The sequence below is a fragment of the Cydia amplana genome, chromosome 27 (genome assembly GCF_948474715.1).
Source record: "Cydia amplana chromosome 27, ilCydAmpl1.1, whole genome shotgun sequence".
NCBI classification, from domain to species: domain Eukaryota; kingdom Metazoa; phylum Arthropoda; class Insecta; order Lepidoptera; family Tortricidae; genus Cydia; species Cydia amplana.
The window spans coordinates 6,655,426-6,727,514 of record NC_086095.1 but is presented as its reverse complement, the minus strand read 5'-3'; the positions used below and the strand labels follow the sequence as shown (position 1 = coordinate 6,727,514).

The following is a 72,089-nucleotide window of genomic DNA, read 5'->3' as shown; positions in this document are numbered from 1 at the left end:
TATCACGGTTCATGAGATACAGCCTGGTGACAGACAGACAGACGGACTGACAGACAGACGGACGGACAGAGGAGTCTTAGTAGGTAATAGGGTCCTGTTTTTAACCTTTGGGTACGGAACCCTCAACAAGATTTTTTTTTAAATGCTGTGGATTGTAGGTGTCGTACGTACAATGTAAGTACGTATTTTAAGCGCTTAATTAGTTATCTTCTGCGCTCCGGATTACAATCAATTCTATTGGTTGATTCCCGGCCCTCATCTCTGCATCAGGGGAAAGGCAGCTTAAATCTTACTTAGCACGGCCGGCCCCTCGATCCTTTTTTGAGGCCGCGGGTTGTAGCTTGTGGTGTCCATAAAAGATCCTTTTTTGAAGCCGTGGGTGGTAACTTGTAGTGTCGTAAGGAGGGAGTAACGGTCGATAAAAGATCCTTTTTTGAAGCCGTGTGTTATATGTATAGCTTGTCGTGTCATAAGGATGAGTAACGGTCGATAAAAAATATGGTTGTCCGTAAAGTCGGTTTACGGACGATAATTTTGCGTGATAATGTCATAAGAAAACATTGATGAAAAATTGCATACTTATATACCGTCAGGTATATACTTACTTTACTCTTTGCCGTCAGGTGACAAGCAAAACTCACTAAGTACCACCACAAGTACAGTGAACCATAGGTATATTCGTATGAAAAGAAGGTTGATTTTTGTTTAAATATTTTATAGTAATTAGTGACTTTTGCTTGTCACCTGACGATACGTTACCGTGGAGGTCTGTCCACAACGTTAACATGGAGATCTGTCCACAACGTGACACTTTTTCGTGCATGCTACCGGTGTTCATCGATTTATAAGACGTTATCACGTCAAAAATCCTTTTTTGAAGCCGTGGGTTGTAGCTGGTCGTGTCGTAAGGAGGGAGTAACGGTCGATAAAAGATCCTTTTTTAAAGCCGTGGATAGCTTGTCGTGTCGTAAGGAGGGAGTAGCGGTCGATAAAAGATCCTTTTTTGAAGCCGTGGATTCTAGCTGGTCGTGTCGTAAGCAGAAGTAATGGAGCGGATCGTTGCTGCCTGCGCCTTGCGACACATCCGCGCTCGGAACTACGACTTACCGCTATATTTACCAATTTACTGAAGTTTTATGTTGACGATTACTACACGCTACTACTGTTATTATCAAGTATAAAATTACGATAGATTTTAGTTGAAAATTAATTGTATACGCCGTGGGCCTAAGCAGCCCGAGGCAGGATCGGTTGCAAGAGACTGTGTCCCACGAACCCGCTACTTTTTTATGTTATTTTTGAGCGTTGATAAATTATATATTTCTTAATGATGCAAAATTCATTAAAATTTACCAGGTCAGATGGCAGTCGCTTCCGTAAAAACTAGTGCCTACGCCAATTCCTGGGATTAGTTGCCAAGCGTACCCCAAGCTTCCATGAGCCGTGGCAAAATGCCGGGACAAACGCGAGGAAGATGATGATGATTAAAATTAACTATAAACGAAACTTACATTGATACCAACTATAACATTATTTAGGTACCTAACTTGTAATATCTTCCGAAACGAAGCTAAAATAAGTTGGGTTATTGAGGTCCACGGTGTATACGTAAACAAATAGCCCAAATAGGCCCAAAGTTTATTTGTCAAAGTGAAAATAATGCAATCAGCTACCTATGTCAACCGCGTAACTCTGCCAATATTGACAGTTGACGTAACACGGGCTTTCGCACGTGTCATCAGTTTGGTAAACATTCAAATAGTGAACTAGGTTATGCTCATAGAGATTTGAATTCGGTAGACTATTGCGTGTCATACACACTTTCAAATTTACGAGTTTACGGATAAACCACTTGTATGCCATAAATAGTTAGTACATTTACGATCCAAGTGCGAAAAGTTGGAAATACGCAACGAGTGGCGATAAATTTAAACACCACCGAATAGAGTGTTTTAAATCGACACGAGTTGCGAATTACCTTTTCGCGCGTGTATTGTACAGCAAAGTTTCAAATACACACGTACAGTGATAGTTACCTCACTAGGGCGGTAAATTAGCACCAATTTTACTGTAAAACGTAATAAATAAATAAAAATAAAAAAGCCTTTATTTCTAGTCATTGGAAAAAATGTAAGAAGGTACATCAATTTTATAATCTTAGCTAGTTATTTTTAATATTACATTGCATTGTTTCTATGTCAAAATTATGATTAGGTATGTCGAAAAAGCTTACATTTTATTTAGGTATTTACACTGATATAGTTAGTCTCTTTTTTTCGTGACGGACCAGAACCCCTCATCGGGTGAAGGCCTCCTCCAAGGACTTCCAAGTTTCCCTATTTAATGCAGTATATTTCCAGTTGATACCGGCTATTTTCTTAATGTCATCCGCCCAGCGACTATTTGGTTTGCCTTTACGGCGTTTTCCTGTGGGTCCCTTCCAGGTAGTAACTGTTAAGGTCCATCGACTGTAAAACGTATCGTAATGTAAATGATCTGAAATATTAATCGAGTTAGATTGGAAAATGAAGCTGGCGGCAAAATATTTATAGAAAATCTAAATCTAGATAACAAGCCGTGATTTTTATATAATATACGATAAATAATGATGGCATAGGTAATGAATTTGGCTTAAAGTTATCTAAAGCAGAAAAATGTCTGATTTTCTGTAAAAATTATGTTTGACTTGAAATTTTAACTAAATTTTCCTCATCCCGAAGGATGTTTATTTTACCAAAGTTGGTTATCTCGTTGGCTTCACGTTAAGGTGTATGACGGGTACAAACATCAACACTTAACTGTTCAGAGGTGGACCTTATGCTCTTTGTAATAAGGTTTATGTGTAGGCGATGGTATCTCAACACTGTTAATTCTCCAGAGTTGGACCTTATTCCTTTTGTAATAAGGTTGACGTACTGTCAGACAGTGTGGATGGCAACTTAAGTGGTAACCGGATTTTACGGAAAAATACATTTCCCCGAAATGACGTCAGTTAGATGTCTGAAGACGCGAAGTTGGATCATATGTGCAGCGTAGGTCAAATTTACTCATTAAGTAATCATCATTATGTACCTATGTTATTCACGTTTGAGAAGTGTTAGGTATTTTAGTTTTTTCAATTTACAGTATATTTTCAACTAGCGACCCAACTCGGCTTCGCACGGGTTAACAAATTATACATAAACCTTCCTCTTGAATCACTCTATCTATTAAAGAAAACAGCATCTAAATCCGTTGCGTAGCTGTAAACATCTAAGCATTCATAGGGACAGACATACAGCGGGAAGCGACTTTGTTTTATACTACGAGTAAGTATGCAGTGGTCGACAAAAAAACGAAAAAATAAAGAACTATATTAATACGCTAAACTAATTATTTACGATAAATTGCGGTAGGGCTAATTAATCTGATTATACCCGTCATATTTTAATGGGAATTTCACGTTTTTGGCGGCGTTTCCACACTCTGACGCTTGACAGTTACTGTTATAGGTTAACTTTATCACTCAATCAGCTTAGTTTTAAGTCAGGTATAGCCTGACCAGTAATATATGATAATTGTCAAGAGGGCGCTGTTATTCTCATGTATAGGGTGACAATTCAGTGTAGTATGAAAAAATTAGTTCCAGAAAATTCCGCAACATGGCGCACCCTCAATAGATCCTGGTTCACCTATAAGTACCCACTGATTATCAGCGTCATGGCTTGCCGTGGCATTATGCTGAGTGGGGATCCTTTTTAGCATCTAGTTTGTGTTGTATATATGTGTGTATTTTAAAGAATTGTCCAATGTTTTTTAGATGATAAAAAATTATTTTCTTTCTTTCTTTCAAGTTTTTCACAGTAAGAATTTTACGTTCTCACTATAATTCGCTATATCAGTTTCATTGATAAAATAATGCATCTCGCATATGCGCAAACGCATTTCATAAAGTTCTGGTCGTTTCTGCAAGGCCGCCCGGCTTGCGCTAGTCTTGCGACAGACTCGGCTAGCGTGCAAGCCCTTAGTGCGGCGAAATGTTGGTGAAATGGAGAAAAAACTGAATTTATTTAAAGTTTATTGCACAAAGATATACCGCCGTGTGCCTGCTACACTGCCACATCTCAATAAACCGTTTTTTCGAGAAATCGCGTCTCAAAGTTGTGAGAGTATAGTTCAGGGTGTTTAATAGGATCTTACTCCTTTAGTTTTAGGTCTATGAATTTAAAATTTAGCTTTTTTTACTCGGAATGATATAACCCTCCTTATGACCATGCCACTTTTTAAAAGAAATGTATATTTTTTAAGACACAAGGCCCGAAAGACAGGTATTTAGAGTTGTGGCCGTATTGCAGAAACGTTTTTTAAAGATTTTGAGATGCGGCCAAATTTAAACACAAAATTATTGGATAAAGGTTACCATGCAAATATTAAAAAAAAACACCAAAATAGTTAAAATCCCTTTATTTTATCAACTTTGGTAGGAACAAGATCACTGTACGCGATAATATGTGTAACTAGCTTATAATCAGCAACATTATACCATGTCATTACCAAATAATATTAATTGTTTAAAAGGTTCTTTATAAAATTTGAACAAATAAAACTTTGAAACTTCTTTTTTAAAACATTCATAATAATAAAAAGTATTTAGAATACCTACTATATTATAAAATAAGAAATCAAAACACAATACTGCTAATTTGTGAAATCAACATCTTTAAGAACATTGCAGGCAACTTATTTATTATAATGTATTGAGTAAGTTAATTCTTACAAGTAGGTAACTTCTTATAAGTAATCAGTACAAGAAATAACGAATATCACAATGTATTTCAACTTAGCACTAATAAAAAAAGCGTTGATATACAAAATATTTTGTTTTCGTTACTTTAGTAGAATCAACGTATGTAATAATCAGTCTTCTTTAAGTAGACTTACAAAATACAAAGGTAGTAAATTGCTGTTTATTTTCCTTTAAAAGGCCAATATTTAGTACTTACACAATACACATCAATAACACGTAACTACTGGACACTAAACATCATAGGTAATTCTGTTTTCTGGTGAATCCTTCGCGTTTGACAAAGGTGTCACACGAGAGAGACTGTCCGAGGTGACATTACGTGTGTTAGCAGATCTACTCGTAGTCCTCGAAATTTTAGATCTAAAACAAGCAAGCATATAAAACATAGCTATATCTAGTTTCTATCATTCTTCATAAAAGCATTTTAATGGAAATAAATTGAATAGCTAGGACACACACCGATAAAAATATTAAACACAGTCATTACCACGAAAATGCCTTTACCATTATCAAATAAGTTAATGTAAATATATCAAAGTAACGACTTTCCACGTGATTTAATTTTTGGCGCCAAAGTCCCCAAAATAAAAGCAGTTATTATAATATTTAACAAAATTCCAATATTATGACACCATCCCGAATACAACCATCCCGAACACAGTTAGTAATTTACCTCACACAATAAAATCCGTTGCATATTATTGGCAGTAAAGCGTGCTATACAATTAGACACACATAATATTATATACAATAAAATGTTAGTTAAATACATACACACTCTTCGAAAACATGCTCAATACTTATCTTTCTTCAGACGGGAAAAAATATGTATTAGGCTCATGACCCTCACTGATGAGCCATATTGATCCGCACTTGTAAGAAAACAAAGTTGAGATTTGCTTAATCATTTTGTTGCGTTGTGGTAGTTTCGGTGGCGAGCTGGTAATTTTGTAATAATAAGTGTAATACTTACTGCTGTGACACAACCAATTGCCGTTTGTTTCTTTTATATTTAAAGTGATTCATCGTAATTATCACTCAACCACAGATCATATTCAACTAATTATTATTTTCTAGGACGCAACTCAAAAGCTTCATTTAAAACGTGTGCTATATAGCCACAACTCAAAAGGGCCATCAGTTCACGTGCGAACGCCAGACGGCAGACTGGCAAGTGGCTGTATTGCAGGGAATCGTCTGACAATTTATGGTTAAATCCATAAGGCCACTTGTGAGAAAAAGGCTCTTAAAGACCTTTTTTGCTATGGCTCTCGAAATAAGGTCGTAAATTGAACAATTTTGAATACGAATCTGCAATAATCCAGAAAATTAAAAATTTTGACTTGTGGCCGTATAGCAGGCACACGGCGATACAGTTATGTATAAATGGCGGACTTAATGTCAAAAGGCATTCTCTACTAGTCCGCCATAGGGCCAAACAGAAACACTAAAAGATGATGCAAGGAGAAACGAATAATCCAGTAAAGACAATTGTCAAATACATTACAAAAAATTAAAATTGTGATGGTGTTACTGAAAGAGAGTATTAAGTAGGTACAGTGTGATAAGAAGTTGTAGAAATTTATTGAGGGCGCCACTGAGCTAAGCAACACATGCAGAGTAAGCTTGGTTTGACTCTATGAGGGTTAGCGCGCAGTCTCCGTTGGCCTTTTGATACAGGGTGCACCTGTCGAAGATCTTCGTAATGGATCACATGTCGAGCAAAATGCGACCTAAAATACGTGAGTGACCCATTATCCTACAAATATTATAAATGCAGAAATAACTCTGCCTGTCTGTCTGTTCCTCTTCACGTGTATACCGCTAAACCGATTTAGATAAAATTTGATATGGACATAATTTGATATTTGTAGATTTTCATATTAGTTCTATTTCATCTCATTTACAAAGTAAGGTCCATTAGATATAACATATCTTATACCTTTAAACGAGCAATTCTTGTATATTTATTTACTTATTTATTTATTTATTTATACATATATTTCGGGGATCTCGGAAACGGCTCTAACGATTTCGATGAAATTTGCTATACATATAGGGATTTTGGGGGCAAAAAATCGATCTAGCTAGGTCTTATCCCTGGGAAAACGCGCATTTTTGAGTTTTTATACGTTTTCCGAGCAAAGCTCGGTCGCCCGGATATTACGTCATGTCAATGTTAATACACAATAAAATGTGTTAAAATTGCTCTTAGTATATCTTATCTAATACCCTTAAACGGCAGTTCTTGTATATTTATTTATTTATAAGTATGTATAATGGGGGTTTTCGGGGGCGAAAAACCGATCTAGCCAGGTTTTAGCTCTAGGAAAACGCGCATTTTTGAGTTTTTATATATTTTCCGAGCTAAGCTCGGTCTCCCAGATATTTTTATCTAATACTGGATATCTTTCTGCAACTAACTTTGACATTTCCATAGAACACAAGGCTACAACGTGATGAAGAAACAACCAATAGGCATTTAGGACAATAACATTAGTGACACTAGATTTCTAGCCTCTACATATTTGCAACGCAATAATTTTAAGGCATGTGTTGAAATACGTTTCTGTTGGTAGTCTGTGCGGAAAGAGAAGAGTCGCGGAATGTAAGGGGCCCAGCCATTGACGTATATATGTCGGCTATAAGAATGGGGCATGAATGGGGCCAGTACAGCGGTGTGACACCGCTACAACGCGATTGGTTGATGAGTTCGCATCACGCGCGCGATTTGTCGCACTAGTTCTTTGCGTTAGACTGCACGATTGGCTCGAATTCGTGAGTGACACCGCTGAACACCAGACTCACAGCCGTTCCCAAAAAGACGCGCGAACGACCGTGTGGGGCGCGACCCGACACAGCCTCCGCCGCTGGAAAGCGGGAGAGGCCACTCACACTCTTCTAAAAGGGGGTGTCGAAAGAATACCATCCATCCACACCACTGAACGAGTACCATTTTTGTGCCCGTAAGACCCGTCCTGAGATATATGTCAATGGTACTAGGCCCATTGACATATATATACATTCCACAACCACAGATTAAATATAATCCAGGACTCTTCTCTTTCCGCACAGACTCTAATAATTAAGGCAACAGACGACGTTGACATACGGATTGATTTAAGTTGCAGTAGGCTGAGAGAACGGAGTTTTTGAAAAAAGTAGCGCCTTTTTAGATCGCAATACGGTTGCCAAAAATTGGAACCTAATGAAAAACCTAAAAAGCTGATGACAAAAAGTTGAAACTTGTTTAATTTATTTTTTATTCGTCAGAAAATTTGTTAACATTACTACGCTTCTTATTTCACGTTGATGACCTTGACTTTGCGCACGCACGGCGGTTACAACACGTGGAGGTAGCAATCATAACCGGAGAACGTACAGTAACTACAGTCATTTATTTTTAATTATAGCAAAGATAATAGGAAATGTTAAGTGTTATGATTTAAGCAGTGTATGTAGGTATGTTTGTGTTGTGGGTTCCGTAGAGCCTAAACAAAACTACAATGCTGTTTTTAATGAATGAGATAACAACGAAACAATTTTATGACCCAGGTAAACAACATCTTCATAATAAATCGGCTACTTGATTTTGGCTGGTATCGTTAATATTGGAGTAAAATACTCGTAGTTCATTCATTTCATTCATTCATTCAATGTAATTTTCGTAAAAAAGCTCACTTACCTAATGATTGTTTCATCAAAGTATGACAATGTTTTGCCATTCATTCAATAACCCTCAATAATCATATATTATGTTAAAAACGCGCGGGAAACAACTCGCAAAAAAAACAGTTTTTCGTCAACCTTGACTTTGCGCGTAAGTTACAACACTTGCAACACGTAGAGGTAGCACGGAGAATGTTAAGGTCGCACGAGACCATGAGACCCTACTACACATTTTGGTTAATTAACTTATAAAACCCTTATGGTATTTCTGGGCACAGAATAAAAATAACGTATCACGACTATCAGTTCGATTAGAAACGATTTAACAGAAACACCTATATTCTTAAAATATGACTGTCACTGTTTAAGCCAGTTTCATCTATTGTAATGAAATTAGGATATTAATATTTTTAAGTACCCTACCTACCTAAGTCTTATACCTTTAAACGAGCAATTCTTGTTTATTTATTGATATAATAATATATATTTCGGGGATCTCGAAAACGGCTCTAAGGATTTTGAAGAGATTTACTATAAGTATGGGGGTTTTCGGAGGCGAAAAATCGATCTAGCTAGGTCTTATCTCTGGTAAAACGCGCATTTTCGGGTTTTTATAAGTTTACCGAGCAAAGCTCGGTCTCCCAGATATTATTAATTATATGGGAACAAATACTTAAAATTCCTGAAACCCGTTGATATCTTTTGTACCAAGGTCCAAGACTCAAACTTTAGGAGTCTGAAAAACTGAGCCGAGTCTTACAGAACTTAAAGGAGTCTTAACCAACACTATAGTACATTAATTACTATAGCACTATACTATAGTGTAGTATAGTACTATACATATAATTATAATAAATATCTTAAGAAAAATAACTAATAAAAAAACCGGCCAAGTGCGAGTCGGCCTCGCGCACGGAGGGTTCCGCACCATCAACAAAAAATAGAGCAAAACAAGCAAAAAAACGGTCACCCATCCAAGTACTGACCCCGCCCGACGTTGCTTAACTTCGGTCAAAAATCATGTTTGTTGTATGGGAGCCCCACTGAAATCTTTATTTTATTCCGTTTTTAGTATTTGTTGTTATAGCGGCAACAGAAATACATCATCTGTGAAAATTTCAACTGTCTAGCTATCACGGTTCATAAGATACAGCCTGGTGACAGACGGACGGACGGACGGACGGACGGACAGCGAAGTCTTACTAATAGGGTCCCGTTTTTTACCCTTTGGGTACGGAAAAAGAAAATAATTCCTAAAATACCTTTAAAAATAGCTTGTTCTTAGAAATTACGAGGCATATTTTGCAGATGTCAAAACTATCGCATGCTAGACTGATAACTATGATAATTGGTAGAACACTCCATGTTTATTTATTTAATAATCTTTGCAAATTATTCTGCACTTGCAAAACTCCTTATCTCTTCGATATAAGGTTCTTATTAGCGTGTACCAGCGTACTTGGCTTACTGGGTCACTGTCGCAACACTGAGGCAAGCGGTCGGAGACCGACCTTCGTTTGTTTTAGTGTAAAAATGGCGTATTGAGCGAAGAGATAGTTGAAACTAGAGACCGTATAGTGGTTTTGTTTTGACCGAATACCGAATATTCGGCCCCTCTCTCGGCCGAAGCACGGAATATTCGGCGACCGAATATTCGGCATGACATGCGAACATTTTGAGTCAATTTATGAAAACTGTTCGCCAACAAGGCATAACGTTTGCTAAGATATAGTTTTGTTGAACAGAATTAATGAATATAGTTAGAGTCAATCAAATTAGACCCGTTATAAAATTTAAATATTTTGTAATCAACAAATGCTCAAAAAAGGGTCTTCGTATTTAACTACTTTCCAAGAATACATTTTAAATATCAAATGTACCTAGTTTTTGGTTATTTTTATTGTGTAATTTTTTTTAGGTAGGTGCAACAGATATTCGGTCGAATAGTAGGCAACATTCGGCCGAATACCGAATATTCGGCAAAGTGGCCGAATAGGCCGAATACCGAATAGTTGTCGAATATTCGTGGCATCTCTAGTTGAAACCTTATAGCGTTTTTATATGGATTGCAAACTTCGGTTACTTATGACTGGATTTAACTCAAAGTTAAGTGGATATACATCGAGGCTTGCGATTCTCGGAATTTAGGTGTGAAATTACGATTTTATATTTGCCGGTAGCGGTAGTAAAGGAAAAAATCGGCCAAGTGCGAGTTGGACTCGCGTTCCAAGGGTTCTGTCCATTAAGTCCGACTCACGCTTGACTGCACATTTCTAATAGGTTTTCCTGTCATCTATAGGTAAAGAAATATTTTGTGTATTTTTTTCAAAATTTTAGACACAGTAGTTTCGGAGATAAGGGGAGGGGGGAATGGTCATTTTTATGCCTATTTTCTTGAATAACTGCTAAACTATTTATTCTAAAATTATAAAAAAAAAAATTTGAGATTCTTAGAATGAGCTCTTTCATTTGATATGTAACACGATATAGTTTGAAAAACTTTATTTTTTAATTTTCTCATTTACCCCCCAAAAATGGCCTCCATATTTAAAATTCATTTATTTACGTTATACGTCCATCTTTGGGTCACAAACTTACATATGTGTGCCAAATTTCAACTTAATTGGTCGTAGTTACGGAGAAAATAGGCTGTGACAGACGGACGGACGGACAGACAGACAGACACACGAGTGATCCTATTAGGGTTCCGTTTTTTCCTTTTGAGGTACGGAACCCTAAAAGTCAGGAAATCGGTTTCATAGCAACATACTGATGGCGACTGTACATTCAAGATACAGTATTTGAAGTACTCAACAATTAAAATAACCTCTATTATACAATGTACATGAATTAAATAGTATTTGTACCTATACAAGGGTTTTTATTGTTCATACAATTCAAGGCTCCCATAAACCACTATTATACCTGCAGTTGCAGCCATTATAATAAAACTAGCGACCCGCCCCGGCTTCGCACGGGTTAACAAATTATACACAAACCATCCTCTTGAATCACTCTATCTATTTAAAAAACCCGCATCAAAATCTGTTGCGTAATTTTAAAGATCTAAGCATACATAGAGACAGGCAGCGGGAATCGACTTTGTTTTATACTATGTAGTGATTATTATTTTCCCCTCTCTTATTATTAGTACCTACGTTAAAATTGTAGCGTGTTTGCAATTAAGGCAAGCCGTTTAGGCTGTAAGGTAAAGAAACAATCAAAATTACTTACGAGTATACGTACTTATTACATTTTAGATTGACAAAATACATGACTCTTTTATCAAATTTATACAGGGTGCTTCCTGTAACAGGAGCAATAAATTAAACTGTAGGCTGTACTCCTCAAACTGACCAACATTTGTTCAGCAACTTTTAAAAATTATGAATCCTTTAGACTTCCTTTTTTTCATACAAAATAAATATTGCCTTCAATGTACGCTGACATCAGTGTGTTTGACGTTGCTTGTCACGCTATAAACATAATAAAATTTTCAGTACATTGCGTCTTAGAATAAACTTTAAAGTGTAATAAAAATCAAAACCTGAGTTATTTTCAAAAGTTGCTGAACAAATGTTGGTCAGTTTGAGGAGTACAGCCTACAGTTTATTTATTAGTTATTCAGTGCCTATGTACAGTTTAATTTATTGCTCCTGTTACAGGAAGCACTCTGTAGACAGTTACATGGGTAAAGTCTGTTCGGAAAGAGAAGAGTCGTGGAATGTATTGGGCCCCATACGTTCCACGACTCTTTTCTTTCCGCACAGACTCTAATACATTTTCCGATCGAGCGATCGGCTTTTGATGTTTCAGCTCCAAATGTAATAACTATAGTTGGTCAAACCAATTTGTCAGTCAGTAAGAACCAGGAAAACTATACTTCTCCTTTTCTGTTGGGTGCTAGTACTAGTGTAAGACAAAGATAGTATGATTCTCACTGTCTATGTTTGAAATAAGACAGTCCTTTGACAAACTGATATCGTGTCATGTGCGTCACAGAAAAATAGTAAATAGAAGTGGTTTATGCACGCTCACGGTACGCTGTACAAGGTTGATTTTAATGTTTTCTTGGTAATAACCTAATAGCAATGAAGTTCCATCAATGTAGGTACCTTAACTTTTTATACACGTACTAGCGACCCGCCCCGGCTACGCACGGGTTAACAAATTATACGTAAACCTTCCTCTTGAATCACTCTATCTATTAAAAAAACCGCATCAACATCCGTTTCGTAGTTTTAAAGATTTAAGCATACATAGCGACAGATAGCGGGAAGCGACTTTGTTTTATACTATGTAGTGATAGTGATGATTAAAAAAAAACAAGGGAATCTTTAGTAATTTAGAGTCTAGTCAAAATTAAATGTCTCTGCTTTTCCGAAAGTAGGCTCGGCTCAGTGAAAACGAAAGACAAACTCTAAGATAATATAAATCAAAAATATAGTTTCATTAAATAAAATAACCATCGGACCGTGAATAAATAATATATTAAATAAGTCCTATCGATGGGTATCCAGAATAAAGCTTGAATGCCCTATCGATCCTGATCCCTGCGACAGACTCCTAATAACAATAACAACAATAACAATATCTTTATTGACAATAAAAGTTTAACAGGCACATTACAGTGAACCCCGCACTATAGGCATGACCTGTATCGCGGGGGTCAAGGTCATCACGAGTTATTATCCTTATTATGTATTTATCGCAGACATGGAGACGACATACTCGGCGGAGGAGCTGGCGGCGATGCCGGACCGCATCGCGGCCACCTTCAGCAACCGCTCCGTGTTCGTGACCGGCGGCACCGGCTTCATGGGCAAGGTGCTGGTCGAGAAGCTGCTCAGGTATGTGGCCACCTTCACCATCCCCGTGCTCGTCACCACGGGCTTCATGGGCAAGGTGCTGGTCGAGAAGCTGCTCAGGTATGTGGCCCCCTTCACCAACCCCGTGCTCGTTACCACCAGCTGCATGGGCAAGGTGCTGGTCGAGAAACTGCTCAGGTATGTGGCCACCTTCACCAGCCCCGTGCTCGTCACCACTGGCTTAGCTACCGAAGCTTACCAGAGGCCTGCGAATCTTTCCATACCTTCCTTTTTGTTTACCACACCCGCTTCACGCAAGTCTTCTGAGATGAGAAGCAGACTAAATAACATCAGAAGCTATTTTTGTTGCCGACTTTCGAGAACCATAAAAAATTGCTTCTTAAAGAGGCATATTATAAAGAGCATACGAAATTAGCCCAGTCTACATTCTTCAAATCCTCCACATTCTAGAAGTAAGCCTGATATTTGCTGTAAACGATGGACAGTTAAAATTATATTTCATTAAAGAAACTTTATGCCAATGTTTATGCGACCTACATTCTTCTTGAATTGTTACTGAACCATCATCATTCAATTTCACAAAAGCTTCTGATCACTCTTCTTCCTCGCGTTGTCCCGGCATTTTGGCCACGGCTCATGGGAGCCTGGGGTCCGCTTGGCAACTAATCCCAGGAATTGGCGTAGGCACTAGTTTATACGAAAGCGACTGCCATCTGACCTTCCAACCCAGAGGGCAAACTAGGCCTTATTGGGATTAGTCCGGTTTCCTCACGATGTTTTCCTTCACCGAAAAGCGACTGGTAAATATCAAATGATATTTCGTACATAAGTTCCGAAAAACTCATTGGTACGAGCCGGGGTTTGAACCCGCGACCTCCGGATTGCAAGTCGCATGCTCTTACCGCTAGACCACCAGCGCTTCAACAAAAGCTTCTGATCACTGATTTTAGTAATTCTCAGCAGGTTCTAATGTGAATATGTTGGTGTTTCCAGGAAGTGTCCGGACATCAAGCAGATCCTGCTACTGGTGCGGCAGAAGAAAGGCAAGACGCCGCGTCAGCGCATGGAGGATACCCTCAACGATCCCGTGAGTATTATTCATTATAAACTCAAAGGATTTATCCTTATCACGCACTTAAATTCCAAAATTAGGTACCTACCTTAAATTGGACGGGAGGGTGGAATTCCGGAATAGGCTACATGACTAATTTTCATTTATGGTATCAATCGATCGGGTTTGTTTTTAGGATCAAATGTCTATATGGGCATTAAAGTAACACAAAAGTCAGAAATTGTAGTCAAAGGCCGACAGTCGCACTTCATTCGCGTAACGCCCTAAGCAAAACGGTAAGGGAACGTGACGTCAAGGTCTCTGGGAGCCCATCTTGTATGGACAAAACAAGAAAATTGCGTTTTTGTCGGTGAAATATTGCGTTTATGTATATAGTTGCCATACAATATTTTTTTGGATGAAATGTAAGGAATCGAATGTCAGCCTTACTTATATCGTTTTTGGAAGTTAAAATAAAACTTAAATTTTGAAACTTTCAGGTCCTGTATTTTTGTAATTTTTCAATATTTTATTTTAATATCCACATTATTGTAAGAAATTGCTCGTTTGCTATCTATTTTACTAGATTTTGTTATAAAATTCAACATGGGTCATCATCCCTATTTGACACTGTTCAGCCAAATCTCTTGGCGAATCGCCGGATCGTTCATGTGCAAGTTATAGAAATTAAAGAAAATTCTCAAAATTTTTGGAAATTTTCATGAGTAGATTTTCATGCAAATTTCCACTTAGGGTGTTCTTGTTTAGCTTAGGTATTATTACTCGATGTCATTAATTACTGAAGACAGACAGAAATAAACATGCAAAAAAATACTGAGAACACTTAATGAGGATTTTACAATTGATAAAAATTATCTTTTGCATATGGCTATTCGTCCACTATAATTCAGTTCATACTCTAGCAGTGAAGGCTCTAACTTAGAAAAAATACCTACCCTTTACTCGTAGTCACATAATTTCTAATCTCCTTCGGTACAAAATTGGAGTGCTTCCTTCGGTTTTCTAAACATTGGATGCCGATCCGCATGCCGTGATCAAGGTAGTGTCTTAGTCTTAACCGCGTGTATATTTCGTAAAAGCCGTGCTCACTATCGCCACCAAAAAAACCGGCCAAGTGCGAGTAGGACTCGCGCACGGAGGGTTCCGCACCATCAACAAAAAATAGAGCAAAACAAGCAAAAAAACGGTCACCCATCCAAGTACTGACCCCGCCCCACGTTGCTTAACTTCGGTCAAAAATCACGTTTGTTGTATGGGAGCCCCACTTAAATCTTTATTTTATTCTGTTTTTAGTATTTGTTGTTATAGCGGCAACAGAAATACATCATCTGTGAAAATTTCAACTGTCTAGGTTACGGTTCGTGAGATACAGCCTGGTGACAGACGGACGGACGGACGGACGGACGGATGGACGGACGGACGGACGGACAGCGGAGTCTTAGTAATAGGGTCCCGTTTTTACCCTTTGGGTATGAAACCCTAAAAAGGAGGGGTAGACTCCAGCTTCCTGGTGATCCACTGTCAAAAGGGACTGAAAACGAAAACATCCTACCGTGAGCGTTTCTTTTATTTTTAGGGTTCCGTACCCAAAGGGTAAAAAACGGGACCCTATTACTAAGACTCCGCTGTCCGTCCGTCCGTCTGTCACCAGGCTATATCTCATGAACCGCTATAGCTAGATAGTTGAAATTTTCACAAATGATGTATCTCTGTTGCCGCTATAACAACAAATACTAAAAATAAAATAAAAAATAAATATTTAAGGGGGGCTCCCATACAACAAACACGATTTTTTTGCTCTATTTTTTGTTGATGGTGCGGAACCCTTCGTGCGCGAGTCCGACTCACAGTTGGCCGGTTTTTTTATATATTGTGAAATTTTTTCCACTTTTGTGTTATTTCTAGTCAGGATCGTGAGCCCTTTTCATCCTTATAGGAGAAAATAAGTGTCCTAAAATTCCATACATTTTTCAAACTTTCCTTTTTGTTACCACCATACAAAGTATATGAAGAAATGGTAACACAATAGGAAAAAAACTCTGGGACATTTTTTTACCCTATTGGGATCGAAAGAGCTCGTGATTCTGAGTAGAATTAACACAAAAGTGGCAAGAAAGGTCACAATATATAAAAAGCGGCCAAGTGCGAGTCGGACTCGCCCATGAAGGGTTCCGTATTTAGGCGATTTATGACGTATAAAAAAAAAACTACTTACTAGATCTCGTTCAAACCAATTTTCGGTGGAAGTTTACATCGTAATGTACATCATATATTTTTTTTAGTTTTATCATTCTCTTATTTTAGAAGTTACAGGGGGGGGGGACACACATTTTACCACTTTGGAAGTGTCTCTCGCGCAAACTATTCAGTTTAGAAAAAAATGATATTAGAAACCTTAATATCATTTTTGAAGACCTATCCATAGATACCCCACACGTATGGGTTTGATGAAAAAAAAATTTTTGAGTTTCAGTTTGAAGTATGGGGAACCCCAAAAATTTATTGTTTTTTTTCTATTTTTGTATGAAAATCTTAATGCGGTTCACAGAATACATCTACTTACCAAGTTTCAACAGTATAGTTCTTATAGTTTCGGAGAAAAGTGGCTGTGACATACGGACGGACAGACAGACGGACAAACAGACAGACATGACGAATCTATAAAGGGTTCCGTTTTTTGCCATTTGGCTACAGAACCCTAAAAATGGCAAAAATTAAAGAAACACAACGTCCCGTTGACAATATGGGACAGATTGTCTTGACGCAGATTCGCAAGAATGCTCGACCCCAAATGAAGTTGGGACAATGTCAGGATTATGATGATGATGATGTGAAATGAGGATTCGTAGGTGTAGGTACCTAGAGGTATGCATGAATAGACAGTTTAGTTTGAATGATGGGTAACCTCAGCCGACCACTTAACCGACTTTACCGGCGCCCCTGAGAATGTTGCAACTGCGGTTGACATTTTCAGACGAAACCACACATCTCATTCAACTAAACGTAGTGGTTATTATCTGACCACAAATACTTACCTATTAGGACACTTTGCTTGTATAAAGTCATAGAACATAGACATAGACATAGACATAGAAAAGTTTTATTCAACATCACATGAAGTTGCAGAGTTAACAGATAGTGTAACACATTTTTACAGATAAACCTTAAATGTAGACTTAAAAACTAAGAAATTGAGTTGTACATCTAAGGGAGAAATATTCATGAGTGTTAAATAGGAGCTTGCCTCAGCATAATGTTGCAGTATATTTAATTATTTACTACAACGCTGGTTTTCAGGCAGACCCTTGATACATTATCCCTTACTCGCTGTAGTCGAAAACTAAACGCCTTACAGTTATAAATGTTAACAAAGTGTGAGTGTGAACTGTATATGCTAGAATTTGGAAAGAACAATAGTAGCTATGGTGTAAACTAAACTGAATGGAAATAAAAGGAAGTATATGATCTTATAAGATGTATAAGATAGATAATGATATGGATGTAAATATACTTAATAGAGGTAAAAAATAAATAAATAAATAAAGACATACGGTGCACAAATATCATTATTTTAAATAATATATGACGGCGTGGCTCTAGTCCCAGGAGGTAGCGTGTTTTGTATTGCTATGAGACGTTGTTTAATCCGCAATTTAAAAAAAAGTCTCCATTTCTTCTAAAATTCTACCAATCATGAATGAGCAATGAGCAGATTGACCTATCTGAAGAGGGCGCGTAGAGGATGACTCGCGCTAGACCGGGCCGGGCCCGGGCTTAGGCGTCCAACATGTCTTTTTCTAGTCATGTGTTTTAGTCTAGTTTTCGTGTGAATTTTTCCGTGGCATTTATTCTACATAAAATGTGGAATATTCAATATAAACAATACAATTTTGCGATAGCGTCTCTAAACGCATAGCCTATAGCTACATACAGAGAAGGATTTATAACTGTGAAATATCAATTCTTAGGTTGCGCCGACTATATATAGTTCATTGCCCCCAAAAAGCCTAGGAACGTAAACATAGCCTAGCCTTGATACAGGTCTATGTTTAGACTTCCGGCTTCATTCTAACATTGCTTACATAACATAGTGAAGATCTAACTATACTGAAGGACTCACTGAAGGTCACATTTATAATTAGTTTTGATCAGGTAACACGTCTACCGCTCTCTCTAGAGTCTAGGTAGTCTAGTTGTAAATAAACAAAATGTTTGGTATAGACCTTCTTTTGAAAAGTGATAACTGATAAAAAAAACATTTGTTTTTTTTAATATCATCGTGTGATCATGGTGTGATCGATTTGGTAAAAGTGGCATCTTAACCTGTCATAGAATTTTTGAGACCTGTCATTGGTCTGACACGCACTTGCTCATTCTTGCTCAATTAATTTAAACATTTCACTTGATAAGATGATAAGACTTGATTGATATTGCAAAAAGTCAATAACAGTCAGATGAACATGTGTACCATGAGCAGTGTGCCAGGGCCGCAACCTTGGCGCGCCCACTCCGGCTTGCCTAATCGGTTGGTCAAGCGGCCTGACCAAATTTGCCGACCTTCAGTTTGTGAAGGTCGCGTGGTGGTTGCGCACAGATTTTGAAGTAGATCACGCAAGCAGATATTTTGCGACCGTAAATTCACGTTCTATCCGTGTTCGTGGTGTATAAATAACTTAAGACGAAACAGAAGCTGAGATTTAAATATTTTAGGTAAATATACCCGTCTCGCTAACGGAAGCGGCTCCTAAAACTAGTACGATAAGGACAAGGCGAAAAATCCTGCGTAAAAATCTCAAAAATCGAGAGATCGTACTCGACTGTTTCCTCCTCCAAAACTTAACGAATCGTAACCAAAATTGAAAATCTTAATGATTATGAAATTATCTGTGTCGGACCGTTTTGCTTTTTTGGCTAATTAATATCAGCATTGCGGCATAGTCAATTAGGCCATATTGGCCATTTTTGAAGGGCTCTAGCGTCTTAAAAAACAAAAATATAAAAAAATACAGCAAAACGGCTTAACACATGATATTAGGTATCGAAAGCGTTATAGTATTTTATGCAACCGTTGTTTAAGAGAGGTCAAAAAAGGCGAGTGGCGTGAGTATATAGAGTTAATAAAGACGCCACGAGTAGTTTTTGACTCAGAAACAACGTTGCATACAATACTTTTTCTACGACCAAGCACTTACTTTGGAATAAAATTGTAAATTGAACAAATATTTTTCATTCAAGAAGTAGCAAAGAATGTAGGGTAGGTACGGGCGGGAAACGAATTAATGAAATAAAAAAAAACATGTCTATGGTTCACTCATCTGTCAGAGATGACAATTAAAATTAGGTTGGCAACAATGTATTTCATACAATATTTATTAAGTGGTGATTACACGAAGTATCGTAAAAGTGCCAAACAGATACTGTGTGTATGCACAAATACTTTTTTGGGGAATAGACTAAAGACTTGTCTTGACGACTATAAGATAGGGGTTGAAAGGTGTGTTCACAACCCTTTAAATGATAAATAAAAGTACGGGAGTAGAAAAAATCCTTTTTATAGAATGTAACCCACGTTTCGCAAGCATCGTGCAGAATGAATGGCACGACTACTTTCCTGGCACATATGGGCTTAACTCGTTTGTCCAAACCTGATATTGGTTGAGAAATAAGTGAAACGATAAAAAAACCGGCCAAGTGCGAGAGTCGGACTCGCGCACGAAGGGCTCCGTACCATTACGCAAAAACGGCAAAAAATCACGTTTCTTGTATGGGACCATGTTGTATGGGAATCTTTATCCATAGCAATGTGCCAAAGATAATTTTCAATAATTGCAAAGAAAGTCCTCAACAATAAAGAATAAGTACTGAGTAATAATCCGTAATCTGAACGGGAACTTGCATGAGAATTTTCTAATGAGATTTTCCAGAAATTTTCGGAATTTTTTAGAATGTATTGCAAGTTGCAGCTCGCTAATCATTTTTTGGGCAATGCCGTAAAAACCTAGAGCAGGGCTGTCCAAACCCCGGCCCGCGGGCCAAGTTCGGCCCGCAAAGCGTTCCAATCCGGCCCGCCGACAGCGTTCCAATCCGGCCCGCGGGAGCCAGGCTCCAGATGTTCAGCCCTAACAGCAGCAATCAGATACACAATGTCATAATGTCAATAACAATACCTATTGCGCAAACCGTGGACAATAGTGTACAATAGGTTTAGACATTAGGTCTAACAATGCGAGTCAATGACCTTTCTGATTTGAAAAGAAGAGGTTCTCAATCTTTAAAATCTTTAATTTTTTAAAGCAGAAACGTCTGCGAATGATGCTTAGAATAAATTGAAAACTGGAAAATTTACTGCTTTGGGTGAGACTTGAACTCACGGCCTCTGAATCGATACTCCAGCGCCCTGCTATCTGAGCAATCTTAGATTATTTTTTGCTTTTTACATAATTCCCAATCATCTCGCACAATTTAACAGAAAACATTATCTTTCAGCTTTTTGAAAAGCTCCGTACCATGCGTGGAGGTGTCCAGCCTCTCCTCGATAAGATGACCCTCATCTCAGGAGACGCCAGCGAACCAGACCTCGGCCTGAGCCCTGCTGACCGTCAGAGGATCCTTGAAGAGACTGACATCATCATACATGCTGCAGCCACCATCAGGTACCAACATCATAAATACCATTCCTCAAAAGGTGTCAAACCTTGTTCCACTGTTGATTTGAAGCATATTCTAAACTCTGGTAAGATGACCCTCATCCCCGGAGACTCCAGCCAACCAGATCTAGGACCTATCCTGCTGATCGTCATCATCAGGTACCAACATCATAAATACCACTCCTCAAAAGGTGTCAGACCTGGTTCTTCTCTTTATTTGAAGCATAGTCCAGACTTTTTGTCAAGATACCTAGGAGAGACCTAGGAGACGCCAGCGAACCAGACTTCGGCCAGAGCCCTGCTGACCGTCAGAGGATCCTTGAAGAGACTGACATCATCATACATGCTGCAGCCACCATCAGGTACCAACATCATAAATATTATTCCTCCAAAGGTGTCAGACCTTGTTCCACTGTTGATTTTAAGCATATTCTTAACTCTGGTAAGATGACCCTCATCTCAGGAGACGCCAGTGAACCAGATCTCGGCCTGAGCCCTGCTGACCGTCAGAGGATCCTTGAAGAGACTGACATCATCATACATGCTGCAGCCACCATCAGGTACCAACATCATAAATGCCATTCCTCAAAAGGTGTCAAACTTTGTTCTACTGTTGATTTGAAGCATATTCTAGACTCTGGTAAGATGACCCTCATCCCAGGAGACTCCAGCCAACCAGATCTAGGACCTATCCTGCTGATCGTCATCATCAGGTACCAACATCATAAATACCACTCCTCAAAAGGTGTCAGACCTGGTTCTTCTCTTTATTTGAAGCATAGTCCAGACTTTTTGTCAAGATACCTAGGAGAGACCTAGGAGACGCCAGCGAACCAGACTTCGGCCTGAGCCCTGCTGACCGTCAGAGGATCCTTGAAGAGACTAACATCATCATACATGCTGCAGCCACCATCAGGTACCAACATCATAAATGCCATTCTTCAAAAGGTATCAGACCTTGTTCCACTGTTGATTTGAAGCATAGTCCAGACTCCAGACTCTGGTAAGATGACCCTCACGCGACCGGTTCAAAGGTGTCCACTGTTGTGCCTGTGAAAGAGTTCCAGCAGGCGTTCTACATGATAATATAGGCTCGTGAAATTCAAAATGGAGATATAATAGTTATATATTGAAATGGTTTTCAGATTTGATGAAGAGCTAAAGAAAGCCGTAATGCTGAACGTGCGCGGAACCAAGCTGGTCGTGCAGCTCGCCAAGGAGTGCAAGCATCTAAAGGTAAGTTCAATTGCTATTGCTATTACATTTGGGTAGGGGTTTTTCGATTCATCATTCGCTTGTCCTTGTCCCATTCACTTGTCATTTTCTTCCATACTTCTCCGTCGCCCGTCATCTCACCATTCACTTGCGTTCGTTTCATATCATCTCTCACACAGTCCATCCACCTTTTCCTCGGTTTTTTTCGGATTTTATGCGAATATGTATAGTCTATGAATTTGTTTACGATAACTACCTACTGAAACAAAGAAAGTCCTCAAATATTTGCTGTTAAAGAAAAAAAAAATAGAGACTTATGATACTTTAAAAGTATATTTTATAACAGAACGTGACGCTTTTATTAAAAAACATATTGAAGTGACGGATCTAGAAATTAAGTTCTGCGGCAACCAACAATAAAACATAAATAGCTTTCATCAATTATTTCGTTCGACTCTACTTTGAGGTTATGTTGAAATATTGTATTCTTTGTGTTTATTGCAGCTGATGATCCACATCTCCACCGCCTACTGCCACCTCCACGAAAAGCTTTTAGAAGAGAAACCCTATCCTCCCCCAGCAGACCCTCATCAGATCATTCAGTCTATGGAGTGGATGGATGAGGCGACCGTAGCCGCTGTGACGCCCATGTGAGTTCCATTTCCTAGAATCTTCTAGAAGAAAAGCCCTCTCCTCAGACCCTCACCTGATCACCCAGAGACGCCCATGTGAGTTCCATGGATCAAGCAACAGTAGCCGCTGTAACACCCATAGATAGACTACGGGTCTCTATTGTTTCCCAAATAGTTTTAAGCCATAATGTATTGTTTGCCCGAATTTTCGTTAGTCATAATTCATTTGGTTCAGAAACGCGTCACTTTTCAGGATTGCCATAAAACAAACCTAACCTAACCTATCTATACTATAGGATAACCTAACGAAAATCCTGAAATGTTAACGGTTTCAGTTTTATGACTAATGATAATATGACAAACAATACATTATGACTTAAAACTTTATGGGAAACAACGGAACCCCATAGACTACTAGGTAGAAACTTCTAGAAGTTCTCTTCTTCCTAAAAAGGACCAGATCCAATCTATACAATGGATGGGTGAAACAACAGTATAGCTGCTGTAACGCGCATGTAAGTTCCACCAACACCTACTCCCAGATTTATATTCTGTCTAAAAGTCACATGTAGGTATGTCTGAGATTGCCAACGAGTGCGAGCGCGCATTTAAATTGATTCACTGGGGGCTCGCCTCGCTCTACTTATTAAGCACAGTGAATTTGTTAGTCACCCATATTTTTCTAACAGGCTGGTCCAGTCCTGACACTCGGAACATCTTGGACAGTTAGTTGAGCATCAGCACTAATAATTTCATAGTGATTGGACGATAACATTATGTTCACAGGTTACTGCAGAAGCTGCCCAACTCTTACGCGTTCACGAAGGCCCTTGGGGAAGCCCTAGTCGTTGAGGCCATGAACGAGATACCAGCTGTCGTGCTGCGGCCCTCTATTGGTAAAAATTACCTAGTACATAGTCCTTAAGAAGTTTCATATTGGCTGGAAGAAGTCCTTCCAAAGTCTCTAGAACTACTATAACATCCTAAAGTAACTTTAACTGTAACTCTCTCATTACCGTAAACTTATTCAAACTTGCCTAACCATGCCGAGCATTGGCTAGCTTGAAAAACAGTGGCACTCTACCAAATCGCTATCTATATTTAATTTTCTATAATGGAAAGAGGACAGTCGACATTTACAGTTATTTGATAAAGAATCACTGTTATAAAACCATGTAATGTTTGGCATGGTAGGCAAAGTTAAAAAGTCTACAGTAGTAGACACTCTTTTATAGGATTTCAAGCCGGGGGATTTGAGAGACTGCCTCACAAATCATTTGATAGAGCATTTTCTTCTATGTATAACTTACTGAGTGGCGTGTATCTACTTTCAGTGATCCCAATCTGGCAAGAGCCGATCCCTGGCTGGACTGACAACATAAATGGACCCACGGGATTGCTCATTGGTAAGTCACAATTTTGATTAAACCTTTGCTCAGTATGTGATTAGGATCCTGACTAAATTATAAGTTAATTTGTTGTATTTTTCACGAGAACGATTTCTTTTTCTAAATGGCTAGACCAAAAAACATTCTGCCATCCAAATGCAAAAACTTTTTCCGCAAGGTCCAGATAAAAAGGTGTTTTTTTTTCAATAAAATCCAAAAAAATCTAATTACTCGAAAACTAACTCATTTAGACCTATAGGTCTACTATAGTTGGCAACTATAGTTGCCACGGCTTAAATCAGTGCAAATGATAACCCCTTTCACGGAATACTAGGTCGAATTACTAGCCACCCTGGTACAATCAGTAGCAAAAGTTGCTAAGCGTGGTGTTCAAAATTTCCTTGACACTCTCTTATTCTCTTAACAATAAAGTCGCGTCACGATCATTTTGAACGCTTAGCAACTTCTGCTGCTGACTGTATGCTCTTGTGGTGATCCTGTCCATAACTCTTCTCTCTCTCTTCATAGTTATCTATCCCACATGTTAGTGGGGTCAGCTTTCCTGCTTAACTTTCTCCCCTTCTCCCTGTCCACGTCACAGAACAAGTTAGAATGGCGATGCGAGCAGGGTACGTGTCGCCGCCGGTTTTGAGCAAACGCTCGCATGCTACTCGCCCGCGCTGACCGAAAAACGAAGTAAACATGCCTGTGCCACAATAACCTTCAGATTAAGAAGCCAGACATCAAATCTGTCTAAAGGAGGCGTATCCATTCACCACGCACACAAGTTTTTACAACCGTTGCGCGAGTGTTAGTAAATGTGGAGAGGAACGAGTGGCGACACCGGTTCCGATAATAACTGCGCGCGATAGCCATTCTAACCTCTTTAATATGTTCTGTGGTCCACGTCATCGTCCTCGGATAACTTACACTCACTCATGTCCTTTTGCACTACATTCTTCCATCTTGTTCTGGGTTTGCCCCTGGATGCTGTCCATAACTCTTAATGATGTTTCAGGGGCTGGTAAAGGCGTCATCAGATCCATGTACTGCAAGAGCAACAGCTACGCCGATTACTTGCCTGTCGACGTGTTCATCAACGGCATCATGATTTGCGCCTGGGAATTCATTGAGAATCAGTAAGTATTGAACCCCAACCATAGAAGGTAGCATCCTATAGAAGTGGTCTACGCGTGCCTCCGTGAGGGACAAAACATACGCAATGCGACACTATGATTGGTCGAATTTATTTGTTATGGTGGGCAACAAATCAATTCGACCAATCATGCATACTAATTTACGGTGGGGAATAAAAAAAAAGTGAGACTGTGACAAGGACAAACAATAATAGTGCTTTCGCTGCTACTCCTACTGAAAGATACATAAGACTATCCCGTTCTGTCAGTTATCCCCACAACTCATGCCCAATCCAGTTTAATACTAAATTCATGTCCCCAACTCAATATTTAAGCATTTTATAAGGGGCCAAAGTTGTTGTTTCGCTAATTGCGGGATCTTTCTTTTTTACTCCAATGAAGGCGCAATTGGAGTGATAGAGAAAAATGCCGGCAATTTGCGAAATTCGGTTTTTGCGGTAGCCCCTCTGTTCAATATTTATCATTCAAAATCATTTTTGTGGATGATACAACATGCAACTTTCTTATTTATAAGTTTTTCAAGAATAAAGAGATCCTTTTCGAGCTGGTGTGGTAAAAACAATTTACTTATTTCTTGCGTCTATTTTTGTTTCTTCTTTTCCTAATCAGACTTCCATACCGATCAGGTACTAGTAATTGAAAAAGATTAAAACTAACATCATTACTATAGCTGGTCAAACCAATAAGTCAGTCAGAACCAGGAAACCTATACTCATCCTTTTCTTTTGGGTACTAGTACTTAAGACAAAGATAATATGATACTCTCTGTCTATATTTGAAATGAGACAGTCCTTTGGCAATCATTTACTTATTTATTTGATAAAATTTACAGCGTCAAGAACGTCAACATAGTTAACTTTACATCATCAGCAGAGATCAAAGTCACATGGTCAGAGATGATCGACGCTGGGCGAGAGATCATCATGAACAGAGTGCCACTCAACGGAGTCGCCTGGTAAGTGGACACCGTAGCCTACGGACATTCACATCACATTGTGTAGTTGACTATGTAGTCAACTTCACATCATTAGCAGAGATCAAGGTGACTTGGTCAGAGATGATCGACGCTGGGCGAGAGATCATCATGAACAGAGTTCCACTTAACTGAGTCGCCTGGTAAGTGGACACCTTAGCCTACGAACATTCACATCACATTGTCAACTTCACATCATCAGCCGAGATCAAGGTCACATAATCTTAATCAGAGATGATTTACCAATCGCCATCATAGGAATTTAAACAGACCTAAGAGATATTAAATATATTAAAAACGGGTCACTCACGTATTTTAAATCGAAAACGCTCGACATGTTTCACTCCGTACCGAGGAGTGTCATCAGGAGCAGGATACGTGAGTGACACGTTTTTTAATAGATTTAATATGTCTGTGTCTCATGGAAGTTGTTTGTTATTAAGAAGACCTAAGAGAGTTACGAAATACGAGCGCCATTTTTAAAATATCATTGCCAAGAAATATTGACGTTTCCCTCTTACAGGTACCCGGGTGGATCGATGAAGCACTCGAGGCTGTATCACAACATCTGCATGGTGTTGTTCCACTGGCTCCCCGCTATGTTGGTAGACTGCCTTCTTTTCGTTCTTGGATACAAACCTGTGTAAGTACCCTTACATAAAATCTCTACTTGATCTAATTTCTTCGGAGAAATAGAAATATCTCTTCAGACATAGATACCTTTCTACCTACTTGGGACGTTTATTCCAAATCTCATGTTATTGTTAGTTTAGAATATCGTTTTAAAATGTGAGTGTATTCGATTGAATGGCGACCGCTATATGAGTTGGTTCGTGTAATTCAAAATTGTGTATGTTCAATGTGGCTAATTCCGTCATAGTCATAGGGCCTATTCCGTTCATTAGCGTTTTTCTCGAGCAACGAACAAAATTGATAAATTCTTCGACAAAGCAGCGATTGCTTTTAGTTTCAACAATCAAAAGCAAATGGTTTTTTTTTCCTACGATTGAAAATCTAAGAAATATACGCTTGTTGACGGAATAGCCCCTATGACGGAATCAGCAACATTGACCTTATGATTAAGTTTCATTACCGCCTACGACCTAAGTTTTGTTTAATTAATTTCGATATCCTCAGATTGTGTCGCGTGCAACGGCGTATCAACAAAGGTTTCGAAGTGTTCGAGTACTACACCAACAACCAGTGGGACTTCCAATCCGACATCGCACAAACGCTGAGGAAAGATCTCAATCCGCGCGAGCGACAGGAGTATAAAGTGGATGCCATCGGTAAGTGTATTGGAGCTGTACTACTGCAAGGAACAGTGTTAGGGCAGGCAGAAAAAATCATATTTCTCAACCCGAGGGAAGACAAAACTACAAAACTATTGGTGAGTTTTCATGGTAAAAGCCCGATACTACAAGAACCACTGGGACTGCCAATCCGAAATCTCACAGACGCTGAGGAAAGATCTCAACCCGCGCGAGAGACAGGATTATAAAGTGGATGCCATTGGTAAGTGTATTGGAGCTGTACTACTGCAAGTAACAGTGTTAGGGCAGGCAGAAAGAATCATATTTGTCAACCCAAGGGAAAGACGAAACTACAAAACTATTGGTGAGTTTTTATGGCAAAAGCCCTTATTATGATACTCCAAGAACCACTGGGACTGACAGTCCGACATTGCACAGACGCTGAGGAAAGATCTCAATCCGCGCGAGCGACAGGACTATAAAGTGGATGACATCGGTAAGTGTATTGGAGCAGTACTAATGCAAGAAACAGGCAGAAAGAATCATATTTCAGTACAGTCGCCATCAGATCAGATATATCGGAGCCAAGGTGTTCACAATAGGACAATAGGTATATCTTAACATGCACTCTAACGCCTTGACAATAGAGGCGTGTTCAGATATTTGTGAGCGAATTGACCGCTCCGATATAGGTATCTGATGGCGACTGTACATTGCTATATTTCTGTACAATGCCCCAAGTTGAATGAATGTATGATGCTTTTTTATTCGATCCACACATACCTACACAACAACATTAAAATAGGCTTCAATCTAGGTAAAAGTTCGTGTCGTTTTCGATATCGGTTTCTTTAAACAACATGTCTCTTGGGCAGGTCTGGATATCTCGCGTTACTTCGAGGACTGTATCTTGGCAGCTCGTCGCTACATCCTCAAGGAGACAGATGATACCATCCCAGCTGCCAGGAGACATATGAAAGTGTAAGTTGTGTTGTGCTCTGCGATTTGTCAAACTGTTGCTGTGTAATGTGTATATAGCTGGTCAACCAAATCTTGTCAGTAAAAAAAGGCGCGAAATTCAAATTTTCTATGGGGCGATATCCCTTCGCGCCTACATTTTTCAAATTTGCCGCCTTTTTCTACTGTCATGATCTGGTTGACCAAGTATAGTGACCATGTCGAGTGAAATATTTGTGTGTTTACCAATACTAGAAAAAAAAATACTATGATATTACCCCAGAACTAGGAGGCTAGTTCGTTTACAGAGTAATTTTATTGAAACTTTCTCAACATTATGACTATTTACTTATTGACAACTATTAAAAAAGATTAAATGATTATTTATTTACACAACATATTCCAGTACATACTTAATGACTAGAAATATTACACATAATGACTAGGATGTTTGTCTATGTAATTCGAATTTTCATCTCATTAACTCTAAGGTTAGCTGGAAGAGATCCCTTATAGGGATAAGTTCGCCTTTGTACCTAAATTCATGTGAATTTCATGTGAACATGTTTTTGTACAATAAAGTGATTTAATACTACTACTATTACTAAGTACCTTAATTATTCCACAAATACTATATTGCACACCTCACATACAAAAGAATAAACTATAATATAGAGAAAAATACAATTAAACAAAGAAGTAAAACAGGCAGTCTTTTCCCTGAGAGATCTCCAGTAAATCTTTTGGGGTATTCATAAAAAAAATATCTTGCATTAACAAAAGTAATAATCAATTAATAATTTCTGTTTACAGCATGTGGTGCGTAGACGTGATGTTCCGTCTGTGCTTCTGGGCGCTGATGCTGTACTGGCTCAGCGGGTGGGTCACCCCCCTCTTCTCGTCCACCGCCACCCCCACCCCTGAGCCCATCCCCACCTAACCTCCGCTAGTCCCACTAGCTGATAAGTTAAATAGACATAAGACTATGACAAGTGAATTCAAAGGGGTCCATAACCTGCTAAAAATAGTTATTTCGAATTTAAGCAGTTAAATAAAACAGGAAAAATAGAGTAATGCGTGATCACGCGAATATTTAGACAATTTAGATTTAGAAATCTGGGCTATAACCGAGAAAACCAAAATTCACAAAAAAGAGAAAGATCCCCTTCTCTTTTACTCCAATGAAGGCGTTATTAGAGTGACAGAGATAGATGCCCGCAATTTGGGAACTTCGATTTTCGCGGTTATAGTTCAGATTTCAAATGAATGATTTAATATTTCTCATTGGGCTAACAAAATTTTCTTGACTACGTATCTGTTACTTGTCGAATATGGAGTCAAATCCGATCATGAAACTTTTTTAGCTATATTATAATGTAAAATAATGAAATACCTAAATAAATGTTTACAAGTGTTGAAGTTTTGTAGAAATCGAGACTCATTTAAAAACTCCTGAAAATAGATAGGTACATATCTAATTACAATCCTAAATAGATTTAAACACGGCTATGTATGAAATAAGAATATCCTAAATATCCTAGTTACCTTCAAGCCATGGTCACCCTACTTCGTGTAAACAAAATGGCCGTATGAATTACCTGTAGTATTCTGTAAATATTAAGTTTTAAGGGTAGGTAGTTTAGTTTTTTGTCATTGTATCAAATCCTTGTTACCTGTATACGTATGTAATGCTCAAAATTGATGTTATGATGATGGTGATGATACTGATGATGATGATAATTTTGTGTTCAATCAGTATCTTAAGTAGCGGATCACACTACACGTCAAAAATATCTATCTACCATTTTCTAACAGCTTAGCAAAAAAACACATGTCTCTATTATGTAGAACTATTATAAATTGTAAGTTGTAACATACCTACCTATATACCTACTTTTGAACGCGAACTGTAGAGATTTATCCCTAGCTATAGTTCGTTTTTTTTAGCATTAGAAAATGAGTACGTGATTTGACGTGTCTTTCAATTGAAAAACGCTTTTTAAAAATCAGTAACTATTAGTTATGAAAGCAAAAGAAATTAATTATTATTACATATTTGCCGTGACTTATTTTTCAAAAATGTTTTTTAATAAAAAGACACGTCAAGATTGTTTATCTTTTTTCTAATGCTACAAAAAACGAACTACATAGTTGGAAAAGTAAGTATTTCGGGGTGGTAGATTAGATACCTATTTTTGACGTGTAGGCTGATGCGTTACATTTAATGTTGACTGTCCAAATAATGTGTCCATGATTTTTTGTACTTTAAGTAGAATTTCTTAGTATCAATAATAAGCTTTAATAAATAACTTTAGTTAAGTACAGTCACGAGCTTTAATTTGGGACCCACCTAAGGTTGAATATCGCGTAGAGTCAGGCCGAGAAAAGTCTGCAGCGATTTTGATAGCCCACGCAGTATAAGTGTCATTTTAAACGTCAAACTTCTATGAATTTATGACATGTAAATAACACTTGCACTGCGTGGGCTATCAAAATCGCTGCAGACTTTTCTTGGTCTAACTCTAGCAAACTGACGCTATTAAGAGCTAATATTTTAACGCAGTGTCATAATTCATTGACATAATGTAACATTTACTTACGTTTACGTTTCTAGGGGCAACCACTCAATCACGTCAATTTGTGAAATAATATTTTTGAAAATGTCACTTTAAACAGATTATAAAACCGGAGTGATAACTTTTTGCAAAGAGGTTATCATTTCAAGGGTCGATTCGCTATGACTTTTAAATGTCTTAATTTGACATTTCAACACCATCGAACTGAAGTTTCAACCTTATTAAGTTATTACATTACGAATGTTCTAACAACATTTAATGGAAATGGGTCCCAAATTAAAGCTCGTGACTGTACCAGTTTGTCTGCGACTCCTATATTATTAATTTTCGCAAAAATGAACCTTCATTTTAGGCGTTAGAGTTCATTATTAAACAGCTAATGGGTTAGGGGGCGCGGGCGTAGTACACCTTAATATTTTGTACGTTTATATAAACAAGACTTTTTCTGTGAAATAAATCATTTTTATATAACGACTATCTTATTTATTTACCCCAAAAATCAACCTATTACCCGAATGCGGAGAAGAAAAAAACGTAGGGTGATGTATTTATGTACCGTTATGTATAATATTTTATGTTTACGTCCCTATTTATGATTTTTATGAAATGATGACATAAAAACAAAATGTTGGATTTTCTTTAGGGTTTAGTGAAAACAAATCTAAAATAACCTATTTTACTTCCTCTCCTCAACTACCTACATCTTAATATTTTTTAAGAAAATTTAAAAAATTTAATCTTAGGGATCGTCCATTAATTACGTCACACGAATTTCTAGGTTTTTTTACCCCTCCCCCCCTCCTTGTCACACTTGGTCACATTTTGCAAACCCCTCCCCCCTGGTGTGACGTCACATTTTAGGCAATTTTGTTTTCAACGAAATCGACAATATTAACTCTGCATTATTTTTTTAATAAAAAAATATTTTTGATATATAAATATTAGTAATTTTATAACTCAACAAAAGTTACATCCTAAATCTCATTATTTAACTGTACAGCGAATAAAAAAATATAAATTAGGTAATTTTCGGTTACTGATGAAGTTAAAGTGATACTGATATCACAATGTTTGTGACTCCCCCCTCCCCCATGTCACAACATGTCACATTTCCTTGACCCCCTCCCGTCCCCTAAACGTGTGACGTAATTAATGGATGGCCCCTTATACCAAATCCCAAATATTAATTACGTCCACAAAACAAAGACTGTCTTCTGTGTCCGTGAATCATAATGATACCTTGATACAATTTAAAGTGGAATAATGTATGCCAGTTACGGTAAAGTTATGTACGAAATTGGCTGACATATCCACGAAAAACGTTGTCGCCCTACCTGAAACTGCTTCAATAGTCTGTAATAGACTTTAAGGCCAATGATGATGTACGGAAGGTACATATTTTTGCCAACCCTTATTAAATTTTCAATCTTTATTTGGTAGCTAAAAATCAAAGCACGATTCGTTACTTTCAAATACAATCAATAAATCTTTGCTAAATATTAAATTTATTTCCGAAACATCAACGATTTGCATTTTATTGCTCTGTTCCAGTGGTTCCTAACCTTTTCATTTCGGTTACCCCTATGACTAACTAGGGAACCTGATTTTACCCTTCCTCCCAATGGTAATAAAAATAAAACGTGTACGTTTGTTGTATTGTTATATTAGGTTAGCTTATTTACCCCCGTAAAATACCAGTTCTACCCCCACGGGGGTAATTACCCCCAGGTTAGGAACCATTCGTTGCTCTATTCGTTTGTCAGGCGCTTGATTTTCTTTGCGTCGATACTTTCTATAGAAGTAGTGTATAATAGGGATGATGACACATGTTGAATTTTATAACAAAATCTAGTAAAATAGATAGCAAACAAGCAATTTATCACAATAATGTGGATATTAAAATAAAATATTGAAAAATTACAAAAATACAGGACCTGAAAGTTCCAAAATTTAAGTTTTTTTTAACTTCCAAAAACGATAAAAGTAAGGGTACTACTATTCGATTCCTTACATTTCATGCAATAAAATATTGTATAGCAACTATATACATAAAAAACGCAATATTTCACCGACAAAAACGCAATTTTCTTGTTTGTCCATACTACAACGTGGGCGATGACGTCACGGCCTCTGGCCGTTTTGTATAGGGCGTTTCGCGAGTGAAGTGCGACTGTCGGACTTTGACTACAATTTCTGGCTTTTGTGTTACTTTAATGCAATGGGTCCCATATAGACATTTGATCCTAAAAACAAACCCGATCGATTGATACCATAAAAAAAAATTAGTCATGTAGCCTATTATTTTCCATCGTATTTTAACGGAAACGTACGTGTCTTGCTATTTCAGTCAGTCTCGGTACAAAAATTACTGGAGTTGAAAGTAGCATGACAAATACAAACGTTTCCGAGAAAATACGATTAGATCCATACTAATATTATAAATGCGAAAGTGTGTCTGTCTGTCTGTCTGTCTGTTTGTCTGTCTGTCTGTTACCTCTTCACGCTTAAACCGCTGAACCGATGTACTTGAAATTTGGTATAAAGATAGTTTGAGTCCCGGGGAAGGACATAGGATACTTTTTATCTCAGAACTCACCCCTTAAGGGGGTGAAAAGGGGGGTGGACATTTGTGTGGGCAATCAATAACCGCTGAACAGATTTAGTTGAAATTTGGTATGGAGATAGTATGAGTCCCGGGGAAGGACATAGGGTAGCTTTTATCCCAAAAATCTCCTTTTAAGGGGGTGAAAAGGGGGGTGGAAGTTTGTATGGGGAATCGTTAAAAAGCAGACTGGGTAAAAATAAGCTACCCAAATTACTAACTCCACGCAGACGAAGTCGCGGGAAAAAGCTAGTGTAAAATAATCATACACTACATCTGTACTAGAGGCTAGTAGGTATAGAAGACTGACAACTTACATACAATATCACCTTCATCATTGTTATAGGTAGCTATCGCACCGTAGCAAAAATAGTCGCAGTATAGGTAAATAGCTAACTATAGTTTGATCAAACCAAATTTGTAATAAATAAGGACAAACAAAAACTATACCTACTCATCCTTTTCTTTTGGGTGCTAATACTAGTGTAAGACAAAGACAGTATGATTCTCTCTGTATATGTTTGAAATGAGACAGTCCTTTGACAAATTATATTATTGCATTACGTGGCGTACACACTACCCCGTATAAAACTATAAAGAGTAGGTAATTTGATCGTGACGTCACATGCTATAGTGTTTCATATAAATTCCATAGTAGAATAATCGTTTGGACAGTTCGAAAAAAGAAACTGATTTGCAAATACCCTATTTTAGTCACATATTCAAATTACCATGTACATCTGTAACTGTACAGCAACGCGCGTGTGCCACCGGCATTCGATCCATTGATCTATGACGTACATTGCATGTTCACTGACGCAACCTTACCCACATAGTTTTTCATAACAAAACCGGTCAGTCGTAGTGATGTGCAAGTTTCAATACATCGATAAAATATTAAACTATTGAAAATAAATATAAAATCCGAAACGAAAAAAAGTTCCATATATACTTATATACTGCTCCTAATATTTCACTACAATCGGATCAGAAATGCGATCTGTAGAGGAAAATAGCCAGACAACAGACATACGAAAGCATTTCTGCTCAAGTTGAAACGAAGACGCTTTCCTCGCCGCAGCAATAAATATATCATGCATCTTCATCATGCCATCATCATCACGTCATTTTCTTTTCTAATCGTATGCCGAAGCCCAAAGTGATTTCAATCGCTTATAGAAAACGCCAATCGCTTATAGAAAACGCCAATCGACCTTAATAAATGTATGGAAATTCTGGTTGAACTTCAAAATAGCGATGTGAGAATATTCTTTATTTTTTGCTCATTAAACTAACGTGATCTGACGAGGCAATTTTATTAAGTATCTTGTTTAATACACCACTCCCTAGTCTCCTTACACCCATGCTGAAATTGGCTTATACACGAATTATTTCCCCCGATTGGCAATGTTTGGTGTTCGTTTGGTGTAATTCATAATTCATAATTTATTTATTGCATCCATGGTTGTTACATTGGACTATTGTGTACTATTGGTCTAACTCTAACTTTCCTTTCGATTGGCGTTTATCGATAACTATACTTTAAAAAGCTCTCGACTGTGGCACATCACTACGCCGATGAACCGCAACCACTTTCACCCACAATGTTTGTTTTGCCTCTACTTACCATTTAGCACTATTGAGCCATACGCTGTCTACACTACAAGAAACTAAAACGACGAACTTGTATGGAAGTTTGAAGGCAGTTACGACGTTTTGGTAACTGTGAGGCAACAGGTCAAATAATTCGCTTTCCACGCTATCCTGAACTAAAACGAGTACGACGAATTTGTATGGAAGTTTGACGGCGGTTACGTCGCTTTGGTAAAAGTAAGGCAGTAGGTCAGCTGATCACGTGAATGGGGTAGGTACATTTGCGGCGTGCAAATAAATATCTAGAATTAAGTAGGTATTATTTAGAACGATTAATTGGTATTGTTTATCTATTGTCCAGGGGCCTAGCCAAGATGACAATCGTTGATATAAAACGCCACTTAGATATGTATATAGATATAAATACGAATTACTTAAAAATATACATATTAAAGATTCATACCCAGGACCATCTGAAGATCCTTTCACCAGAATCCGCGGTCAAAGGGGCGGTCAGAAGTCAGGTCGAAGGGTGCACTTGACCGCTTTCGCCACCGGTCGCTGATAAAAATTACGTCAGATTGAATATCACTAGCGACGAAACATACGGGTACGCGTTACGGACGGTCACGACGTGAGCAGGCGTGTCTCACTCCGCGATTTCGTCGCTTTGCTACAGGTACATCCGTTCGGCCCCAATTTTGAGGAAAGCCATAAGCCGCGCGTGGCGCTGTCGCCACCTAGCGGCCATATCTGTGCTGATCGTAACAGACGCGTTTTGTTAGAGAGTGAGTCTTCTGTACTTAGTACTATTATTTATTCTGTGACGCGAGTGAAAGTGCAAAAAAAAAAAAGAAAAAGTATACTTATAGGTATGTATAATATATTGAAGGCGCTACTGAGGATTGTCATGACATGACTGCGAATTTTCGCCTTGCTCAAAATTTGATGTTATTATTATCTGTTCAAACGATACTTCAGTATTTTACATTACCGAGCAATTTTTGAAAATAACGAATTCCCTAAACCTTTTAAATGTTAATACTTATAAAATTATTGAAACTAATTCAATATTACAATAAAAAAACTGTATTCGTTTTAGCCCTTATGACATGTAGCATTCGGAACTGTTTTGAATAACCTAATATCCATTGATAAATTAGACAACCAATAAAGAGTCCGTGAAAAACGATTAGGTATTTATTTAAACTGAAATAAATTTCGTATACCTACTAAGAAAAAGTGACCATGGCCTCCAGTGCCCCAGGCTTGGTCACTTTTTCTTAGTATACGAGTATAACATTTATTTCAGTTTATAGTATATATTTATAGGAAATAAAAACAAATTAAAAATGTTTTCTGTAAATAATTTAATTCGTTCTAATACTTCTAATATTAGGTGTTTATTTCTTTTGGTAATGACTGAAGTTTAACGATTCTGACATTCATGTATATAGTGGGACAGTGACAAGAACTCGGCAGTCTACTTAGTAGGTAGGATAGGAGCACAGAACAGAACACAGAACGGCTATCACGCGCAGTTAGTATCGGAACCGGTGTCGCCGCTCGTTCCTCTCCACATTTCCACATTTCTCGCGCAACGGTAGTAAAAACTTGTGTGCCTGGTGAATGGATACGCCACCTTTAGACAGATTTGATGTCTGGCTTCTTAATCTGAACGTTATTGTGGCGCAAAAGGCATGTTTACGTTTTTCGGTCAGCGCGGGCGAGTACTAGCATACGAGCGTTTGCTCATAACCGGCGGCGACACGTACCCTGCTCGCATCGCCATTCTACTTGTTCTGTGGATAGGAGCATTAGCATGTCGAGCACTAGTACGTTTACCTTATATCTTTAACGACCATTAGACGCGGCGTTTTCCCGCAAACTTCCACGTCGTGAGGTAAACGCGCTATTACGTGACCCGCAGTGAAAGCCCGGCCGCCGCGACCAGCGCACGCGATGACCAACTAGACAACTACTGGTAACGCTTCCCTTTATTCGTGGTAAGTAACTTTTTGAAATAAGATTTTTTATTATTTATTTATTTTATTAAGACACGGTACATAGGAGTTACATTCAAATAGGACTGCCAAACTGCGAAACAGGTAGTTTAGCTCTAAACATAAAAAAAAAAAACAAAAAAAAATATAAGTGCATTTATAATTTTTTATATAAGAAGTGAAAATGGAATATAGGATATTTTATATCTACTAAATTAATTTTTTAGTTAGGTTATCAGTTAGAGATCCATTTTTAGCGATATTGTTACCGAATAATATTTTTTTCTTTGTATATATTTTTGACAATAATAAAACCATCTGATCATGGCTAGAAGAACAGCCGATTGCTGATTTAAGTTGAAAAAAAAATATATATATATATATATTTGTATTGTTGCAATCAAGATATGACTAATCATTATACACATGCGGTTATATGGTCAAAGAAAGATAGTAAGAAGAAATGAGACTTACTTATTTATAAAACGGAACTTCACTAAGTTAAACTAAAATCACTACCTATTTAATATTTAAACCAAAGTCTCCCGCCGCGTCTGTCTGTTTGTGTGATGTATGTTCGCGATAAACTTGAACAGATTTTCATGCGGTTTTACCTATCAATAGAGTGATTCTTGAGGATGGTTTTGGTGTATAATTTGTTAAGGTTTTGTGTATACCCGTGCGAAGCGGGGGCGGGTCGCTAGTACATCTTATAAATCAGAGTCCCCCGCCGCGTCTGTCTGTTTGTTCGCGATAAACTCAAAAACTACTGAACGGATTTTCATGCGATTTTCACTTATCAATAGCGTGATTATTGAGGAAGGTTCAGGTGTACAATTTGTTAAGGTTTACCCGTGCGAAGCCGGGGCTAGTTGAGTTTTAGATATAAATGCATCGCGTCTTTAAGTTAAAAAGCGGCCATATTATGTACACACGTGACGTGACCTTATTACTGTGTATGACCTTCTTTTAACTAATGCTTAGGGAATCAATAGAAAGAAAGCTATCAATAACGCGTTTAGTAACTTCACCCAACTGACGCTTACGCCGCTCTTAAGCCGGCTGAATAAGTTACCTAACGCAATGCTTCGATGTTTGTATAAGTTCACGCACCATTAACTCATTGGAAAAGAAATGAGTGCGTACTGTTACAAACGTGATCGTATGTTACTTATTGTTAGTACGAAGTATTTCATTATTAATGAGGTCGATATGAAAATGATTGTTAAGTATACTTATGATTGGTAAGTGTTTTGACGACTGGTCTGGCCTAGTGGGTTGTGACCCTGCCTGTTAAGCCGCGGTCCTGGGTTCGAATCCTGGTAAGAGCATTTATTTGTGTGATTAACACAGATATTTGTTCCTGAGTCTTGGGTGTTTTCTATGTATTTTTATATTATATATAAGTATATCGTTGTCTGAGTACCCACAACACAAGCCTTCTTGAGCTTACTGTGGGACTTAGTCAATATGTGTAAGAATGTCCTATAATATTTATTTATTTATTTAAAGTTACTTATATCGACCGGGATATGGACCGTGATTACTGCGTCGAAATATCGGGATCTTGAAAACAATACAAAAGGTAATCACGCAATTTTTCGGAACTATTGTACGAAATATCATTTGATATTTACCACTAGCTTTTCGGTGAAGGAAAGCTGCTAAGAAATTCAAAGGTGTATGTGAAGTTGTGTCCCCAATCCGCATTGGGCCAGCGTGGGGACCCAAGCCCTCTCGCACATAAGAGGAGTCCTGTGCCCAGCAGTGGGACGTATATATATTATACTAGCGACCCGCCCCGGCTTCGCACGGGTTAACAAATTATACATAAACCTTCCTCTTAAATCACTCTATCTATTTAAAAAAACCGCATGAATATCCGTTGCGTAGTTTTAAAGATATAAGCATACATAGGGACAGACAGCGGAAAGCGACTTTGTTTTATACTATGTAGTGATAGATAAGATAAGATAAGATAAGATAATATAAGATAAGATGGGATAATAGGCCGAAATGATTATTATTTATGAAATTTTTTATTTTTGACGACCGGCCTGGCCTAGTGGGTAGTGGCCCTGCCTGTGAAGCCGCGGTCCTGGGTTCGAATCCCAGTAAGGGCATTTATTTGTGTGATGAGCACAGATATTTGTTCCTGAGTCATGGTTGTTTTCTATGTATTTAAGTATTTGTATATTATATATATCGTTGTCTGAGTACCTACAACACAAGCCTTCTTGAGCTTAATGTGGGGCTTAGTCAATTAGTGTAAAAAGTGTCCTTATAATATTTATTTATTTATTTATTTATTTATTATCTTTGTTGCAGAGTTAATTAAGAGGAAGCTATATTATCCCCTACAATGGCTGCCGTCGCAGATATCAAGATGGACGACACGTGAGTTACTTCGTCACGCTATTTTGAACCTTATTGAGAGAGCCACTCAATAGTTTTTTCTCAAATTGACACACAAACGATCTACCAAAGGTAGGATGATCCACGCTAGAACGGGCCGGGGCTGGGCCGAAGCTTCATGGAATCGATCAGCCGTCATAAAAAATGACATGCCGGACGCCCGGGCCCGGGCCAACCCCGGTCTAGCGTGAGTCATCCTTTATGAATGACCTTTTGATATTCATTCGATCTTCAAATTTAGGTGCTTCTTAGAAATGGCACTTTACTTTGCCGCTTACTTTTCTATGATAGATGACCGGTAATCACGTGATGCTTTCCACAGAAAACGAAGCGCCGGAAGCTCCGGCCCGGACACGTCCCGGTCTTGCGTCATAAATGTTCTCGAGCCTCGAGTATTCTTAACTTGTTTTAAAATCTGTGTTAACCCGCTTCTAACATTGCAGCAAGAGCGAGGCCAACGGCAACGATGTGAACACCCCGAACCTGAATGTTCAAGAGTTGCCAGAACTGCGCGCTGGCGAGGCCGAAAGCATTGCCGACTTCTATGACGGTGCTGTGTTGCTGGTTACCGGTGGTACGGGCTTTCTTGGCAAGGTAGGACATTCACCTTAAGTTGACCTGAATGTTCAAGAGTTTCCAGAACAACCCAGAACTACTGTGCGCTGGTGAGGCCGAAGGCATTGCTGACTTTTACGACGGTGCTGTGCTACTGGTTACTGGTGGTACGGGCTTTCTTGGCAAGGTAAGACATTCACCTTAAGTTGACCTGAACGTTCGAGAGTTGCTATTAGAACTGCGCGCTAGTGAGGCCGTCGCTTTGAGTGCACGTCAACTTATATTTAACTTATTTCCTTAGGTACCTTACGTATGCACAGAAAATCAAAAATATTTTCTGGTATCAAAACTATAATTCCTACTACACAAAGTGTGACTAGCCCAAGATTTTTTGAATTTCCCGCCAAAAAATTGTGTATTATTTCAGTAGCCAGATATAAAACGGTAATTCTAACAATGGGTAGACATTGATGTCTTGTTTCGTAATAGGCGCTGTTGGAGAAACTCCTGCGCTCCTGCCCCGGAATCAACACCATCTATCTGTTGCTGCGACCCAAAAGAGGACTCACGGTCGAGCAGCGGTACAAGGAACTGCTTAAGAATCAGGTATTTTGGTGACTGGTCTGGCCTGGTCTGTGAAGCCGCGGTCCCGGGTTCGATCCCGGTAAGGGCATTTATTTGTGTGATGAGCACAGATACAGGACAACAGTTGTTCTTTAGTCATGTTTGTTTTCTATGTATTTGTGTATATTGTTATATTATTATATCGTTGTCCGAGTACCCACAAGTCCCAAAACACAAGCCTTCTTGAGCTTACTGTGGGACTTAGTCAATCTGTGTAAGAATGTCCTATGATATTTATAATTATTTATTCAAAAATTATTATCTCTTTATTTATTTGATATCTTAAGCTACAGATAGGTACTTCTTTACAAAATATTATTAAAGCTAAAGAATAGGATGCAATAAAGAAAGAAACCCCTTTTCCGAATAAGTGATAATAATATGAAAAATAAATATTTTAACTCCTCTCTGGTCGCAACCTTTTCCTGATTAACGGGAAATCATTAAACAATATATCAATATTAAATACACTAAAAATACTACTAATTATTATAAAATTGTTGCCAATAACTGGCCTTGTGGGTATCGTTTCCGTTTAAGTTTCATTTTAATAAAATAATAACCGATGTAGGTCAATGATATTATATAACCATAAATAGGTTATACTCATACTTCCATAAAAAAAACTTACAAAAAATACTTCCATATTTATTTCTGTGCCTACGAAAAAATCTGTTATTTTTGATTAATGTTCTCATTCCATCCATATTTGTCACACTCGTTGTTAAACATAAGGTCGTCTCTTTCTCTTTCGGTGTGCGGGAGCTATAGCACGTCCACATTTCTCGCTTGTCTAGCCGCGTCTAAAGGCAACTTGTCCAATTTGTCACAAGTTGCTTCAATTTGCAACACGCTTCAATTTTGGAACGCCTATAACTTATCTTGAGTTATACATCATTGATGTAGGTATCTTCTACCTTCTGCCTATAAAGCTCATGGTCCTGGGTTCGATCCCGGTAATTGTGTGATGAACGCAGATATTTGATCCTGGGTCATGGTTGTTTTCCATGTATATACATGTATATCGTTGCCTAGTACCCGTAGTACATACAAGCTTTGCTTAGTTTGGGGCTAGGCTGTGTAAGATGTCCCCTAATATTTATGTTTTAGGTACTTTGTGCGAAAGGTACAAACTTATCTATTATTAGGTATATTGTAAATGTAGAAAGGTTTATTTAACGTAAAAAATAGAAACTTAATACTTAAGTACCTTATAAAATAAAATAATGAAATGCCGGGGCAGCGGCGGACGCCCGAGAGCGAGCTAAGGCTTATAAATACAGCTGTCTCGGCGCCAACTACGAGTTCGTAGCTTTTGGCGTCGAGACACTCGGAACGTGGGGTAGAGGAGCGCGTGGGATCCTTAAGGAGCTTGGTAAGCGGTTAAGGGAGGCAACAGGGGACTCTCGCGCAGGCAGCTTTCCCGCGCAAAGGATTGCCATCGCTATACAGCGCGGGAATGCTGCCTGCGTGATGTGCACCTTGCCGAGGGGCCTAGATTTAGAAGGTAGGTTTTAGGGATTTTTTTTTATTAGGTATACTGTCGTTTATTTTATCATTCATTTTTGTATTTATTCATTGCCAATGATATATAAACCGTGTCAAAAATTTATAATTGACTCTAAAATCCCCGATATCATAATAAATAAGCGGTTTTGTCTTGAATGACTCACGTTAGACCGAACCGTATACGGCCGGAGCTTCCGGCGCTTACTTTTCTATGACAATGACAGGTGATCACGTGATGTTTTCCATAGAAAACGAAGCTCCGGAAGCTCCGGCCCGGTCTAACGTGAATCATCCTTAACGGGATTATTACATAAGTGCGACCCCAAGTGTGCGATGCACGATTGTGCGACATATTTTTTTTAACGACACTGCAATTCTGCGAAGTGATATTGTGCGACATATCACTATTCGACCAAACTATAGTCCGGCAGTATTTTTGATCGAAGTTAAATTGTGCGACATATTACGGCTCGACAATACTTCTAGTGCACGACAGTATTTGTGGGTCTACGGGTAATTTATTTTTAACATGGTCTCAGTAGGTACTTACACTGTTTCTTCTCAAAAAACATTTCCTTTACAACTAAACTAGACGGAGCTTCGCGGGGCTCCTATTTCTGGGCGCTTTGCCCTTCGGGCATCTGAAGTTACCTAACGAACCTAACCTACCTATTGATTTATATTTCGCACACACGATGATTCGCATCGTGTAGTCGCAACGGCACATCGTATAGTCGTGCATCGCCTAATAATGTTTCGCACGAACAATAGTTCCCACAAATGACATGTCGTACAATCGTACATCGCCTAATCATACGTCGCACTAACAATACTTCGCACAAGCGTGTGTCGCACTACCGTAGTAAAGCCTCCTTAACGCATTTAACGATTTGCAACAACAAGTGATCTCAGAGTTCTGCGAACAGTTTTACAGAGCTCTAAAAACTAAACAAACTCTTGTATTCAGGCCTTCGACCGCCTCCGCACCCGCTGGCCGGAGCGGCTGAGCAAGCTGTCTCCGATCGCTGGCGACGTCTCGGCCCCAGGACTCGGGGTCGGCCTCGAGCAGAAGGCACTGTTGGCTGGAGTCACAGTGCTGTTCCATTCTGCGGCCACTGTCAGGTCAGTTCTAACTATCATGTTCGTGTCAGTACCTATAGTGCTGGTCAGCAAGCTGTCTCCGATCGCTGGCGACGTCTCGGCCCCAGGACTCGGGGTCGGCCTCGAGCAGAAGGCACTGTTGGCTGGAGTCACAGTGCTGTTCCATTCTGCAGCCACTGTCAGGTTAGTTCTATCATGTTCGTAAGTCAATACCTATAGTGCTGGTCAGCAAGCTGTCTCCGATCGCTGGCGACGTCTCGGCCCCAGGACTCGGGGTCGGCTTCGAGCAGAAGGCACTGTTGGCTGGAGTCACAGTGCTGTTCCATTCTGCGGCGACTGTCAGGTCAGTTCTAACTATCATGTTCGTAAGTCAGTACCTAGTGCTGGTAAGCAAGCTGTCTCCGATCGCTGGCGACGTCTCCGCCCCAGGACTCGGGGTCGGCCTCGAGCAGAAGGCACTGTTGGCTGGAGTCACAGTGCTGTTCCATTCTGCAGCCACTGTCAGGTTAGTTCTAACTATCATGTTCGCAAATCAGTAGGTAGGTACCTTGTACTAAAATATAAATAGTAGTGCTATTCTATAATATCCTGAGGGCGATGATACTATACATTATTAACTGTCAAAGTCAGGAAAGATCCAGTGATGTTAGATGCCAACATCAAATTTATGATACAAATTTGCAAAAAAATATGGTACTCAATGGAAGGTCGAGGAAAAAAACCGGCCAAGTGCGAGTCGGATTCGAATTCCAAGGGTTCCGTACATTAAGTCCGACTCACGCTTGACTGCATATTTCTAATAAGTTTTTCTGTCATCTATAGATAAAGAGCTATTTTGTGTATTTTTTTCAAAATTTTAGACCTAGTAGTTTCGGAGATAAAGGGGTGGGGGGGGGGGAATGGTCGGACAGGCAGACAGACAGACGCACGAGTGATCCTATAAGGGTACGGAACGGACCGCTAAAAATTATTGTATCATAATTATGGTACGTATATAACACCACTGGAAAGACCGAAAGACACGTTTGGAACATGAAATCATGGGTGGTTAAGGTTTTGTTAGCAACGTTTGAAAAGTTTAAGCCCTGGGGGCCTAGTAAAAACGCCAAACGAAAAGAAAACATGTATTGGGATGACAGATACTACGAAAGTCACGTGACTGTGTCCATACATTATTTACCTAAGTTCTAATTTTGCATTCTCAGATGATGTCTTTGATCAATAAATCAATCATTTTTATTTGGTCATCATAGATGTGAATACATGATGATGGTCATGGTGATGATGGTGATGGTGATGATGGTCATGGTTATGATGGTCATGGTGATGATGGTCATGGTGATGATGGTGATGGTGGTTTGATGGTGGTCATGTTAACAAGTTATCGTTTGTGTAGGTTCACGGAGCCCCTACACGCAGCGACGGCGCTTAACGTCCAAGGCACCGCCTCGCTGCTCACACTGGCCCAAGACATGCCCAAACTCAAGGTAGGTCCTATTTGGTTCTATTTATAGTATAACGATGCCACCGTTTGTTGGTACTTCATTAGTTTTGTTCGCGCTGTCTCGCTTCGTTTTCTATGGAAAGCACACGTGATCACGTGTCATCTGTCATGGAAAAGTAAGCGCCGGCCTGGACACGGCCCAGTCGGGTTTAACGTGACTCATCCTTAATGGTGCAATGATCAGTGTTATAAATAACGCTTATTTTTAGGCTTAAAGACTCGAGCCTTCAAGACTCGCAAGTCTTGAAGACTCTACTATATTTGAGAATTGTATTTATTTATTTTACGCGTATGGATGTAAAAAATCGTCTGTAGCCGTTTGAGGCGTTAAGCCTCGAGAGTCTTAAGAGTTCGAGTCTTTAAGACTCGAAATCAGCGTTATTCACAACAATAGCAATGATAAAATAAATAGAAGACGAGCAAAATATTCCAACTGGCCCATATTTATTGCTTTTTCAATATAACTTCAACGGAGCCGTTTTGGTTTCCGTAACAAATAAAATGGTCCTTCAAGCCGGATATTGAAATAAGTTATATATAATTACATTGTTTCCGTGAAGGCGCTGGTGCACGTATCAACAGCCTACAGCAACGCGCCGCAGCCGAGCATCGATGAGCGCGTGTACCCTCCGCCTTACGACCCTGACTCCCTAGTGAGATGTGCCAAAATGCTGCCTCAGCACACTGTCAACGTCCTGGCACAGACACTGCAGGTATACCATCAGTCTTTCACCTTATCTTCCGCCATACCACCCTGACTCCATAGTGAGATGTGCCAAGATGCTCCTCAACACACTGTCAACGTCCTGGCACAGACACTGTAGGTATACCACCAGTCGTTCACCTTATCCTCCGCCTTACGACCCTGACTCCATAGTGAGATGTGCCAAGATGCTTTCTCAGCACACTGTCAACGCACTGGCACAGACACTACAGGTTTGTACCAAATGTGTAAGGAAATCTGGTAACAAAAAAGGAATGTTTCTTAGAAACTTTCTGGGACATTTTGGGAAATGTGGTGGAACTTGTTCAGCTTCATGTACTTTTACCAGCATACCAATTTTTATAGAAATCTAAGATATAATCTAAATGTATAAATTTATTGAGATTTGCTCAAATAACAATATATTACCTAAATTGTTAATTGAAAGTACACGAGAAAAGTAGTCGAGAAACAGTATAAAAATTTATAAGTACTCAGTCATGTTTTTTAAAATCACAAGCTTTCCTTTCCTCGTATTCGAAATGAAAAGTAGGGTTGAAAGGCATCTTGTCAGCCTCGGACTATTTACTACTATTACTACACTAAGCAGAAATGAGTGCCTTTCATCCCTTGGTTAACAATCTACCTACTATACATGTATGTATGTATTAATCTCTCTTCGTCCAGGGTGAACATCCTAATACGTACACGCTCACGAAGGCGCTCGCCGAGTCCATAGTGTACAGTCATCAGGAGCTACCTGTCTGTATCGTGAGGCCCTCCATCGGTAAGTGTATAAGCACAGAATAAGTAAGTGCGTAAGTCGCTCTACTGAGAGCATGCCAGAAGTCCGTCAGATACACAATGACGCGTGTACAGACGTGCCGCGCAGACATAAACGCAAATCATTTTTACCCGACTACGGCAACGCAAAAGGAGGGTTATGATTTTGATGTATGTATTTATGTTCATCTGTTCCCTCATAACTTCTAAAGTACTCATTATAATTTGTCAAACGATGTGTCATTCGAATCGTCTGAATCGTCCGCTGGTTATAGGCTATATGACGTCACAAAAAAATTAACGCAGCGCCCTCTAGAGGTCATAAAGTCACGAACCAAAAAAATAAAAATAAGTAAGTTTTCTTGCACCTATTACTGCTTGCTCTCTGTTGGGCCTGAGGGTTAACGGGTAGAGAATGCCTTCTGGCATTAAGTTCGCCTTTTGTACATTTTTTTACTGTGCAATAATTGATGTATGGCGTGTCCGCCCTGTGGTGTAAGTTAATTATGTATCAGTACATAGTATAAAAGTCGCTTCCCGCTTTTTGTCTGTCCTTAGCTCCGCTTAGGTATTTAAAAGTACGCAACGGATTTTGATGCGGTTTTTTTAAATAGATAAAGTGATGCAAGAGGAAGGTTTACGTATAATTTGTTAACCCGTGCGGGGCGGGTCGCTAGTATCGTATAAAGCTACGGATCCACTTCGTTATGCGTGGCCCGACATGCACTTGGCCTACTTAAGTGTGTCATGTTCATGTCTGCGAAGGAACACGTGGTTTCATAAATGATAAGTTTATCTTCTCGATCGATACGTCCACTTGGCTGCTGATTATTTTATGAATGTCGCGGGAATGCACAGCTGTTGTCTTACCTTCGACCAGGGTGATTTTATAACCCCCTACGAAAAGGAAGGGTAGGTATTAAAGATGACTCAAGTTAGACCGAGCCGTGTCCGGGCCGGAGCTTCCGGCGCTTACTTTTCTATGACAGGTGATCACGTGATGCTTTCCATAGAAAACGAAGCGCCGGAAGCTCCGGCCCGGATACGGCCCGGTCTAAAGAGAGTCATCCTTTAATACGTTTGACTCCAATGTTTGTCTGTGGCATAGTAGCTCTTAAACGGATGGACCGATTTCGATCCGGTTCTTTTCACATGAAAGCGAGTTTCCTTGCGGTGATTCTTATATAGCTATGTTTAATAAGAATCGGCATCAGCTGTTTTCCAAAATGACGTAACGCATTTTCGACATAAAATGGTTTTAAATCATAAAATGTAATAAATTGTCTTTCACTTTTTAGTGTTTAATCCTTTCGCATTTTCTCAAAGGCGAAAGCGATCCCTTTTAATGATAATTTCGCCTATGCACATTTTTTTATTTGGTGTTGGCTGTTTTATGTAAACCTGTGCATTAAAGTTACAACCATACATACAAATTCGACATATGAGTCACCCCGTCACCCCCTTCAAGGATGACTCACGCTAGACCGGGCCGAGCCCGGGCCGAAGCGTCCGACATGTCATTTTCTATGACGGCGGTCGTGATCACGTGGTGCTTTCCATAGAAAACGAAGCTCCGGAAGCTCCCGGCCCGGACACGGCCCGGTCTAACGTGAGTCATCTTTTAAACTGTCCACCCAATAACCGCTCTACATACATCAAGAAATCCAAATCGGTCTCCATTTTTTTACGTGTTTCGCTTTCCTGCGTATGCGCAACTCGTAATGTTCCACCGAGTGGTGATCGGGCGCACGCAGTTCTGATCGTTACGTCGGGTTACTGGATCACTAGAGCTGTGACAAGACAAGAAGACAAGACAAGAATGCGCCACACCCAGCCGGGGACATGCCCGCTCCGGACTAGCCGGCATACCAGGGGACGAAATTTGTGGGGAGTGACACGCTCTGGGATGGGGAAGGGATCATTAGAATCAGCCGGCTATGCAGCCTCAAGCCAATATTGGAAAGTTAGGAGGGGTAGGTTATGTCGTCGAAGGAGAGCGTTGGTGACATGCTGCTCGTCGTTTCCGCTTCGGTCTTCGAGATATCTTGTATCAAGTAGGGTCGATGTCGTCTTGAGGTGCCGTTTGCTCGTCGATGGTGGTTGGTGTTGGTTCTTCTTCGTCTGATTCGCTGGCGGTTTCGTCCAGTTGATATATTTCTCCTGCTGCTTTGATGAATTCTCCTCTATCATCTGCCATGTTGATCCACTCAGAGGGATGCCTGGTGTAATACGCCATGTCCTGTGTCAGTGAGTTTTTCCAAGTGTACCTAGATTGGTCTGCCAACTTTAAGTTCACTGGCTCTATAGCTATAGGCGGCTTCTAGAAGGTGCGGTTTTGGCCGTCTTAGGATGTGTCCTAGGTAGGTAATTCGGAGGCATTTAATCCTTTTGGTTATTGTTTTGCCGTTCAATATATCGCGAACCTTGGGTCGCGGCGTTGTTCCTGACATTTACTAACCGTACCCGATATTTAGTGACCATCTGTTTTATTATGTTCACGCCGGCGTCCTGTAGATGAAGACAATGGCAGGCAAACAACCGTTGCGTCCTATGGTCTTGGGTAATGTATCGCTGTTAATGACCGTATTTTGTAGAAATATTATGAATGGTGCCAGATGTGTACTCTTTTCCAACTAAATTGCGTTGGTATTCTTTAAAACAATTTATCTTGATAGGTACTGGGGAGATAGTTTCAAAGAAATAGCCCCTTTTTTTGAGCGGCGGATGTGAATATTTCGGTATTTCCAGGGAGCGATATGCCTTCGGGTGGTGAGTTGGTAAAGTAGGTAGGTACCAAAGATCTTATTGTTGTGTGTCAGTTATAATATAATATAATGTATTTTATGATCATTGGTTCTCTGGAATACAATGTTGCGGTGTAATCTTGCGTTATATGCTGACTGCGTATATATTATTCTGTATAGTATACGATTGATGCCTTGATAAGGTAAAATAGTTTAATCTTTTTTTAATGCAGAGCAATAGAACAAAACTATGTTCGTAAATAAAAACTGACAAAATTGGCTATGCTCTGATAGGCTAGATCTGCTATCCTGCTAGTAGAATATAATCGCGCTTTGAGCCAAAGTTGACTCGGTGGTGGTAGCTAGAGGTGCTGAAATGAAGGCTAACAAAATAAGGCGTCACTAATGCTAGATTAGATGAGACTAGGTACGTAACTGAAATAAACTAGTAGGTAGGTATAGGTGGTGGACTACTTACATTAGATACCTATGTAAACTAGAGTTAGAAAAATAAGGCGTAGGTAAGTACAGGGTTAGATGAAATAAAGTATATAACTGAAATAAACTAAATAGTAGGTAAGTGATCTGCCTTCCTTACCTAAAACGATATGATCGCGGCAGAAGCCAAGCCCAGTAGGTGGTGGTGTAAATTAAAGCTACCAAAATAATGCGTCGCAACTAGATTAGATGAAACTAGGTATTTAACTGAAATAAATTCATTCAATAATGAACTAGTGAATTTTATATTCTAAAAACTGTGTTTTCCTAGGTGCCATTGCAAGATATTTGCCTGTGTGCAATACCTGATCTATATTTGATCTATATTATACTGTTTATGGACTGCTAACTACTGGTAGTCGGTTGAAGGTGATACCTACGTGTGTCTTCCTATGTTATTTATTCGCTTATTTAAGGGTATTAAGATTAACGGGCGATTGTCGATGAGTAGTCAAGTCAAAATATGTCTAGGTTATAATATTATGTACCTCTAGATCAGTGTGGTATTATGGGCCTAGCTACTTAGGGTATAGGAATATAGGCTTAATACTAGGGCACATCTAGCCTTTGAGCAAACAGATTTGGAGCGATCTCACCAAATTTGGCCGTGGTGTAGGCGGGGACGACAGTCACCGCGTCGCGACGTTGGACCGCTGATGCAGCAGCGATCGTACGATTGTCGCGGTTGGCTTGCGTAGGCACGGACGGCACACAGATTAACGCACTTCACTTAAATATTATATAATTGGGATGCACTGATAAACGAAACTATAAACACTTTCACGGAATGCTGGAATTGAGTAAGCAAGCGTCGCCAAAGCTATGGTTAGCGCGAGACGACTCTTAGGTGTTAACGCGGCGAGAGTTCGACCATCTGGCGATGGGTGCTATTGTTTCGCTGGGCGTTTATGAGGCTTATTTGTTCGCTCTGGGCACGACCACTCGGTACGGCGTCCAAAATGGTTCTCCTACTCCTACTGGATCACTAGAGCTGTGTTTACAAAACAGTTGATGTGCTCAATAACGGACTATAGGGTCAGTTGCACCAACCACAATTAGCGGACCGGACTTAAGTCCGCCAAGTACACATTTTTATAGTATTTCTTGAGGGTACTTTCAATTAACAATTTACGCAAAAGTATCGTTATCAATGGAATGGGGAGTTAAATATCAGAATGGAAATTGTATAACAAAATCCATTTAAACCCAAATTTCAATTGCTTATCGTAAAAAAAATTATAAAGTCGTACTTGGAACGTAAAATGCTCTAGTGCAGAAACGTATCATTTTCTGCACACCTTTTAGAACAACAATGGCCTTCTCTCAGAGCGTGAACGAAATTTTTAATTATTTACAAATTTAAAAGTCGAAAAGAAACGTGGCATAGAAATTGGTCCTAATAGCTCTCGAATAGCCAGTTTTAGCCTGTAATAAACACCTACCCCTCATTGTAAATATTTAATTAATGTCACAGTTAGGGTATTATTGATTTCGCCTAAAATAGTTAATAAACACTCAAATAACAGGGTTCGAACTTTAACCTTTTCCACGCCGTGTCAAACACAAAAGCTGTCATTCAGACGCCACATCATTGAAGTGTCAAAACTGAAGTTGAACTTTATGTATATGCACGTAGGTCGATGTTGCTCTGTGGTCTGTGACCGATTAATCGGTCATTGGCGTTGAACCTACGGTGTGGATATATCGGTCATTGGCGTCCAAAAGGTAAACTTTCTAGTAAAATAGGTTACCTATATATTTTTTGATATGTTAAGGATGACACACTCTAGAACGGTCCGGGTCCGCAGAATTACCGGCAGAGTTAGCTTGGTCATACTCTAAAAACCGGACAAGTGCGAGTCAGACTCGCCCACCGAGTGTTCTGTACTTTTTAGTATTTGTTGTTATAGCGGCCACAGAAAATCTGTGAAAATTTCAACTATGTTACAAAATTACAACGGCGGTAGCACGGTCGCGTTTTTATCGCTTAAATATGTAAGTGCGAAAGTGACCGGCATAGTGACAGGTGATAAAAATGGAACCATGCTGCGCCCGCTGGTGACAGACAGACAGACGGACAGACGGACAGTGGAGTCTTAGTAATAGGGTGCCGTTTATACCCTTTGGGTACGGGACCCTAAAAATGACAATGAATGACACAAAACGAAAGCAAGCGCGGAAATCTTTGCAACAATATTGCATTTAATGTGTATATTAATTAGAGAATGGCTCATCTGTTATTAAGAGTATTTAAATTAGTCTATTTACATTCTTACATTACACAAATAGTTTTTACAGTACATATGGTGCTACTTTCCCGCACTAGTGCGTAAATAAGCACTTTTCGTTGCTATGTCTAATATTTAAAGGGGAATATGTACTGTAAAACATTGTACGATACACGAGCGAATAGGGAATTCGCAACTCGTGTCGATTTAAAACACTCCCTTAGGTCGTGTTTTAATAATAAGTGTTTTAATTCTTATAAATATCGCCACTCGTTTCGAATTTCCTCTTTTCCGCACTTGTATCGTAAATAACTATTTTAATAACTTATTTTATAAGCATAAAGTTGAATACGCATAATTGGCACACCAATTTTATTCACAGCTCGTAAAGGCTCTTTATTCTTCGAAAACATGTCAAAGTTGCACTTTATCCACTAGAGTGGCAATGTAATCTAAAGCAAATTTTGAGTTTTCCCATGTTGGCTGATAGAATTGACTTTCAGGTGATGATTTTGAATGCTACATAATATTTAATAACGTTCAGCTGGATTTGATTTGTAATATTTTTCCAATAATATTTTCCCAGTGTTTGTGTGGTAACTGGTAAAAAATTTTACGTCACCCTAGGCCCGTAAGTGGGTTTTTCTTCCCGCTACGCGAGAATCTCACTCACGAGAATCACAGAAGAAAAATCTCACTTCCTGGCCAAGGCAAGATGTAAAACTTTATACAAACCATGGGCGGTAATTCGTTAAGCCCCAGATCGCCACCTGCGATCTGGAGCATTTACGAATTCACCTCCCTAGGTATATAATGTACTATTGTGTTCTACTCGGGAGCAGAGTTTGTTTAACCCTTGCCTTGTGCCTTGAAACTCTCAAGATTCCACTTTTCGAACCACTAGCAACGCTACTGGTTTTTAAAGAGATTTCTAAACACTAATGTTATTCCCATGTTTACAGTGACAGCGGCGCTGCAGGAGCCGTTCCCGGGATGGATTGACAACATTTACGGAGTCACCGGTAACTAAAATCATCATACTTATTAAATGTATTAAAACAGGTCACTCATGTATTTTAAATAAGTTGAAAATCACTCGACATGTTTCACTCCGTTTTGAGAAGCATCATCAGGAGCTGACCGCGGGCCGCAGCTCTCCGCGACCGTTGGCTCAGCGGGCGGGGGGGGGGGGGGGGCGAGAAACTATCATTCGCTAAAGGTTCACTTTCTTTGCCCAGCAGAGGTCACAGTGCATGGGCTCTGAATAATAATAAAAAAATAACATAAGTCACAAAAAACTCATTGGGACGAGCCGGAGTTTGAACCTGCGACCTCCAGATTGAAATTAAAGCCGCACGCTCCTATACCACTGGGCTACCAACGCTTGTCTGTAATAATCTCATAACAGCAGTCACATAAACACTACTATTACCTAATACTTAAATCTCTTTTTTTAATCTCTCTTGAGGGTTGCACGCTTGGGAGTCGGGGTGAAGGCTCCGGGCCTTCGGCCCTCCGCCGGGGTCGGCCTTCGGCCTCCCAGCCTGAAGCTCATACAAACTTTTGTTTCCAGGGATCGTAATGGAAATCTCCCGCGGCACATACCGCTCTGGGTTCTGCCGGGAGCGATACGTGGTCGACCTCGTGCCGGTCGACCTGGTTGTCAACGCCTGCATATTGGCTGCCTGGAGACAGGGCACCAACAAGTCAGTATACCTACTTCTTAATAACAAATCTCCCATAAGTTATACACATACTAGATTTTGCCCGCGACTTCGTCTGCGTGGAGTTAGTAATTTGGGTAGCTTATTTTTACCCAATCTGCTTTTTAACGATCCATACAAACTTCCACCCCCCTTTTCACCCCCTTAAAAGGCCATTTTTGGGATAAAAACTACCCTATGTCCTTCCCCGGGACTCAAACTACCTCCATACCAAATTTTACCTAAATCGGTTCAGCAGTTTAAGCATGAAGAGGTAACAGACAGACAGATAAACAGACAGACAGACAGAAAGTATGGATAATTTTTTAACGGGGAAGTTCGCTCGACATATTTTGCTCCATAACATAATTTGCTTCAACGCGAGCACGCGTTCGTGGAGCGACGCAGTCTGTGGGCTGCAGCTCTCCGCGACCGATAGCACGGCGTGAACCTCTTTTCAGCCTCATTGTTAAATGATTTGCACGCAAATGTGGCGTAGCTAGAACCAGTGGCGTAGCTAGGCGTGGGCGAAATGGGCCGTCGCCCACAGCCTCGCACCCCAAGAAGGGTCTCGCACGAGGCAGAGGGCACAGTGAAAGAAAAGGGCCACGCATATGCGATTTCGCCCACAGCTAGATTAGTTCACGGTACGCAACTGCCGAAAACTATGGTTTTCTAGCTATTCTGCCCGCCAATTCCATTCCTTCCTATTGTTCCTTAGGGAGTCGCATAGTCTGAGTAAGAAATGTGAAATGAAAATATATTTTTAATGCATATTTATGTTATTATTAATTTATGTTCCAGGGCGGGGCGCTGTCCAGTATACAACGTGACCTCGGGGTCCATCAGCCCGCTGCAGTGGGGCACCTTCACCCGGCTCTGTGTCAAATGGGCGAGAGAAAACCCCACCAAGTAAGATACCATGAAGGGATATGTGTAGCCGAGTGACAATCGATGACATAAAACACCAAACGATACTTAAATAATTTATGGAAATAATCAATCAACGTCCCTTTTCGTTGCAAGTGTTCTCCCAACAAATTTTTGGCTTTATCAGTGGGGCACTTTTCACCCTGCTCTGTTTTAAATGGGCGAGATACCTTCCAAATAAGATACCTTGAAGAGTCTAGCAAACTGCACTAATGCTGTGGTGCAATATCTGAATGAATCTGAATGTGATACCTATATTTCCCTATGGGCAGTCACGCTCAGTGATTGTTGAGAATGTTGAGCCACTTAGGTTTCTAGCTAAATTGGACATTCCTTAGCGAAAGGTTTGAACAACCAATTCAGTTAGGACCCTAAATAGCATAACAATCGCGGACCTTGATGGTACAAAGTGACGTCTACTCAAATTAAAACAGCTTTCTGAAATTAATTTCTAATTACTACATTTTAAACAGATAATTGAGGGAAGATTTTTCTCAGAAGTAGACTTCTTTTAGATGACTTAATGGTAATGATATTGCAACTTTTTTTGCAGATACGTGATGTGGTACCCCAATTTCTCATTCACGGAGTCCCGTTTCCTGAACACCTTCTGGGAGGTGACCTGCCATCTGCTGCCGGCGTTCCTCTACGATGTGCTGCTACGCGCGCAGGGACGGAAAGCTATGTAAGCGCTTGCATCATTCCACTAACCCGGGGATAACAGGTTAAACCTGGAGTTACCATGGTTACCAGTACAATTTGACACTGGGTTAACGGTTTAAGTGACATACATAGATACACAATTTGCATATAATAAATAAATATACCTAAATTATACTTTTCAGAATGATGAAACTAGCCCGCCGCTTCCAAATGGCCGCGGCCACCGGCGAATACTTCGCCAACCACGAATGGCAGTTCGCCATCGAACAACTAACTGCTTTACATCGCGACGCTAGCGCCGCGGCGGACGGCGACAACTTCCCGCACTGGCCGGAGATAGACTGGGACCAGTATATAGCGACCTACATGATGGGCATTAGAAAATTCATACTAAAGGATAGCGCTGATTCGCTCGCACACGCCAGGACCAAGCTAAACAGGTGAGACAGATATAGAGTCGGACCAAGCTAATTCTACACAGACTTTGCAATTTTAAAGTGTGAAGATGTCACCGTAAACGTCAAATTTATATAGAAATCTAAATTGGTTTCAGCGATTTAAGCGTGAAGAAATAACAGACAATCTGTCAGACAGACAGAATTTTTACTATTGTTCTGTGTGTGAATACCAAAGACGGGCCCTCTTTCGGACGCTTCGGGATTTGGGCCCTACTCAGCCTTCGGCCTTCGCAATTAAGATACATAGTTGCTTGGGGAAGTTGGGGAAAACGCGTACCTGTCGGACGGAGCGCGGCCTTCGGCGCACTTACTTACTCGGGGCACTTACTGTACTGTTCGGCCTTAGGCCTCGCGCGTAGAGGCGCCTTTCCCCGACGCTCGGCCTTCGGCCTTCGCATTTAGACACTCTGTGCTGTTTTATTTATTATGTATTTAATAAATACGGAGGAGGAAATGTATATATGTTTGTTTTAGGCTGTACTGGGTTTACAAGATACTACAAGCAGCTACCGGGTACTACTTCTTCAGGACTCTTGCCGGGCGATTGCGGTAGAACTCATTATTCTATGTAATGTCCGGTAATGTTAGGTTCCATGTAAAAAAAGAGTATCAATTTTCTTTATAAATTGATCGAATGAATGTTTATGTACCTATTTTCTCTTATTTTAATTGTACATGATTAATTATAGTTTAAAAGTCTGTACTATCCGTCCTTAATTAAGTATTATTTAAAATTTACAGCACTTTATTTTAGAAAATAATTAATCATATACTAGAATAGTAAATATGCATGACATTAAGTATATTTTGAAAACAGTGCCTTTCGACATATCAGACTTAGCTTAAATGATAATACCACGAGATATTATACTTACAATATTTAAGATATCTTATAAAATCAGGACTTGTATTGGGGGGGAAAAATATAAGTTCACCACACCAACCCGAAGAAAATATTAACTGTAAGATATCAAACAAAATCAAACCAATTAAAATCCAAATTAATTTTATTAAATATTTATTTATTCAAAATCATAATTTAAAAGTCAATTCTACCAGCAAACAAAAGAAAACAACTCAAAATTTGCATTTGATTACTTTGCCTCACATGTGAATAAAATGCAACTTTGCTATAAGTTTTTGAACTATCAAGAGAGCCTTTAGCAGTTGGTGTGGTGAAAATATAATTTTAGCCCAGTGGTGTTTTTGCAAAATGTATTTGCCGTTGACTGGTATTTGCGTGCCAATCAATGGGCGTTTTTAAGCTGTATAAATTGCCAATATACCTAAGTTTTAATATATAAGCGCACTTCTAGGTTATAACTAAGTGAACGTGGAAAACTATGGTTACCATTAGTAAAAAATGTACGTAAAGATAAGAATAAAAGCTTTTTTTATCAGATAAATTGTTTTACTTCTCTCACGACACTAATCTGAAAATTTCATTCAATTTTTTTCTGCATAACGGCCGAGGCCTTAGGCCTCAAGGCCTCTTTAAAAAGTCAATCAATAACTTAAACTGATATAATATTCATAACTTACATGTAAAATAAATACAACAATTAATACTTGTAAACATAACCGTAAAATCTTAAAGTCCCTTAAGTCTTAGGCCCACTTGCACCATCCCACTAACCCGGGGTTGAGCGGTTAAACCGTTAACCAAGTGTCAAATTGTACTGGTAACTCCAGTTTTAACCGGTTAACCCCGGGTTAGTGAATGGTGCAAACGGGCCTTAAAGTGTTAATAATAATAATAACATTTACATTCCAGGCCCCTATTTCACCACGGTGACAGGTGCGACAATTGTCGACATCACTGTTAATTGCTGAAGTCACAGGCATCCATAGGCTAAGGTAACCGCTTACCATCGGACGGGCGGGGTGCTTGTTTGCCACCAACATTTTAATAAAATAAAAAAAACTCCATTATATCGCCAATAAATATGTACTTACTTTGCGAAGCTAATGACAATTGTCACAAGAAACACGACAATTGTCACGAAATTCCGACACAGAACTCATCGCCTATCAAGAAATACTGAAAATTCCTACATTTCGCAAGAGAAATATCTATATTTTCCCGATACAATAAAGGATGGTGACAAGCCGTAGCCCATGGATGCATGTGACGTCAGCAACAGTGATGTTTTATAATTGTCGCAACTGTCACCGTGGTGAAATAGGGTCGTATCAAAACCGGTTCATAATCATAACGAATTGTAAAATTAGAATCGACCCCTAGGTAAACCTAAAGGTTAGCGCTCCGCCCTAAGCACTATAGTGGCATATTCACACGTTTCATCTACTCTAGGTCTATTCATAGTGTTCCTAGGTCTTGCCGTCGAGAATTGCAGCTCAGCGTACGTCACCTCCGTTGAAGCCTGAAAACGTTGAATTAAAATAAAGTTATGTCAGAGGAAGACCAGAACCATAGGGAAATATAAGTAAAGAAAGAGTGGTAACTCCATACATCAGTTTTCCTACCAAAATGCGAGTTATTTCGTAGTCGACATCTAGCGTCAAGTAGCGGACATTATCAGTTCTGCTAGTTGACAATAGATGTCGCGGCAAAGTAAAACTTTAATGCTCAACAATTTTCAACTAATTTTATAACCGGATGCACTGGAAGTCTATTTTTCCAGGTTTTGTAGTGGTCGGACAGACAGACAAACAGACGCACGAGTGATCCTATAAGGGTTCCGTTTTTTCCTTTCGAGGTACGGAACCCTAATAAGGGTTCAGTTTTTTCCTTTTGAGATACGGAGCCCTAAAAAGGAATTAAATAAAAGAATTACCATATCTCTGGACACGTTGGCATACAAGTGTTCCTCCTTGGCGGGCGGGGCATGGGGCGCGGGGCGCGGGGCGCGGCGCCGGCGCACCACGCAGACGGCCACCGCGATGGCCACCATCACCAGCACCAGCGATACAGCACTGGCCATGATGGTGACGAGGGGCACGCCTGAAAGTTTTGAAATCTAGCTGTATGTCGGATTTATACTTTTATGTGTTCAGATCTTCTCCTGTACTAATGCCTAACCAAGAAGCCAATCGTTTGCTCCCTAGTGAACGAAACGGTAATCTCGTGCGACAGATATTAGCGTTCCGTTCACTACGGAGCGCAAACGTTTGAAAAATGTTTCCTCGCTCAACAAGGAAATGTTACCAGTTAACAAAAAATAAATTGCCTAGAAAAAGTAAAAAAAAATATCCTATTTTTTTCTCCATACCTTCTTCCTGACGTAGAAACAAAGTGATCTTTTCAGAAGCCACCAACTCGCCATAATGCTTCGTTAACGAATCACCCCCGTGACGAATGTTCGTGACGAATGCTTGCGCGCAGAACAGCTGGTTGCGGTGATATAACTCGTTGAGGGGCAACTCTAAAACGTTCTGGTTTGTTGAGACGCTTTGTCCTTCGAGTACTGTAAGTTTGGAGTCTGAATCTGGAAATTAAGTAGTAATAAAACTTATTTTATCATTACTTTGAAAAGACTTATAAATAACATTTGGATAGCAACTGCACAACTCTCTGAGCTCCCCAATACTGGGTAAGTAATTTTTCTCAAAAGTTTGCCGACCCCTGAGCTAATCTACGTAATTTGTGCATTGATTATATCTCAGGACTGGCCTTACGTGCACTAAAAATAGTACTAGTTCAGAAGTGTCACTCACAAATTCGAGCCAATCGTGTAGTCTAACGCAACTAGTTGCGAACAATCGCGCGGCCGCGCGCGCGTGATGCGAACTCATCAACAAATCGCTTTGCAGCGTTTTCACACCGCAGTACTCCATTCTTATTGCCCGTAAGGCTAGTCCCGAGATATATATATGTCAATGAATTTGTGAGTAAATAACAGTCGCGCCTGAACGATATTATTCGACTTCATTTTAGAATATAGTTGGCGGTTTTAAGGTACTAGAATCTTACCTATCCTGAACCATGTATAATTTCTGCCGTCTATAGGATCGCTTCCACTGCAGTTGAAGCGAAGCGAGGCGTTAGATTCGAAGAAAACATCACTGTTTGGCTCTATACTGATAAACGGCGCTGTAAAGAAGCAAACAAAGAATAGCTTGAGCCTTCACGCGGATATCACAAAGCTCAAAAATCTAAGGCTGCGTATCCACCAGAGATGTGCGACGACGCGTTGCGAGGAATATGTTTGTTAAGGACCAACAGAAATTGTCCACTAGAGCTGCGCTGAGTGAGAATGTGATTCAGTTGGCCTTTTAACAAAAGCCCTTGCTACACATCTTCGCACATCTCTGATGGAAAGGCAGTCTAAAAGGCTTCTTTCAAGTCAGTATAACATTTATATTAACATTACAATAAGTATAAGCTACTGAGACGTCCGATTGCTTGCCATTGTTCCAGTCCATATCACATTTAAACTTATACCTAACACTAGCAACCCGCCCCGGCTTCGCACGGGTTAACAAATTATACAAAAACCTTCCTCAAGAAACAATCTATCGATAGGTGAAAACCGTATGAAAATCCGTTCTGTAGTTTTTGAGTTTATCGCGAACAAACAAACAGACAGACGCGGCGGGGGACTTTGTTTTATAAGGTGTAGTGATTGTCAATAGTGGTGACAGCAGGGTCTCATCTTTTGGGCATGTCGAGCACTGAGACGTTTTACTTAAGAGCCCATCAACGGGCACACTAGTGCCACTGCTAAATAATCGTGATTATTTCAATTTAACGAAAGATATTTAAAAAAAAAGGGGCCGCTACGTGTACTGTATCTTGTATTAAAGTACCTTTTGAATACATCAAACTAGTTTCTATGTTGCTGGATTCGTCAATCTATAATCTCAAAACAAAAAACGGCCGTTTTAACTTTGGACGCATAGATTGACGAATCCAGCAACATAGAAACTAGTTTAATGTATTCAAAAGGTACTTCAATACAAGATACAGTACGTAGCGGCCCCCCTTTTTTAGGGTTCCGTAGCCAAATGGCAAAAAACGGAACCCTTATAGATTCGTCATGTCTGTCTGTCTGTCTGTCCGTCTGTCCGTGTATGTCACAGTCACTTTTCTCCGAAACTATAAGAACTATACTGTTGAAACTTGGTAAGTAGATGTATTCTGTGAACCGCATTAAGATTTTCATACAAAAATAGAAAAAAAACAATAAATTTTTGGGGTTCCCTATACTTAGAACTGAAACTCAAAATTTTTTTTTTTCATCAAACCTATACGTGTGGGGTATCTATGGATAGGTCTTCAAAAATGATATTGAGGTTTCTAATATCATTTTTTTCTAAACTGAATAGTTTGCGCGAGAGACACTTCCAAAGTGGTAAAATGTGTGTCCCCCCCCCTGTAACTTCTAAAATAACAGAATGATAAAACTAAAAAAAATATATGATGTACATTACCGTGTAAACTTCCACCGAAAATTGGTTTGAACGAGATCTAGTAAGTAGTTTTTTTTAATACGTCATAAATCGCCTAATTTTAAATATATTTCGTTAAATTTAGATAATCACGATTATTTAGCAGTGGCGCTAGTGTGCACGTTGATGGGCTCTTAATGAGATTAAAAATACATAGCAACATTGACAAATTTAATAGCTAATCGCGAGAGTAGGTAGAGTCTGTGCGGAAAGAGAAGAGTCGTAGAATGTATGGGGCCCAATACATTCCACGACTCTTCTCTTTCCGAACAGACTTTATATAATGTGGCAGCAAACGTCAATCATTTTATCAAGGACATAATAATATTTTATGCAACCGTTGTTTAAGAGAGGTCAAAAAAGGCGAGTGGTGTGAGTAACAATTTGAGGCGAAGCCGAAAGACTTTGAAATAAAATTGTAAATTTTATAAATATTTTTCATTCAAGAAGTAGCAAGAATCGAGGGTTATAGGGTTATGTACGGGCGGAAAAATAATGAATGAAATTAAAAATATATGTATATATGGTTCACTTATTTGTCAGAGATGACATTTAATATAAGGTTGGCAACAATGTATTTCATTCAATATTTTTTAAGTGGTCATTACACGAAGTATCGAAAAAGTGCCAAAAAGATACTGCGTGTATGCACAAATGTTTTTTTGGGGAATAGACTAAAGACTTGTCTTGACATCTATAAGGGAGGGTTTTAAAGGTGTGTGCACGACCCTTTAAATAACAAATAAAAGTACGGGAGTAGAAAAAAATGTTAAAAGATTTACCGAAGGGTCTAATTTCTCGTTGAAATTTGATTGAAATCCGTTGACTCTCCAATCCTATTGAAAATTTTCCGTCTTTCAACACTTTTTGCTTGACGCAGTATACATCCTTGTTATTATCTGATTCTTCGAGGGTCTTTTTCAGAGCGACCTCCATCCACTGTCCTGATGTGTATTTACTGTTTTGGAGCTGAACCATTTTTAGTAATGTGTCTTCTGATTGATCTAATCCTGAAAAAAAACTCAAAAAAATGTGAACACGACATTACATTTCAAAACATTTACAATAGTATCAGGAGGATGTTGTAGCATAATCAAACTTATTTATCAAAAAAAATGCCAAACAAGAATAAAGAATAGTACTTATACGATGATTCTAAAAAACTATCCTATGTTCTTATTCTGGCCTAAAACCATACCAAATTTCATCCAAATCGTTTCAATGGTTAAGTGTGAACAGATAACAGTCAGACAGGCAGACAAAATTACGACCACATTTATAATATTAATAGGAATTCTCACCACCTCGAAGCGCTGGTGGCCTCGCGGTAAGAGCGTGCGACTTTCAATCCGGAGGTCGCAGGTTCGAACCCCGGCTCACGACCAATGAGTTTTCCGGAACTTATGTATCATTTGATATTTTCTAGTCGCTTTTCGGTGAAGGAATACATCGTGAGGAAACCGGACTAATCCCAATAAGGTCTTGTTTACCCTCTGGGTTGGAAGTTCAGAAGGCAATCGCTTTCGTAATAAGCTAGTTGCCAAGCGGACCCCAAGCTCCCATGAGCCGTGGCAAATAATAATCTTTATAATAATATAATATTAATCTTTTATTTACTTATATAAATGCCGGGACGACGCGAGGAAGATGATGATGATGAGGAATTCTCACCGTTAGACCGGTACCAAGCTAACACCTCCCCAGGTTCTGCAAAAGCGAAGCAATTGAATTCCATGTAGGACCTGCGTGTGTCCACGAAACTTTTTGGGGTCACTTGCGGCCTCTCTGAAAAATATCACATTTTTTTTTTTTTTTTACATAATTACATAACAATCAAAGAGAATAGATAGATAGTAGAGGGGTCCTGTCATAGTAAATTTTGCAGTCACAGTAAATTTACTGCCATCTATCGACACAGACACACGGTTAAAACTCAATATGAACATGTATAAAACTATCAAAAAAATGTATATGTGTGGATAAATGATATTATTATTTTTATATAATTTCGACCCATGTCATGTTCTTTCACTGATACCTATGTGTTAAAATTGTTAAATATGAAACGCTGTCGTCAACGCCATCTAGCCGAGCATAGGTCAAAGGTGTGTGCGCCATCTATCCGAGAATGACTTTTTCTTGATTTCCGAGGCACGTGTTGTCCTTAGACTTAATTCATCTTATACGGAGTTGTCTATGTCTTTGATATAATTAAGATTTAAGGCCACGCCATACCGGCTGCGTGTGCGTAGACGTGCACGTGCGTAGACGTGCACGTGAGTAGAAGTGCACGTGAGTAGAAGTGCACGTGCGTAGACGTGCACGTGCGTAGACGTGCACGTGCGCGTGCGCTAAAATGTTGGAGCCGCACACGCACACGTCACGCAAGCGGTGTGTCGTCTCTCATAAAGAACAGTATATTACGACGCACACGTGCACGTGCACGTCTACGCACACGCACCCGGTGTGCACAGGCCTTTGTGCATTATAATTAAGCAGTGTACAGGTTTTTAAAGGGTGGCCAAGTCTCTGGAGTTGCAAGCGTCCATAAGCTATGGAAACCACTTATTATCAGGGTTGCCGTATGCTTGTTGGCCATCGATGTGCTATAAATATGTATATTGTATAGTGTATCTTTTTAACTTTGAATCCAGTTGAAATATTTAACAGTTAAGGAAATATTATATAATTAATGTTGTTTTTCCTGTCGTTACTTCGATTATTTTATTTCATGGATTATTTTATTTTAATTTTTAATTTATAAAGTTATGAAATAAAGGAAAAATACAAAAACAGACACGTTGTCAAAATGGAACGGTGAATTTATCCATTTTTAGGGTTCCGTACCCAAAGGGTAAAAATGGGACTATATTACTAAGACCTGTCCGTCTGTCTGTCACCAGGGTTTATCTCATGAACCGTGATATTTCTGTTGCCGCTATAACAACAAATACTTTAAAAAAAATGTACGGAGCCCTCAGTGGGCGAGTCCGACTCACACTTGTCCGGTGTTTCATTTATTTCTGCTTAACTATTCGCTAGGTGCACGACTGGTGCTGCCCTCATTTTGTCGGACTTTCTACGTTAAATCTTATAGAGTAAAATTCGTTCAAGCGGCTGCCGCTAGTACTAATGTCGGACATTCCATAAGATTACCTGTGTTTGTGACGATCAGCGCCACTTCCCCCTCCACCGACTTCGCACCTTGCCAATAATGCAATATCACTACATAGTATTTAAAACAAAGTCGCTTCCCGCTGTCTATCCCTATGTATGCTTAGATCTTTAAAACTACGCAACGGATTTTGATGCGGTATTTTTAAATAGATAGAGTGACACTGATTTAAACTTTCACGATTTTTACACATTATTAAATTATACAACGGGACTTAATCGCGTATCTAAGTTTTAAGATTTACCTCCGACGTTTCGAGGACGGCGTTGTCCCCGTGGTCTCGGAGAAGACTGGCTTAAGTTGACATCAGCATCGTCTAACCGCGCGAGTTTTTCGAACTACCCGCACTTGGTCTTGTTTATCCGCTTGAACGTTTTGCGCACTAGGGATGTCACTCTGTCGACACACAACACTAACGATATTCGATTTATCGACTGTCGATATTCGTTTACGCTTACATTTACTAATGACTGGATTCCATGTGGATGAGATCTTGAAACCCTCGTCCCGATTGAAATTACAATGTTTTTTGATTTCAATGGCTTCCCGTACTTTCCTGCTGTAGAAATGACGATCCGTGGACAGGATTTTAGGGTTAAACTTAGATACGCGATTAAGTCCCGTTGTATAATTTAATAATAGATAGAGTGATTCAAGAGGAAGTTTTATGTATAATTTGTTAACCCGTGCGAAGCCGGGGCGGGTCGCTAGTTTATTTATAATTACCTTTCAAATTTCCCTGTCCTTCATATAAAAGTGCGATCATGTTAGATCTCACCAGTTCACCATAATGAACTGTTTTGTGACCATTTCCCGTCAGTTTCAGGTTTAATTCATAATCTTGAACACAATAGATTCGATGTTCATGGTGGTATTTATCGCCGATCAATTGTAGATGGTTTTCATTTTTATGTACATCGTAGTACTGATTATCAAGTTCCGATTGGGAGGAATGGGGACCTGAAAAAAAATACTTTTTAATTAAAACATACTTTTATTTATTTATATTTATATATTTCGGGGATCTTGGAAACGGTCTAACGATCTCAATGAAATTTACTATATGGGGGTTTTCGGGGGCGATAAATCGATCTGGCTGGGTCTTATCTCTGGGAAAACGCGCATTTTTGAGTTTTTATATGTTTCCGAGCAAAGCTTAGTCTCCCAGATATTGTTATTAACGGGTCGTAATGTTATTTTGCTGGGATGTCAGTTTTCCGTGACCACAGCTAGTGCAACCTGGCTGAAACGTCGGAAAAAAGGTAAAATAATAAAATTTAATCGCGTTAAGGCCCGTTAGTGACATTAATTATTATTAACTAGGTACTTATTTCATAAATCAAGCCATGTTTTTGGAGCTTACCTTCTATATACCATGTGTATGTTCTGTTGTTAACCGGCTTACTGCCACTGCAAACCAACGACTTTACATCTTTTCCTTTAAATATAATAATATCCCTGCTTGGTTTTACGGAGACGTACGGTTTTTCTGGAGATAATAAGAAAAACATTGTAATATCGTATAAGTAAGCCATCTTCTTGATTAACGAAAACCAGCCCCACCTAACCAAATGATCTTAGTCTTTCACAGCAAATATTTCCACCTTATCCTTTTTATGCTCCTTAGCAACAACTACGTACCTTTAGAGCCACTGGCACCATCCCACTAACCCGGGGTTAACCGGTTAATCCCGGAGTTACCATGGTTCCAGTACAATTTGACACTGGGTTAACGGTTTAACCGGATTAATGAGATGGTGCAACTGGTACTTAGAGTGTTCTTAAACGGCTACTTTAAGGAGCCCACTGATTACCAGTCCGCCGGACGGTACTTATCGGCCTGTCAGTTGTTCGGAACTGTCAAATTTTTGTTCTAACTGACAGGCCGATACCGTCCGGACTGTTAATCAGTGGGCCCCTTTAGTTCCAAGTTATATTGAGAGTTCACCACTAATATAAAATATTAGAAAAACGCTACTGACTAAGAATAGGTAGGGTAATTCGCCAGTAACTGGCCACCGGCCAATAACTGGCCACCCTATAGTAAAAATGAATTCTATTCACCTGTGAACAGATTTCATTTTAGTATAAGATTTCAATAACTCGCCAGCCTTCAATAACTAAGTCACCTTATATGCCTTATACTAAAATGAATTCTGTTTATAAATAGAATTACCAGCCAGAATGGCCAGTTAATAAAAGGTGGCCAGTTACTGGCGAATACGTGAGTTCAATAGTAAAATTAACTAGAACTAGCATCATAAAATGCTTAGAAATAAACGAAACTGATATCCCGGATATCCGTCCGCCGCTCTATCAACATTCTTTCTACGTAGAACTGCCGTGGCTCACTCCGCGATTTCGTCGCTTTGCAACAGGTAGCTACAAGTACATCCGTTCCACACCAATTTTGGTGGCTAGCCATAAGCCGCGCGTGGCGCTGTCGCCACCTAGCGGCCATATCTGTCCTGATCGTAACAGACGCTTTTTGTTAGAGAGTGAGTCTTCTTTACATATTATTTATTGCGCGGCCACGACATTGACGACTTGCGACGGCGGCAGCGATAACCATAGGTTGGAGCGAGACACAGCGATCGGACCTTTCGTTCCCACCAATGGTTTTCGCTGCTGCTGTCGCAAGTCGCTTGTTGTGGCCGAGCCGTTACTGCGGCTGCGGTGGTTGGGAATATTTCCATAACCCGATATATTATATCCCGGAGTCGCGAGTTCGAGTCTCGCCCGAAACAGTAAGTATTTCCACTTTTCCTTTATTTCTAAGTATTGCAGTATCGTGTGAAGACCTTTTTGCTTAATACAAAGTTAACTAGCATCATCGATATATTTCATTACCTCTTTGAAACAAAATCGAAACGCTATCACTCCTTGGTCCTTCCGTCAAGTTGCCACTCGAAGACACGGTTTCTTTCGCGCAGTATATTAGAGTATTGTTGTCTGATGGCCCAAGGGATTTTAGTAATTTGATTTCTTTATATCCAAACTCCTCGTTTTGTTGAATTGCTTCAAGCCGTTCTGTTTTATTTGAATCTGAAATAAAAATAAAAAGAGACAATTTAATTGATAGTATTATTGTCTATCTAATGTTAGTAATTTAGACGGTGCTAGAACTCGCATGCGAGTATCATTCAATGATTTATAACTCAAGATAGGTTATAGGCGTTCCAAAATTGAAGCGCTTACCTTGTGACAAATTGGACAAGTTGCCTTTAGACGCGGCTGGACAAGTGAGAAATGTGCACGTGCTAACGAGCTCCCGCACACCGAAAGAGAAAAAGACGACCTTATGTTTAACAACGAGTGTGACAAAGATGGATGGAATGAAAAAATTAACCAAAAATAACAGATTTGTTCGTAGGCACAGAAATAAATATGGAAGTATTTTTTGTGCTCCTCAAGTATGAGTATAACCTATCTATGGTTATATAATATCATTGGTATCATTACATTGCGTCATTTGATCGGTCGGCTGAATTGATGTAACCTCAATGGTCCGCAATGTAACTAAAATCGTATACGAGTTCTCGCACCGTCTAAATCAGGCCATAACATTATCTTTTAATGACAATTTTTTATTATTGTTATCAGTCGATTAAGTGTACTGTATGAGACCCATTGCATTGAGGACTGATACAGGCGGACTGCAACACGACTGCAATTTGTATGGGAACTGCACGCTAACTCCAACGTCAGAAAAGGCAGTCAAAATCTTACAATCGTACTCTACGCGTGAAACGCCCCTTACTTAAGTACTTAGTAAGTTTACCGTTTTGCTAACTTACCTATAACTTGAAACCAAGATAATATGTCTGTAGCTTGCAAGTAAGCGTGACACGTGAACTCAATCACTGATCTGCCATCATCAGTGTAACTGTCAGGCGTCACCCACACGCTTGACATATTTGCTGGAAATTAGAAATAATACCATTTATGAAAATTTGTTTATTGTATTTGTTGTGGTTTATGTAACTGCTATAGGTACTATAGGTACAGTGGGCCAAGAAAGTGGTCTACCAGTTTTGACAAAAGTTTCTGCGAGATCTAACGATCGCTAAGGTTGACTTTTCTAACGGAGTAAAAGTAAATCGACCTTGTTGTCATGACGTTCAAACGAACATCAACCGTAGGGTAGTATAGTAGACCACTTTCTTGGCCCACTGTACCTAGTTAGGAATGTAGGTTATTATGAAACGAGCTAAAAGCGAGTCACCAATAAAACGTCATCTCGACTGATAGGTACTAGAAATGTTTGTTTTTCAGCCTTGTTCGAAATGTAAATGTCATTTTATTAAATAGATATCGAAGTTATTAATTTGCATAACAACATTTTCTAAGATAGTGTTATCTTTTTGTTGGACGTAGTTTGCAGTTTTTGAACAATCCAAGTGGATTTATAATATGACGTGTGCAGTTAAAATCAAAGTTCTATAAAACTACTTCATTGCATATTTATTTGTTAATTTTATTTATTTGTCTAGCATTTATTTCTCACCATAGACTAGGAATCCTCTAGACGGAGTTTAGAGCAATTATTTCATGAAACCGATGCTGCCAAAATACTGGGGTGCGGGGGACGAGGTGAGCGAGTCCCGTGCCGTGATTGCCGTTCAAAGACACGGACGTCACACAAAGACACTTTGACTCGAAAATGGAGTAAAACTACCGTAGATTTGTGCCAGAGGGGGTAGCGCTACTATGCTCAGTCTGGAGAATGTCTTGTCTGTGTTTCTCACTTACCTAATGGTTCCGTAAGTGTCTGATACATAAGCGGGATATGCAGACTCTCTGCATTATTCGTGACACTATTGTCCGACTCAAAGGTTCCATTCGCGCAGAAAATATTAGTACCATTATCCGATAATTTAACATCTTTCGTAAGCCCCAGTTTAACATAACTGTATTCGTTTTCTTGGTGAATCATATATAATCTTTCTCTTGTATTTTTACCTGAAAAAATATTGTACATATTATAGCCTCTAGGAAAATTGGCATACAAATTTGAATCAATGGTATTAGAAAATAGATTTGAATTTGTTTTGTTTTAAAATCTAACGAAACAAAACAATTTTTAATTCAGGTAGTTTTTACTAGTATTAGGACATAGACCCCAAGAGTTTGATTTAGTCAGTATTTACTCTTAGTAAATACCTTACTTAATTTGTTTAATATCTGGGTGACCGAGCTTCGCTCGGAAAACATATAAAAACTCGAAAATGCGGGTTTTCCTAGAGATAAGACCTAGCTAGATCAATTTTTCGCCCCCGAAAACCCCCATATAGCAAATTTCATGGAAATCGTTAGAGCCGTTTCCGAGATCCCCGAAATATATATATATATAAATAAATATATAAATAAACAAGAATTGCTCGTTTAAAGGTATTAGATGAATATACAAAAGTCGCCATAAATATATCTATAACATTTGAGGAGCTACCTCGATTCCTCGCGGAGAACTAGATTTGGAATAAAATTACCAATCACTAAGTATGTATAAAGGTACCTATATGTACCTACTTCCCATAAAAACATAGATATTTTCCAATTCGGTTCAGAAATGACAGAGTGAGAGTGAGAGATTCTGGGGTACTAGAGTCGGACCAAAAAAAGTCTGCAGCGGATTTGATAGCCCACGCAGTGCAAGTATCATTTATACGTCATAATTTCATATAAGTTTGACGTTTAAAATAACACTTGCACTGCGTGGGCTATCAAATCCGCTGCAGACTATTCTTGGTCTGACTCTAACATTACAAACAAGAAAAATAAAACTTAATCACTGCCTCAGCCTCGAGCAACGACTCTGAACCAGGATCACTAGCCCATCACTCTGCTATATACGAGGTATCATTAAGCTGGCCATACACACTAAGGTATGCCTGCGCAGTTTTGCCTGTACAGTTCAACTGCACAGGCAAAACTGGCCGCGTAGCCAACCTGCCAATCGCTAACCCTCCGTAGCGATCGAAACGCAACTGCCACTGTTGATATGGAAGAGTGATAGATACACAAAGCGTTTCGTGGTAGAAGCGATAGCGATTGCCACCTTGGCTAGGCCGCCAGCTTTGACTCTGCAGTTGAACTGTACAGGCAAAACCTACGTGTATGGCCACAGCTTAGGAAACTGCACAGTCGAATGCCTGTGCAGTTGATAAAACTGCGCAGGCTTACCCTAGTGTGTATGGCCAACTTTAGCAGACGTTTCTGCAGATGACTCACGCTAGACCGGGCTGGGGCCGGGCCGGAGTTTCAGGAGCTTCGTTTTCTATTGAAAGCACCACGTGATCACCGATCAGCCGTCATAGAAAATGACATGTCGGACGCCCGATATCGGCCAGGGCACGGTCCGATCTAGCGTGAGTCATCCTTTATTTCGCACCTTGCATCTGGTACCAGGAAATATGCTGATTTTTGAACAAATATGCCCAACAGGAGAACTCTACAACATTTGTATTTTTGTTGTTGACTGTGTTCTCTGCGGGCCACACCCATGGACCCCAGTCATTGGCTGAAAATGAAATTTGAGATATATTTTATTGAAATTACAAAATAATTAAATATTTTTGGACTTTAATAAAGCGTATGTACTGTTTTGGAAATTAAAACAGGTGATCATAAGTGTAATCACGTAAGTGGGCCATTTTACAAGGAATAAACACTTTTATATTTGGAAAAAGTTTTATATCAGAATCACTCTTTGATTCAATACCTATTTAGAAAAATTACACACTTAAATATATTAAAAACTATTCATTTATTTTTAAATAATTAATTGCAAGATTTGCAAGAAATACAAAATAGGTCTAAATGGCGAATTAGAAACACAAACTAAGTAATGTCAACCAAAGCTCTGACCAAAAACTGGAAGTGATAATAAAAATCCATCTATTATAGTTTTATATTATTATAATTATATTTATTTATTTTCTAGGAAGAGTAATATATAATTGAGCGTTGTACATTAATAAAGAAATAAACTAACTTAACTAAATAAAACTAAATTAAAACTAAAAACTAATACTAAATAAAATTAAAATAAATCTAAAAAGTTGGACCCCTTTGGCATGGTGCCGAAGACGCTGGCAGCATTTCCCCGCTGTATAGCGAGGCTTATTATTATAATATTTAAAATTTTCGCGTTTTGTATACATATTAACTTACATTTATAGACGGGTCTACCGCGAAATTTATTTTATTACTTTTATTTACCGACGTTTTGACACAGGTTTCACTGGTCGCGGTCGGGTAAGGTAATAAAATAAATTTCGTGATATATATAATTATGAGTTAATATGTATTATAGTATTTTTCAAACTGGAAGCGTACGCTGATAGGTGTCATCTCCATACAGTGTATAACCTAAAATATCTGGGAGACCGAGCTTTGCTCGGAAAAAAACAAAAAACTCAAAAATGAGCGTTTTCCCAGAGATAAAACCAGATCTATTTTTCGCCCCCGAAAACCCTAATTTTTCATCGAAATCGTTAGAGCCGTTCCCGAGATCCCCGAAATATTATAAATTACATATAAATAAATATACAAGAATTGCTCGTTTAAAGTCATAAGATAAGATACGTATGCCAAATGTCCCAAAGTTGTATTGCATTGACATCTATCAGCGTGTAGGTACACTCGGGCTGTAACCGCGAAAATCGAATTTCGCAAATTTCGGGCATCTGTCTCAGTCACTCTAATTACGCCTTTATTGGAGTAAAAGAGA

General features: G+C 39.2%; 2 protein-coding genes across 2 annotated transcripts; both read left to right on the top strand.

Moving 5' to 3' along the window:
• The first annotated feature begins 13,158 nt into the window (after positions 1–13,158).
• Positions 13,159–29,546, top strand: LOC134660524 (putative fatty acyl-CoA reductase CG5065). The gene is made up of 13 exons (XM_063516298.1): positions 13,159–13,305; positions 14,278–14,371; positions 20,843–21,009; positions 22,149–22,239; positions 22,723–22,868; positions 23,637–23,746; positions 24,185–24,256; positions 25,257–25,377; positions 26,228–26,350; positions 26,892–27,011; positions 27,506–27,657; positions 28,497–28,602; positions 29,392–29,546. The coding sequence occupies exons 1-13, from the start codon at positions 13,172–13,174 to the stop codon at positions 29,516–29,518; spliced, it is 1,563 nt and encodes a 520-aa protein (XP_063372368.1). The 5' UTR covers positions 13,159–13,171; the 3' UTR covers positions 29,519–29,546.
• A 7,666-nt stretch (positions 29,547–37,212) lies between these two features.
• Positions 37,213–56,345, top strand: LOC134660525 (putative fatty acyl-CoA reductase CG5065). The gene is made up of 14 exons (XM_063516299.1): positions 37,213–37,355; positions 39,681–39,749; positions 40,211–40,361; positions 40,812–40,928; positions 43,423–43,577; positions 44,953–45,043; positions 45,621–45,773; positions 46,451–46,550; positions 52,979–53,038; positions 53,590–53,722; positions 54,524–54,631; positions 55,203–55,334; positions 55,495–55,752; positions 56,245–56,345. The coding sequence occupies exons 2-14, from the start codon at positions 39,715–39,717 to the stop codon at positions 56,321–56,323; spliced, it is 1,572 nt and encodes a 523-aa protein (XP_063372369.1). The 5' UTR covers positions 37,213–37,355; positions 39,681–39,714; the 3' UTR covers positions 56,324–56,345.
• The last annotated feature ends 15,744 nt before the right edge of the window (positions 56,346–72,089 follow it).

Excerpts from the sequence above, each read along its gene's own strand:
- LOC134660524 (XM_063516298.1), top strand. The coding sequence starts at position 13,172 with ATGGAGACGACATACTCGGCGGAGGAGCTGGCGGCGATGCCGGACCGC. Across the intron at positions 22,869-23,636 it reads GTAGCCGCTGTGACGCCCAT|GTTACTGCAGAAGCTGCCCA; the intron begins GTGAGTTCCATT and ends TTATGTTCACAG. Across the intron at positions 24,257-25,256 it reads ACCCACGGGATTGCTCATTG|GGGCTGGTAAAGGCGTCATC; the intron begins GTAAGTCACAAT and ends ATGATGTTTCAG.
- LOC134660525 (XM_063516299.1), top strand. The coding sequence starts at position 39,715 with ATGGCTGCCGTCGCAGATATCAAGATGGACGACAC. Across the intron at positions 39,750-40,210 it reads GATATCAAGATGGACGACAC|CAAGAGCGAGGCCAACGGCA; the intron begins GTGAGTTACTTC and ends CTAACATTGCAG. Across the intron at positions 53,723-54,523 it reads TGGAGACAGGGCACCAACAA|GGCGGGGCGCTGTCCAGTAT; the intron begins GTCAGTATACCT and ends TTTATGTTCCAG.